The sequence below is a fragment of the Silene latifolia genome, chromosome 3 (assembly GCF_048544455.1).
Source record: "Silene latifolia isolate original U9 population chromosome 3, ASM4854445v1, whole genome shotgun sequence".
NCBI lineage: Eukaryota > Viridiplantae > Streptophyta > Magnoliopsida > Caryophyllales > Caryophyllaceae > Silene > Silene latifolia.
This window is the reverse complement of record NC_133528.1, coordinates 124,207,102-124,279,190: the sequence shown is the minus strand read 5'-3', so window position 1 is coordinate 124,279,190 and position 72,089 is coordinate 124,207,102. Positions and strand designations below refer to the sequence as shown.

At 39.6% G+C, this 72,089-nt stretch overlaps 2 protein-coding genes across 2 annotated transcripts; one reads left to right on the top strand and one right to left on the bottom strand.

The window, feature by feature from the left end:
- The first annotated feature begins 21,744 nt into the window (after positions 1-21,744).
- LOC141647962 (DNA repair protein RAD5A) lies at positions 21,745-31,027 on the top strand. Its single transcript, XM_074456348.1, has 20 exons — positions 21,745-22,524; positions 22,643-22,776; positions 23,039-23,174; positions 23,276-23,329; positions 23,528-23,671; positions 23,758-23,909; positions 24,287-24,371; positions 24,456-24,719; positions 24,810-24,956; positions 25,039-25,191; positions 25,864-25,931; positions 26,449-26,571; positions 26,664-26,763; positions 26,851-26,963; positions 27,991-28,266; positions 28,445-28,645; positions 28,773-28,866; positions 29,547-29,618; positions 30,086-30,184; positions 30,569-31,027. Exons 1-20 carry the CDS (start codon positions 21,970-21,972, stop codon positions 30,689-30,691), a joined length of 3,093 nt encoding a protein of 1,030 aa, XP_074312449.1. The 5' UTR covers positions 21,745-21,969; the 3' UTR covers positions 30,692-31,027.
- On the bottom strand, positions 30,985-37,600 carry LOC141647963 (GABA transporter 1). Its single transcript, XM_074456349.1, has 8 exons — positions 37,419-37,600; positions 34,835-35,065; positions 33,128-33,225; positions 32,645-32,831; positions 32,424-32,554; positions 32,105-32,338; positions 31,383-32,025; positions 30,985-31,123 (listed from the first exon to the last, which is right to left on the bottom strand). Exons 1-7 carry the CDS (start codon positions 37,534-37,536, stop codon positions 31,645-31,647), a joined length of 1,380 nt encoding a protein of 459 aa, XP_074312450.1. The 5' UTR covers positions 37,537-37,600; the 3' UTR covers positions 30,985-31,123; positions 31,383-31,644.
- Between the last annotated feature and the right edge of the window lie 34,489 nt (positions 37,601-72,089).

The window sequence follows — 72,089 nt, the reverse complement described above, 5'->3', positions numbered from 1 at the left end:
TATGATATAATCGGAAAAGCCAAAAATTTGAATGGACGGACGACCACGAAAAAGCATTTCGGAGCCGAAACGTTATCTCAAAGACCCGCCTCTCCCGTCGAAACCGAGCCGGAGAGCCACTGTTCCTATATCTCGATCCACGAAGACGGCGATCGGTGCGGTGCTTAGTGCGAGAGCGGGGAAGGATCACAAAGATCCGGTATACTACATCGATAAGTCTCTGCTTTCGGTAGAGACCAGTACACATCACTAGAAAAACTTGTCCTTGCACTTGTTCGCATCCTATAAATGCGTCCCTACTTCGAGTCTCATACTATTTCGTGATAACTAATTATCCTCTTAAAACTATCATGAGAAAACCAAATTGTCGGGTCGGATGGCTAAGTGGTCCGTACATCCGAGCGGATACGATCCGAAGTTTGAACCCCGTACGGCCATAAAGTCTCGGGCTCGCGGTCTTTGTGTCGACTTCGCCAAAGACTCCGGACCCGGGCCGAACAAGACATCCTAAATCTGGAGGAAGACAAAGGAGAACAGGTATGGGAGTTACATGTGGACGGAGCCTCAAACGCCAAAGGAGCGGGAGTAGGGTGGTCCTCAAATCACCCCAGGGAGACCTCATAGTCCAGGCCGTACGATGTGAATTCAAAGCCACAAACAACGAAGCGAAATATGAAGCATTAATCCTGGGTCTGAAGGCGGCTCGGATCAAAATCGACACCTTCGGGTTTGCGGTGATTCTAAGCTTATAGTTAACCATGTAAATGATCGCTATGAAGCCGGGGACCCCGGATGATGGCATATTTAGATGTAGCCAAGGAACTGAAAGTCAAATTTGTCACATTCAACATCAAGCAAATCCCCGGGAGTGAATGCGAAGCGCACGCACTAGCCACCCAGGGGGCAACCTTCAAGACAGAACTATTTCCACGATACCAATTGTCCACGTCTTTGAGCCAAAGAACACCGAAATCTCGGCGGGAGGCGAGAAAAAGTGTGCGACCAGCGATGAAGAAAGTACTCCAGACGGAGGAAACCCTACCTAGAATGGTTACGAACGACGTCCTACCAAAGGATAAATAAAAGGAGGTAAGAGGCTTTAAAATGAAAGCATCCGATTCCTACTAATCGATAATGTTCTTTTCAGGAAATCCCACGCTGGACCCTACCTCAGATGCCTGGATCGGGAAGAGTCTCAGGCTGTTTTGCATGCTATCCACAGTGGAGAATGTGGAAACCATGCAGGGGGCAGGAGCCTGTCCAACAAGGCACTGAGGCAGGGATACTTCTGGCCCACAATGCGCAAAGATGCCATGGAATTCGCAAAAAGATGCGACGCTTGCCAGAGGCACGCTCATGTTAGTCACCAGCCAGCAGAGCCTCTGCACCAGGTTATCTCACCATGGCCTTTCATGAAATGGGGAATGGACATCGTGGGACCATTACCCAGAGCACCAGGAAACAAAGTCTACATGCTCGCCATGACGGACTACTTCTCCAAATGGATAGAAGCAGAATCATCCTCCCGAGGTTACGAAACCCGGTGATATCTTTCATTAAACGCAATATCATATGCAGGTTTGGCATTCCATCTGAAATTATATGTGATAATGGGTCCCAATTCATTGGAAATAAGACTGAAGCTTTTTGTGCTAGGTGGAATATCTCGTTACAGAAATCTACTCCCAGGAACCCCCAATCCAACGGACAAGCTGAATCCAGCAATAAGATTATCATTGAAAACCTGAAAAAGAAACTAGAGGAGATTGGGGGCAAATGGGCAGAAGAGCTACCTCTGGTTCTCTGGGCCGACAGAACCACACCAAAGGTTGCAACAGGGCAAACCCCCTTCAGCCTGGTGTTCGGAGCGAAAGCGATCATCCCATCCAAGTCGGGTCCCAACCCACGAGATATGGATGCATCACGAGAAGATCGGAACCAGGTGGAAATGGCAAGCGGCCTGGACACGATAGATGAACTCGAACCGGCGCCCGGATCGAATGGCTTCCTACCGAAACGGTGTGGCTAAAAGCTACAACAAGAACGTAAAAGTAAGAACCCTGCAGGTGGGAGATCTGGTCCTAAGGAAAGTCTTCCAGAATACCAAGAACCAGCAAGCAAGGAAATTTGCTTACAATTGGGAGGGGCCATACCAAGTAGAAAGCACAGTTGGAAATGGAGCCTACCGACTCATGACTATGGAAGGGCAAATGGTTCCCAGATCCTGGAATATCACCCACTTGAAAAAATATTTTATTTAAAGCCACCAGCAAGGTCAGCAACCGGGTACTCAGCCTACCAGATACAGCCCAGCCAGGTTCTAGACATTGCCTTACATGTTTTCTGGCTCTGAAAGATATTTTTCTGCTTCTAAAATATTTCTCTGCTCGTAAAATATTTTCCTGCTTCTAAAATATTTTTCTATTTTTTATATTTCCCTGGGTCTAGATATCTCCTGAGTCTGAATGTTTTCTGGCTCTAAAAACGTTATTTTTGAATCCAACATTTCTGGTTCTAAAAACCTTGCTCATATCTTTTTTCTCTAACATTTTTTCTAACATGCTTTAAATTGCAAAACCAACATTTTTTCAAGTAAGCCAAGGAAATAAAATGCAAAACTAATCTGGCAGAGCTTGTATTTACTACAGAAGGCGTGTGTCCGTGGCTAAGCACGTACAACCGGGACAACCAGCCTCCCGCGATGCATTAGCACCCACGCAAGCCTGGCTCCTCTGGACGAGTGGGCATACTAGACCCCTTAGCCAAAGAATCTATCGGCGATGGCCAAACAAACGACGTGCATGCACAAATCAAAGCACCGAAACGGTGACGACGCAAAAAGATAACTAAGTAGGAAATACTTAAGTCATAAAGCAAAGTATGTCCGGCACCGAACCGCACCATAAGTACATAAAATGTTCAAAATAAAGATGTTATGCCCCTTGCAGGCAAAAACTAACTAAGCATAGCATAAGTTTTTCGGTGCGAGAAAATACTAATCTACGACAATGTGCTCCACGGCGTCGAAGCGATTGTCGAGCATCGGGAGCGGGGAGTTCACCTCTTCCTCGGCGCCAGGATCATCGGCGAGAACGTGCCGGCTCCACCAAGCCAGCCAACATATCCGATTCGGACCATCCGGAAAAGTGGCGGCAAGCCTCCCCTCTTCAGCTCCTAAATCCCAGGCCAAATGCTCACCCTTCTGGAACATCTTTATGCAGTCGATCTTCGTTTCCAGAGCAGCATAGGTCAAAGCATCCACTAGAGTCCTTTTCAGCTCCTGTACCTCAGAAGCCTTCTCCTTCTGAATCTGAGCAACGCGAGCCTCTGCATCAGCAGCACGTTTCTCCACCTCAGAGATACACCTCTCAGCCTCCGAGGCACGCTTTTCAGCTTCAGCAGCCTTCTCTCTAGCATCAGCAGCCTCCTTCTCAGCCTCAGCAGCTTTCTTCTCAGCACCAGAACCTTCTCCTCAGCACCGGAAATCCTCCTTTCAGCAGTAGAGAGACTGTTCTGCAAACTCTGCTTCTGAGTGGCCTCCTCCAACAGCAAGCTCTGGGACTTGTTCAAATCAGCCTGAGTTTTCAGCCTATCCTCATTGGCCTCTTTCGCTAGCTTCTGGAGTTTTGCATTCTCTGCCACCAAGGAAGACACCTTCCCCCGCAGGAACAGAGCCATCTGGAAGGACTGATACACCAGAGCCAAGCGTTAAAAAAAAAAAAAAAAAAAAAAAAAAAAAAAAAAAAAAAAAAAAAGGGCAGGCAGCATCCAACGATCATTTACCTCAAAAGAATGCTCGGTTGCACGATCCACCGAGTCAAGCAAAGGTTTGCTATCCAACGCAGACTTAGGAGCTGGAAGAAGCATCTGGTTCATTAAGTCCAAGCTACTCGCGGATCTAGCCCTTCCAAAGTCACTTGGAAGTGTGAAAACAATAACCCCCGGAGCAGATTTGGAACCAGAAGCAGCCCCAGAACCAGAAGCAGCCCCAGAACCAGGGATAGTTCCAGAAGCAGGAATAGCTCCAGAGGCAGGGATGGTCTCAGACGTTGGAACTGCATCAGACGCAGGCATAGCTGGGGCAGAACCAGGAACAGCTTTTGAAACCTGGGCATCTCCAGAAGCAGACAATTCGTGCCCAGGTAACGGAGGTCGCACAGCTAGAGGGGTGACCTCGATAGGAGTCTGCTCCTTGGCCTGATTAGCAGCAGCAGACCTTCTCTTGGGACGAGGTCCAGAGCCAGGGGCAGGAGTGGACTTCCTTTTCTCAGCAGGCTTGGGGGCAGCCGCGCCCTGTTCTTTCACTTTCTGAGCCAAAACATCTCCCAGGGAAATTCTTGACTTTGCAGAACCTGGAAGCAGCAAGGATTAGGTCAGACTCAGATATGTAAAAAAGTTGGAAACAAAACCAAGACAGAAAGGGAACGCACTAGTCGACATTGAATCCTTCTCTTCAGCAGCTGTTTTCTTCGACGCAGCAGCAGAATCCTGGACCAGGTTGGGAAAGGTCCTGTTCTCTGGAGGTGGACTGAACAATTTAGAAAGGGATGCAGCTCTGTCAGAAGACAAGGGCAAGGGGCACAGACCTGCACAAAAAACCAAGTAAGGAAATATAAGCGTCAAAGAAAAATGCACAGGAATAAGGACATGCAAGTACCGTGTGTTGATCGCCAAACACTGACAATGTAGTCAGTCGGAGCAGGAAGAGTATCAACTTTCACAAAGATAAAGCGGGTGAACCATTTGCTATCATCCGGCTTCACGGGGAAGATGATGCAGTTCTTCTCCCCGTCTCGAACCCGAATGGTCACTTGACCCCGAGCAAGGGATCTGACCGAGAACAAGTGTGCAAGGTCCGAGAGGCCAATCTCATAACCAAAACGGTTATTCATAGCCTCAATCGCAAGCAAAGTTCGCCAAGTGTATGGGGCCACTTGACAAATAGCCAACTGATTCAAATTCAGATACTCTTGAACCAAAGGAGGGAAAGGAAATCGCAGACCTAGACGAAAGGCATATTCATACAAGCAAATCCACCCTACCCGCACTGAATCAGCCTTCTGGCCAGGAGTCGGAATGTGGAACACCACATCATCAGAAAAACCAAAGGTTTTCTTGATATGGTCAAAGTCCTCGGAGGTAAAGTCTGAGTCACAAGAATGTTTGGCAGAGAGGACGCCGCCGGAAAGGAAAGCGTCGGACGGCGTTGCCGGATCCGAGGCCGAGGTCGAAGAGGCCGATCTTTGTGACATGGTATGCAAAGAAATAAAAAGAAAGTGAAGGTGAAGACAAAGTACCTGCGAGACAAAGCAACCAGCGGAGAAGATGGAAGATGATTGATGGTGATAGGAAGTAAGAGGTAATAATAAAGGGAGTTGGGGAATATAAAGAGAGGGAGGATACCGAGGGAGTGGCGTGAGAGGGAGAGTTTGAAGGCAAGTGGGGAAGTTAATGGGCGGTTGGGAAGAGTTAAATGAGGGAAGTTGTAGAAACCAAGGTAACTGCTAAAGCTTCATCAGTTCTCCGCATCGCAACAGAAATTCCCGCCTAAAAACATTTGAGACGGAAATTTGGGGGCAATTGTTAGGGATAAAAATTGATTTTTATCATATGCAACGTGGCATCATTCTACTGGAAAAAAGGGGAGACAATCAAGGACGACATGGCTCGCAGTGGTTGGTCGAAAGAAGGAGAGATGGATTGCTGAGGTGGCACACTTAAGACCATAGGATTAAAAGCAACAAACAAACACAAGTTGGGCCATCATAGGAAACACGTATGAAACAAGGAAGATATTGGGCTTGGACTTTGTCAACAACTGTTACCTATCTTTAAGGTAACAGTCCGAGATTCCAGGAGCAGACTGAGGGAGAAGCCCAACACCCTAGTCCAAGTCCTAACAGCTATATAAGACGGAGAGGAACATCAAACAAGGGGCATCCAATATTCACAACAGGCAATACGAGACTCTACAAAATTCAACAGTAATTAGCTATAATCATCAATCAGTGCGAAAGTTGTATTTCCTTACTTGGGCATTTTACATCGATTATAGTGCATAAATTGGCGGGATTCCGACTCCCCCCGCGGTTGTTCCCACACCGGGTTTTCCGCGTCACCAAAGATTCTCCGTGTCCTTTTTCTTTATTTGTCTCTATTCCGTCGTTCCCTTTATCGTATTTAAAACATAATTGGTATTAGATTAATCACTATCACTCACATAAAAAGATCCGTAGTCGGTAAATTTTTACCAAAACATATATGTAGTAGTAAACCTTCTTTATTGTATATTTAATGTACTAAATAATATTATTACTTTGATAATATTACTAGTTAATTTATATATGTGTTTTTAAGATGAACAAGATGAACAAATGAGAAGAAAAATGGTCTCTTGATAAAGTGCTCAAACAAAGACACAATTTTATTCAAATTTTTCCAACTTGTAAAGTGATGTGAATAGTTGGGTATTTATATCCAAATATGGGAGACAAATCTAAGTGGAATTTGCCACTTAAAAGGACACTTGGTGTCCTCTAAAAAATCAGCCATATGGACTTATATGGGTCCATTTAGGTTTTCGACATTTGCCCCACAAATGCTTGTAAGTCTTATATTTAATTATCTTACATAATTAAATATTAATTTAATTATTTAACACTTAAATAATACAAATTAACTACCAATGACTACTTAACCATTAAGTAATCATAAGACCATTTTATCAACATACAATGTATCAATATTAACCCACTTAATTAATTTTACAACCTCTTGTGAAATTTAATAGCTAATTAATTTCACCTCAAAACATATTCACATATCGTATAAAATTAATTAATTAAAAATTAATTAATAAATTCTAATCACTTATTATTTAAACATCACATAATTAAATAATAAATCTCCTTGTCTCGAGTTCGTAACCCGTCATCAAATAATACATTTATGTGACTAACTAAAAGTCAAATAATACAAGGATTTAATTATTTTGTATCTCGTACAAATAATTAGTTTTCCATTTGGGCATCATCCTATAGGTGCGACCTAAAGGGATCAGCTGATCACTACCGTCACACGACAGTAATGTCAAACTCTAGTAAGCCAATCATTACCGATTAACGATGACCAGCTGACAAATAAAAAGATAAATCCCTGATATTCCTTTTACGAGATTTAATATGAAAACACACTTATTGTGGAGGACACTACTCCAACACAAACAACGGGGTCAGTACTAATTACACGATACAAATCACAAACAAATAACTGCCAAATAGCTCAATCGTCACATCAAGCCCCACACTCCATAATCAATCTCCATACAACTCACTACACACTAAAATGTGTAGTCCTGCCAGAGTACCCATCGCAACAGATACTCCACACCGCCAGTTGAGGACCGCAGCCGTTCCCACCTAAGCCCCGCTCATCTCCATCGAGCGATAAACCCATGTTCATTAATGTGTACATCCCTTCTGTGGCGGGTTCCATAGAAGGCGAATCAAGGGCGTGAAGCCACTCCCGCAAGTGACTCCACTCAGCCAGGGACGCACCCCGAAGATCACAGACAGATACAACAACAATCAACGATATTAATCAACAACCGTCACAATCACCAGCAGTTTGATAAATCAACAATAACAATACAACCACCACACACATGTAATTAATACCGAGTAGGAAAACCCTACCTGGAATGCAATCACAGAATCAGACGATCTAGCAGCTGTCTCAAAACCTCTCTTCTACGAACTCTCCTCCTATACACACATTCATACAATTGCTAACATAATAATACAATCATAAAACCCCCAATTCCCAAATTAGGGTTTAACCAACATGAACCAATTGCTATAAAAATGATACGTAGAACTTACCCTTGACGCAAGGATCACAACAGTATAAAGAACAAAGGAAACCGACACCTCTAGCTCCGGGATTTGCCAATAAAGCGGAAGAACAAAGCAACGTAACTTGAAATCTCTCTTAATCAGTGAATTAGGTTTTGTAAAAGTGTTTAAAGAAGATGACGAAAAGTATTATATATTAATCCGCCTTATTAACAAAACCCGCCAAATAACACCCGATAACCGACTTACTCGATCGAGTAAGACACGTACTCGATCGAGTGCCACTTACTCGATCGAGTGCCAAGGCTACTCGATCGAGCACCCTACAGGTAAAGGTGACAAACAATGACCCGACACGAAATTAACGGGTTTGGGTTGAGAGTTAATGACCCATTTATGTAACTGGGTCGACACGAACACGACACGATATTTAATTAGGTTGGGTTAGGGTTGACCTCTCTAAACACGAACCCGACACGAATGACCTGTTTACTAAATTAATCCTAATTTTTCTTGATCCTTCATCACATAAATATACTTAAACTTTCAAAATATGGACGTGACACGAAAACACGACACGAAATTAACGGGTTATGGTTGAGGCCTTATGATGCATTTATGTAAGTGGGTCGACACGAACACGACACGAGATTTAATTGGGTCGGGTTTGGGTTGAAGGGATTGTGACCCGTTTACACGTGACACGAACACGAACCCGACACGACCCGATCTGTTTGCCAGGCTTACCTACAGGCAGACTACTATTTCGTATACCAAACATACTTACTCGACAGAGTAAGCCCCACTCGATATAGTACCCACAGACTCATAAAACCGTAGTATTACAGTCTTCCCTCCTTAAAAATAACTTCGTCCCCGAAGTTCAAACCACAACACAACAAAAACACACTAACACTCTCCCGACACAACAACAAAAACAAAACTCAACATAAAACTTCACAAACGAATTAACATTGTCACATGTAAATCATTAAAATTAAACCAAATGGAAAACATGAATTTAAATATAAATCAAAAGATTTATAAAACCAATAACACAACAAATTAAAATATACTTTATTGGACATAACAACAACAATACTCAATAATAATACTCAATATACTCTCTATAATTAAATAAATAAATTAAACCATAAAATACAATCCACGACTTAGAAACTCATGGGCAAATGAGCAATAGATTTTAAATAAATATTGTGAATAAAAACTATCATAGGTATTGTTGGGCCCTAAATTATCCTGCCTGACCTGATATAGGCCAGGCAACAGCCAAAGACAACTTCCAGGCTCTAGAGATCTAAAACCAGGCATTACTCCAAGATTGACAGGCATTAAGCAGGAGTTGATTAAAGACAAAGTAGAAAATAACCAGCAGACACTGAAAAGGTAAAGCACCAGGCCATTGCGGGCAACAAACAAACAAGCGATCTCATATGTTCCCTACAAAAGAGGAAGACCAATTCCAGAAGGCAAAAATATAGGGAGCAGTCAAAGCAACGGCTAAGAAAGAAGCAACCATCTCCGGGTAAATAGGGGACATTCCCTATTTACCAGGAAAACCTAAACGGCACAAAGGGATTGAAAGCAACCACCTATAAATAGAAAGTGGGGGAAGACAAGAAGGATTATCTGAGATACCATCACTTTTACTCATATACTTTGTATTCTTAAGCAATATATTCACACGTCACGCCCGATACAACAATACTCACGGGCTATCCAAAATCATAGTAACAATCACTCCTGGCTTGGTGCCCGTGGTTTTTTCCCTTATTCCCGGGGTTTTTCCACGTATAAAATCCTTGTGTCATTATTTATTAGTTTGTTTTACATTTAATTGCACCAATCAGGCAAGTTATTCGAGTTAGATCACCCTACATATAAATCCCTGGCAGGACGCTCTAGATCACTGAAAATCCTGCTAAAACAATTGGCGCCCACCGTGGGGCATCTAACTCAAAAATAATCAAAAGCCCACCATCAAAATACCACAAAAAACTAAGAAAAAATGGCAGGAGATAGCATTGAGCAACAATTAGTCTGCTTGCCAAACAACAATTGTTGGAGATGGAACAATCAAACAAAAAATGATCCAGTCAAGTCAAGTGGCAAAATTGAAAGAATCGAAATCCACCTAAAGATACAAAATGGGAGAAAAAGCTTCAGGATCAAAATTGAAAGTCCAACCTGGCACACCATTCTCCTCCATCATAAGGAACATTGACTTCTCCAATATTGGTACTCCAACTCCATCCAAAGCGGGAGAAGAAACGGACTCGGAGAACTCCAAAGTCAAGAACTCCAAGATCGGACTAACACACCATTATGATGGCTATGCTCCAAGAAATCCAAAAACTTCATGAGAGATTTGAAAAGATCCCAGGAGTTCCTACCCCAATTGAAGAAGCAAATCCGAAAAGCTATCTTTGATTCTCCCTTCGTGGATGAAATAGCAAAAACAGACACGCGAAAGAAGTTTGTGATTCCCTCAATGAGAATCTATGATGGAACCACTGATCCACAAAACCATGTTGCCTATTACAAGCAAAGAATGCTTGGCATCAATTCCCGATGAACTACGTCAAGTCTGCATGTGTAAGGGATTTGGAACAACTCGAATGGACTGCCTTGCGGTGGTACATAAACCTGCCAAATGGAAGCATCAAGTCCTTTCACGACCTGGTCAATTCTTTCAATCATCAGTTTGCCAGCAGTAGGGAACTAGAGAAGAGATCCAGTGACCTGTACAGGGTTAAACGAAGCCTGGAGAATCAATCCGGATCATACATGACAAGATTCAACAAAGAAAAAGTATCAATCCCCAGATGTGATGTTGGAACATCCATTGAAGCTTTCAGGCAAGGGCTACCCCTGGACAGTGACTTTTATGATGAAATGACCATGAAGCCCTGTCATACCTTTGAAGATGTCCAAGCACTAGCCATAGGCTATATCAGTGGAAGAAGACAAAGGCTACAAGACAGACAATGCGACAACAACTCGGGATATGACAAAACCAACAGGAAAAGCTTTAACAACAAAGGAAGCAATTCCAGGCCATCTCCCTACGCAAGACCCGACGGATCGTAAGTCAACTATACACATGAACAACGAGGTAACTCCTATACTTATCCTCCTGTCCAGGAATATAACTTCTCTGTTGACATTGCAGGATTGATCAAGAGACTTGACCATATGGGAGACATTGTCAAGTGGCCAAAGAAGTCGACAACCCCAACTCAAGAAAGGATACCACCGGATGGTGTGAATTTCACATGGACATAGGTCACACAACGAAAGAATGCCTGGGATTACGGAGACAAGTGGCTTACCTGCTAAAGAAAGGATACCTGAAAGACTTGATGCAAACAAAGAACAAGGAAGATGACGGAACAAGAAGAAACACGAGAAAGGCAACAACGTGACCTACCCCTGCACCACCCATTTATGAAGTCAAATTCATCAATGGAGGATCGAAATTTGTGGCTGACCGATTAAATTTGCTAAGAAAATTGCCAGGGAGTCAAAAATGAAATCTCCTTTTAAATCTATCAATTTACCTCAAATTACTTTTGACGACAACGATATGCGGGGTATTCCAGGACCTCCACCATGACAGCTTGGTAATCACCATGCAAATAGGGACTTGCGCGTGTCATGAGAATCCTGGTAGATGGAGGCGATTCGATAAACCCGATCATGCTTGATGTCCTTAAAGCAATGAAGATTGATGAGAGCCAAATCATTAAAAAGTCTAATGTCCTAGTAGGATTCAGTGGAGAAACAAGAAACACACTAGGAGAAATACACCTACCCACATATGTGGAAGGAGTATCTTCATATGAAAGATTTGGAGTCCTGGATTGCCTGTCATCCTACAATGCTATATTGGGAAGACCATGGATCCACAACATAAGAGCCATACCCTCTACCTATCACCAGTGCATCAAAATACCAACAGAATGGGAGTAGCAACCATTAAAGGTGAACAAAAATCTGCCCAGAATGTTATACGAGGCATTGAAGCCTTCCAAGACAGGTAAGTCCCTCGCCTAGCAATTACGATGCCACTGTCAGACAACTCATGTGGCAGAAACCAAAATGGAGACTGATCAAGTAATTTTAGACCCTGAGTACCCTGACAGGCATGTCTTGGTAGGATCGATGTCCCGACAATATCGACCGGAATTAGTAAGTTTTCTTAAAAGTAAATCTTCATGTTTTGCCTGGTCACATTTTGATATGACCGGAATAGATGCCAATATTATTACACATAAACTAAATGTTGATGAGTCTTATAAGCCTGTCCAGCAGAAAAGAAGAAAATTTGCCACTGAAAGACATGCCATCATCAATGAAGAAGTAGACAAACTACTGGACATGGGGATGATAAGAGAAGTCATGTACCCCAAACTGGCTAGCCAATGTAGTGGTGGTTCAAAAGAAGAATGGCAAGTGGAGAGTCTGTGTAGATTACACAGACCTCAATAAAGCCTGTCCAAAAGACCCATTTCCACTCCCACACATAGATGCAATGGTGGATGCCACAGCAGGACATGAACTCCCGACATTCATGGATGCCTCAAGTGGATTCAACCAAATCAAGATGCACCCATCGATCAGGAACATCTTTGCATTTATCACGAAAAGAGGCATATCTTTGCTACACAATGCCTTTTGGCCTGAAAAATGCAGGGGCAACATACCAACGCCTGGTCAACACAATGTTCAAAGATCAAATAGGGGACACCATGGAAGTCTATATTGATGACATGGTAGTTAAATCAAAGAAAGTCAAGATCATGTCGGGACTTGGAAATGACCTTTAAAATCCTAGAAGATTTTAATATGAAACTCAATCCATCCAAATGCCATTTCGGGGTATCCTCAGGAAAATTCTTGGGGTACATGGTCACCAAAAGAGGAATAGAAGCTAGCCCAGAACAAATAAGAGCCATACTAGAACTAGAATCCCCAAGTCGATCAAAGATATTCAAAAACGACAGACGAGTTGCGACCCTGAATAGATTCATTTCCGGATCATCGAAAGATGCAAGGCATTCTATGACCTACTCGGGAAGAATAAAGCATTCAAATGGTTGCACGAACATGAGTCACCTTCCAGAACTCAAAACATACCGACTACACCTCCGTTACTTGCCAAACCGGACAAAGGAGAACCCCCGACGTCTACCTATCATCACAAAACAAAGAATAAGTGGAGTCCTGACCAAAGAAGTTGATGGCCAACAACATCCAGTCTACTATGTAAGCAAAAGTCTCCTAGATGCGAAAACTGGTATGGCCTACTTGAAAAATATGTACTTGCTTTAGTAATGTCCTGTACTAAACTTCGACCCTATTTTGAAAGTCACCCAATCATTGTAAGAACCAACTTGCCTATCAAATCTGTCCGAGAAGGCCCGAGTGTCGGGAAGAATGGCAAAATGGTCGATAAAATCAAAGACCTATGATATAACCTTTGAACCCGGGACGACAATTAAGTCTCGGGCACTAGCAGACTTCGTGGGTGAATTCACCCTACCCTAGAACCAGACCTCATAAAAGAGGTCAACCTTCTTGACACACAAAAAACAGACCAGGAATGGATTCTCCATGTAGATGGGGCAACAAATATGAAAGGCACTCGGCCTAGGATTAGTCCTAAAATCACCACAGGGAGACCGATTGCACAGTGTTAGTTGTGAGTTCAAAGCCACGAATAATGAGGCTGAATATGAAGCCCGATTCTGGATTAAAGGTATGTATAGAACTCGGTGTAGCAAACCTCAAGGTAAAAACCGACTCTCTTTTAATTTCCAATCAAGTTAAAGGAGTATATCTTTGCAAAAGATTCAAAAATGATACTCTATTTGGAATATGTCAAAAACCTTTGCAAAAAATTCAAAACCTTTGACATTGACCAAATACCAAGGGACTTAAATACCAGGCGGATGCCCTAGCCACTGGGATCAAATTTCACCTGCTTGTGTTTGACAAAATACCCATCGTCCACTGCTGGAACCAACCATAGAAAAGCACGAACGAATTTGCCCTATCCAGGAAGATACAAATTCCTGGACTAAACCTTACTATGATTGGTTCCTACAGGGATACTCCTACGCAAATAAAAACGAAGCAAGGGCCCTCAAAATCAAAGCATCCACTTATACCATTATAAATAACACCTTGTTTAAAAAGTCTCAGTGGACCTTACTTACGTTGCACGGAACCAAATGAAGCCACCAGGTTATAGAAGACATACATAATGGCTCTGGAAATCATAAAGGTGGAAGAAGCCTGGCAAGCAAAATTCTCGGACAGGCTACTTAAGCCAACCACGAGAGCGATCGCATAGCATACATTTCGAAATGTGAAGCCTGTCAAATCCATTCCCCCTACATCCATCAACCATCAGAACTACTACATTCCATCTCGGCCCCCTGGCCATTCATGAAATGGGGCATGGACATAGTAGGAAAGCTACCTCAAGCGCCTGGACAAAAAGTCTTTATGCTAGCAATGACTGACTACTTTTCCAAATGGATAGAGGCGGACTCTTACAGGCAAGTCAAAGAAAAAGATGTCATATCATTCATCAAAAGAAATATCATATGTAGATATGGAATACCTTCAGAAATAGTCTGTGATAATGGGACACAATTTGTGGGAAAAAGAACAACTAATTTAAGTGCACAATGGAATATCAATTTAGTCACATCTACACCAGGCTACCCTAAAGCCAACGGCCAAGCGTAATCAAGCAACAAAGTAGTAATCGGTTGCAAGAAAAAGCTGAAAAGAAGAAAAGGAAGATGGGCGGAAGAGCTCCCCTAGTTCTATGGGGCCGACAGACCACACCCAAAAAACACCACGGGCCAAACACCATATTCCCTGGTCTATGGTCATGAAGCGATAATACCAATTTGAAATTCATGTGCCAACTACCAGAAGCGACCTAAACACAATAGAAGAAAACAGACCCCTATTACAAGATAACCTACTCTTAACAGAGGAACTGAGAGATGCAGCCAAAGTCAGGATAGCCGCCTACCAACAGACAGTAGCCAGAAGTTACAACAAAAATGTCAATATCAGAGTATTCAAAGAAGGAGACCTGGTATTAAGGAAAGTTTTCCCCAACACCAAAGAAAAGAATGCAGGCAAACTAGCCCCTACATGGGAAGGCCCGTACTTAATTGATTCAATAGTGGGACAAGGAGCTTACAGGCTACAAACTTTGGAAGGAGAAATGATCCCCAGATCTTGGAACATTCTCCACTTAAAACTATTTCATATCCGAGAAGCGGTAAAACTACTCACCCTATATACATGTGCTAAGTTTCATACCTGCTATGTGCTAAATTACTTGCCTATTATTCTTAATTTCACCTAAAACTTTATTTCAAATCCTGAAAACTTGTTTTACGCCTTCTTTTCACTTATTATATGTTATACTTTAGGCTTAAACAAATGTTCGGGATTGAGGGCCACTCCACCCAACCTGAACAAAGATTTCTAAAAATGCTCTAATTTGGCACACCGCTGCCTGACCCGAAAAATAAACTGAGCTCAGTACATAAAAAGACAAGTACAAAGGTGGAATAGACCATAGTACTTGTCAAAAAGCCCTCCTGACAGGCTGAGAGCCATAAGCCCTCCTGACCGGCAACCACCCTCATTCTTAAAAGCCCTCCCGACAGGCGAAAAAAGCCACCATTCCCCATAAACACAGGAATGAGGGCCATAAGCCCTCCCGACAGGCATTATTCTAACAAAAATATCACATGAATATACAGTACAAATTCCAAATCGAAAACAAAAAAGAAAATCAAGAAGGAAAGGACATATATATTCAAACCTACCCAGAATACATCCTTCCTGTGCAAAAAGAACACACCGTTCATTCAGGCCAAGCCAACAAAAACCAAAACAAATCCTAAATCATTTGTTCAGGGAACATCCCCCCCCTGAATAGGCCAAAACAACACAAACAAAAAACAAAAAATATTTCAAACTAGCCCACCTTGGACACGATGAGCGAGCCAATCCCCTCATCGCCCTCTTCTTCTTCATCTCCATCCCCTTCAACATCACTATTTTTCCCTTTAGATGGAGGAGAGTCCACCTCCTCATCGATGCAACTTACAAAGCTCGGGATACGTGGTATTGAGATCGCCAATTCCCGATCGGGATTCCAAAAGGCCTGACTTCAAAGAGGCTCTTTCATAGCATCCACACGACCCTTGCCAAAGAAATACAGGCGAATCTTTATACCTGGCTCGAACCTCGTCCCTCTCCACAGCCAATTCTTCATTTACTTTTAATCGCTCTCTGCGCAGCCTCGCTTTTCACCTTCAATTCCTCCCCGGGCAATATCAAACTTGGCCTCGAAGAGCTTTCAAGGCATCCTGAGCGATTTCACTTAGCAGACTCCACCAAAGAACCGAGCCTTCCCCGCCTCATTATCCTCCTTCAACGAATGATTCTCGACCTTGACACCTCCAAATCGCCTTTAAACTTGTCAAAGATCTTTTTCAAGATTTGTACCTCCCAATCCAAGGCATTTTTAGACCATGGACTGATTCCGGTTGACAGGCACTCCTCAAAGACATCATTAACATTCTAAAAACAAAAGAAAATGCCCATCTAAGCCACAAAAGAAAGAAAACACACACAAAAACCCACAACAAACAAAGACAAAAAAATATATACCTCCTGAAGCATGGTAACCAGGTTGGCAAGATAATCCCCGGAATGATACATAGCGGCCAAAGCACGACACGAGCGAAGCCTCCTCTGCCTGGTACTTAAAATAAGGATCATCAACCACAAAAGCCCGAGCCTCGAATTTGATCCTTAGCAAATCGGACCTCATCCATACGAGCCCGACTCCCCGACCTCATGAACTCCTCCCAAAGACTCATCCACTCTCTTCCTCTTCTCGGACGATCACTTTCATCCACAACCTTTTCAAAGGCGATACCAACCGAGCTCCCCGCACAGATTCCCGAATTTGAACAAAGACCATCACTCCCCGTTGCCTCACTTTGCTCTTTGACTTCTCCCCTGTAATTTGAGAAACCCCGCCTTCACCAAAGACAGACCAAAACTAGCAATCCTGGCGAAAGCCCTGGTAGTCGCACGACGAGTTTCTAAAATCGGAATAAAAGCATGGATCCAATACAGAAAACAAATGACAAAAACAAGCAAGAGAACTTACTCCCTGATGAAGATGCCCCTGGAACCTTAGTGCTCTTCACGGGCTTATAAGTGCTCAACTTAGCCTTCTTAAAACGAGGCATAGCAGACTTCCCCCCAGGGCAGGCGAGCCAAGCCCTCTCCTCTTCGAGCAACGCCATAAACGCCGCTATCCGGTCACCGATCCCTCAAAGATCGGGATTATTCACCCAATCATTTACTAAAAGAAAACATGGGCAAAGTAAGTAAACTCTCCAAGAAATACTATTACCAAACCAAAAATTATGCGGAAAGAAAGATTACCTCCTTCAACAAATGGATAATTGAGATAGTCCAGTCGGGGGCAATTGAATCGACCTTGATAAACATATAAGTTTGAGCCCACCTTTATCATCCCCCCTGAATCAAAATTGGTGATCGGGTGAGCCATCTTTGACCGACCCGAAAGTTGAACCTCCCAGTAGAATGACTCTTCGGATGATAAACATTCTTAAAATCATCCAGAGTAATAACCAACTTATGCTTAGAACATAAATGCTCAATAGAATGGACAATCTTCCAAACCATTGGCATGAGTTGAAACGGAGGAACCCTAATAGCCCTAACCACCTCGGCCATAAAAGGAGAAAGGGAAGTTGACCACCACCCCGAAAGCCCACTCAAAAATACAGAACCAACCCGGCTACTCCAATTAGCCCCGATAGGACCATTCTCGGAATCCAAACCTCGGCCCCATGAGGAATGAGACCCCCGCCCTTGATATAATGCTCAAAAGCGGGTTTCATTGATTAGCCTCATGGAAAGAGATTGCTAAAGCCTTATTAGGAGAATACTCAACCCCCTTATAAGACATGGATAGAATCTCTGGAGGAGGAACAACCTCCACCACGTCATCCTCGGGAATGACTTCGGGGACCCCCTCAACCTCGGCAGGCCATTTCAACTTCAACAGAACTTTTTCAACCTCGGCGAGCTTTTGAAGTCGCCGCCCTTCTCCCCGCCACCACCATATATTATTTTTTCTAAAAGATGAAATTTTGCAAAGGAAGAATTTTTTAGAAAGAGAAAGAAGAAAGTTAGAGATTGGAATGTGAAGACATACACGAAACAAACAAGATATTTATAGCCGCAAAAACCATAACGGCTAGGAAAGCAAGTGGTTAAGATCAATCATGACTCTCCTAGGGTTTTGTGAACCTACCCTATTTATGGCAAGTAACCGTTACAAGAAGTTGAAGCAAACTCAAATTCTGAATCCGATAGAAAGTCCCTACACAAATCACTTGCCTGGCCCAAATTTTTATCTCCTCATTCCTGGCCAGACCCAATAAAGGAATAAGAAGATAAGGGGCAATTGTTGGGCCCTAAATTATCTGCGCCGACTGATATAGGCCAGGCAATGCCAAAGACAACTTCCAGGCTCTAGAGATCTAAAACCAGGCATTACTCCAAGATTGACGAGGCATTAAGCGAGAGTTGATTAAAGACAAAGAGAAATAACCAAAGAACGAAAAGGTAAAGCACCAGGCCATTGCAGGCAACAAACAAGCGATCTCATATGTTCCCTACAAAAGAGGAAGACCAATTCCAGAAGGCAAAAATATAGGGAGCAGTCAAAGCAACGGCTAAGAAAGAAGCAACCATCTCCGGGTAAATAGGGGACATTCCCTATTTACCAGGAAAACCTAAACGGCACAAAGGGATTGAAAGCAACCACCTATAAATAGAAAGTGGGGGAAGACAAGAAGGATTATCTAAGATACCATCACTTTTACTCATATACTTTGTATTCTTAAGCAATATATTCACCTGTCACGCCTGATACAACAATACTCTGTCAGGCTATCCAAAATCATAGTAACAATCACTCCTGGCTTGGTGCCCGTGGTTTTTTCCCTTATTCCCAGGGTTTTTCCACGTATAAAATCCTTGTGTCATTATTTATTAGTTTGTTTTACATTTAATTGCACCAATCAGGCAAGTTATTCGAGTTAGATCACCCTACATATAAATCCCTGGCAGGACGCTCTAGATCACTGAAAATCCTGCTAAAACAGGTATTATAGGTTTTATAGCCATCACACAACCATAGACTCCCATATTTTAATTTTATTTTTAATTTATTTTTTGGTATTATTGAATCAGATAATTGATTGCTGAGCAACTCAAGAGGTGAATTAAATAGGGAAAAATGTTAATGAAAATTATGGGTATTAAGTAGTATAAAGAAATATAATCAATTTATTAATATATTATATTACAAAAATTAATTAGATAGGAAGAAATTTTAATTAATTTGGTGGGTGTTAAGTATTATGAAGAGTTTTAATCAATTTATTATAATGTTTAATTAAAAAAATGAATTAAATAGGAAAAAGTGTTAATAAAAATGGTGGGTGCATGTTAAGTAATATGAAAAGTTAATTTATTATCATGTTTTATTACCAAAATTTCAATTAAAGTGTCAATTTTAATTATAAATTATGACATTTATTAACATGTTTTTATTACCAAAATTCAATTAAAATGTCAATATTGATTATAAATTATGAAATTTTGATGTAAATTTGTAAGAGTTACATTAATTAAATTAATTTATAGAAAAATGAATTAAATCTATAAAATAAGACAATTACATCACAATGAGTTTTGATGCTCACATTTACGTGACATTTACATGACATTTTTGGATCCTACGTGGCTTTGTCTACGTGGCATTTATTAATCATTTTAGAGTAGCCTTTTAATTATATTTTATAGATAAAAGTATTAAAGATAAACAATTTAGTTTAACAAAAATATATCAAAATTGGACGTATCATTAATTATTTAATTCCAAAAATAGAGACAAGTAATTTTACACCGGTTTAAAATTACCATCATTATATTATAAAATAAATAGAGTATAAAGTATTTATGTGTATTATCAATATTTCTTTTCATATTAAACATTATATCGATGTTCCTAAAAACATGCCCGTGCAATTTTGCACGAGTTAAAAGTTTAAAACTAGTATTAACTCAATAACTATGCCCTAATTGATAAACAACTACACATATTAATTTAGTAATTGGTAAATCCTAACAATTTCAACAAAACATATTACTAATTGCTAAATAATTAAATTACTTCACTAATTAGAGAATTATAATCTATTTTACAAGTTTTTAGAACAACTAGTATTGGTGCCCGGCTTCGCCCGGGCTACCTCTACGTACCATTAATTTTTTTTTTCATTAAATAAAATTATTTAAAGTTGCATAATCCATAAATTTATCCATAATATATTTTTCTATGACATATCCTAAAATTACGATGAAATAAATTTTGAGACAAATTTACTACTCCCGCTATTAATATTTTACTTATTAATGAAACAATAGTAATAACATTTCACTACTTTCCCGTAATCATTGTTACTTTCACTACTCCCGCCGTAATTATTATTACTGTCACTATTGCCGCATTAATATTGATAATTTCACTACTCCCGCCGTAATTATTGTTACTTTCACTATTCCCGTATTAATATTGATTTTTTTCACTACTCTCGTTGTTATTTCTACCACTTTCATTAATCTCGCTGATAATATTGTTACTTTTACTATTAAAATAAGTGATTACTATCATATAACTATATCCAATGTTGCTACAATTCTTTTTTTTACTGACGAAATTACTTTTACTACTTAGGCAAACAATTTTAAGAGGATTTTATATTTATATAAATATATTACATATATGCGTTAATTCAAATCGAAAAAATTATACAATATTATATATTATGTAATCTAACTTGAATTATTTATAACCTACTTATATTATATTTTTGTATGTTAAATAATTAACATCTCTATACATCTAATAAACTATGAAGTTTAATAAATTTGCATAGATTTTAAATTTATTATATAATTTTATGATGATAATAATTAATACCATAAGTGTGCATGTTTATACTAATTAATTATTTTATTTTAAGGAAATTGATCATCTTCTAGTCTTCTATAAATAAAGTTTAATAAAATTGCATAGATTTTAAATTTAATATATAATTTTATGATGATAATAATTAATACCATAAGTGTGCATGTTTATACTAACTAATTATTTTATTTTAAGGAAATTGACCATCTTCTAGTCTTCTATAAATATTTAGAAAAAATACCAAGCATCTTCTTTCTTTTAGTCTCCTTAAAATTGACCATCTTAATTAATTATTTTATTTTTAAGGAAATTGACCATGTTTAAGTCTCTTACAAATGTTTAGGAAAATTACCAAGCTTTTATATAATTTAATTTTAACCCAAACTATATAATATTTGCATTGAGATCCCTTAATCGGGTCCATCACACGGTGCTAGTGATTTAAAACTATATAGTACAATTAATTTGTATAACTTTCTCTAATTACATTAAAGTTCCTTGGTTTCTGGATTTAATATATAGTATTGATGAGATTTGATTTTGGAAAACGCACATAAAACTTAATTTGTTTAGGTTAGGAAAAAGGGTACGATATGAAAAGTTAATGAAAAATTGTATATGAAAGAGTAAAGTTTGTATGTGAAAAAATAATTTCGAAAAAAAAAAACATAGTTAAATTTCCCACATTTTTCAAGTCCCCAAGTAAAATACATGGCGGGAATGCTGTTTTAACAAAAATTCAGTCCCTTTCACTTCCCCATAATAGGCGCCAATTTTCCCCTCTTTTTTCAAAACCCTAATTATACCCCCAATTTCTTATTAAATTTCAACATTCACAACTCTAACTATACTCTTAACACCATAAAATTTCCTCAATTTTCATCACATCGCGTAATTATCACACACTTTGATATACACTATTTTACATTTCTAGGGTTTTTAGTGTGAAATCGAAAGATTGATTCGATGAACACCAAAGTGAAAGATGAAATGATCGCCACAATTCGATCAGTAGTCGGTCAAGATTACTCGCAAATGGACATTATTAGAGCTCTTCACATGGCGAACAACGATGCCACTGGTGCAATCAACATCATTTTCGATACCCCCAATTTCATTTCGAAACCCCAATTTCGGCCAAACCCTAGAATCAATACGACACAAAGGGTTAGGGTTCCCAGCTCTAATTTAATCGAAATTGAAGATTCTGATGAGAAATGTGATTCAATTGGGGATTTGGGGTGTGGAACAATGGTGGTTTATGGGGAGGATAGAGAAAAGAAGGATTTGAGTGTAGTTAGTCATGTAAAGGGTGAAGAATGGTGGTTTGTTGGCTATGGTGAGATTTCTGGGATGTCTACTTGTAAAGGAAGAAGAATTAGTGCTGGTGATGAGGTTGAATTCGCTTTCCCGGCGAAAAAGAATTCTAGTCCTTCGTCAACTGGTAAGGGTTTTGGAAGGGGTAAACAGGTGGGAGGTTGTTCGGAGATTGTAAGGTTTTCGACGAAAAGTAGTGGTGAGGTTAGTGTGACCTTTTTATGTGAAAGTTTGTGTTTTGATGTTTAATTAGATCATTAGTTTGTTTATCATTATCTGTATGTTATTGAATTTTGTAGATGATTATTGTATTTGTTTGTAGGTTGGTCGAATCCCGAATGAGTGGGCGCGGTGCTTGCTGCCGTTGGTGAGGGATAAAAAGATTCAGGTTGAGGGATTTTGTAAATATGCTCCTGATAGTTTGAGCATTATGGATACCATTGCCTTAAATGTTAGGTCTGTAATTTCTAACTATGCAAAGTTTGTGTTTTGTGAAGGAAAAATAAATCTAATAGGCAGAATTTTTTACGGTAAATTGTACAATTGTTAAGGACATTCCCAACATTATGTTGGTAGTACATCATGTTAAGTATCAAGGATTTGATAGCAAGAACGGAAGTAAATGAAGTTTGTTGTATTTTGAGTGGCAGATGTGTTGTTTGTTCTAAATAGTCATATGGTGTAGCGTTCTGATTTATGTTCACTTGGTTCCATACAGTGTTTATATTAATAGTTCAATGTTCCGGAAGCACCGCCAAAATTCATTGAAAGCAACTACAAATGGCAATGATGAATCTGTCATTCATCCTCTTCCCACATTGTTTAAGTTACTTGGAATAACCCCCTTTAGGAAGGTATATGGCAATGCTGTTTAAATCTTTATCCTTGTTTGCTCTTCTTTTGCCATCAAATGAGCTCGTTTTGTAATGCTTATGACTTTCTTTCACATTACCAGGCACAGTTCACTCCTGACAATCTGTACACTCGAAAACGGTCCTTAAATTCTGAGGTATAGCTTCTTGATTTTTCTCCAGTTTACATTTGTCTTCATATTGCAATGACTTTCTTTTTGAATATTGACAAATTTGATTAAGAAAAAAATCAAATTTTTTTTTTTGTACAATAGTGCCTTATAAATTTACCCTGAGACCATAGACAATTTTTCTTTGGCCTGTCACTTGTTTACTAATCAATTGTACGTCAACAGGATGCTATGGCTTTGCATGCCTCATTGTTGCACGCCAAGAATTTAACAAATGTTTCCAATGGAGACAAATCTGAAGGTGAGGAGAGTGTATCAGATGCAGATGTTGATAAAATTGTTGGAGTTGGAGATAGCTCCAAACTAGAGGTATAACATTTTCACCCCTTTCTTTGGTTATTTTGTATATGTGCATTTGGGCAAGTAGCTCATTTAAATTTTGAGACATTTTTCAGGAAATGGATCCTCCAAGTACTCTTCAATGTGAACTCCGCTCCTACCAGAAACAGGCTCTTCACTGGATGGTTCACTTAGAGAAGGGAGGTACCATGGATGAGGCTGCTACTACGCTTCATCCCTGTTGGGAAGCATATCGTTTAGCTGACAAGTATGTGGTGTTTTTATTGTGAATTTTGCAAAAACCTACAATACTTAATAAGGCAAAATGAACATGGTGTATCTCTATTGACATCTTTTAGTGAGATTTTGTTTCTTGTATAGAAACTTATACTCCTTTCATTCTAGAATGATCTTACTTTCCTTTTTTATTTGTCCCGTTTTGATATATTTTTACTTTACTTTTTGAGCCTAATTTATCTTCTCTTCTATTTCTTCATGTTATACGGTTATACCTTACTTTCGCTTTTCATTATTGTAGTATAAATTTTGGGTTTGGTGTAAAACACAACTAAGAAAGTCATTCTGAGCTGGAGAGTTCTTGATAATCCAAAATGAACATGTAAATTGGATTCTTGTGTTTTGCAGGAGGGATCTTGTTGTCTATTTGAATTCATTTTCTGGTGAAGCTACTACAGAGTTTCCAAGTACTCTTCAAATGGCTAGAGGAGGGGTATGTTGCTATACCTTGTTTGATGATTTTAGCCTTTTTCTGATAGACCAAATTCCGTAGTTTGACTCTGGTTTGTGTGAAAAGATTCTAGCAGATGCTATGGGTCTTGGGAAGACTGTCATGACCATAGCCCTCCTTCTTGCTAATTCAGAGAGAGTTGGATCACCTTGCAGTCAGTTTAGTAGCGAGTCATCTGCTGAAAGGTCTGAGCCTAATGAAGACATAGATGCCTCTCCAGATACGTGTACAACGGTTGCAAAGTTTCAGGGCTTTACCAAGCAAAATAACACTTTGATAAGTGGTGGAAGTCTTATTGTCTGTCCTATGACCCTTCTTAGCCAGTGGAAGGTAAATTCTACATCAACTAAAATTTCTTGCTTCCAAAAATAGCAGTCTACATTTCTAGTGACTTGCTAACGTGATTGTTGCTGTTTACAGGCAGAGATAGAAACTCATTCTCAACCTGGTTCACTCTCTGTTTATGTTCATTACGGGCAAGGTAGATCAAGGGATGTTAAACTCTTGTCTTCAAATGATGTTGTCCTAACCACATATGGAGTGTTATCTTCAGAATGCTCATCGGAGGTAACAAGGAAGCTTTTGTGTAGTCCATATGTCATCTTATCTACTTTTATCAAGTTTTCCTAAACCTTTGTATCTTTTGCAGGGTTCTGATGGTGGAGCTCTTTATGCTATAAGGTGGTCAAGAGTGGTGCTTGACGAGGCGCACACAATTAAATCTACGAAAAGCCAAATTTCCTTGGCTGCTAATGCCTTAACTGCTGATCGTAGATGGTGTCTCACTGGCACTCCTATTCAAGTGAGCTCTTATATCACCTTGCTTACCATACTTTATATTATAGTTTTTTTTGGCGCCTGGCAACCTGGGCTGGGAGTGTGATACTTTTAGCACTTATGCATTGTCCTTACCTTCTAAAAAACCAGAGTTAACATGACCATCCTGGTGGTGTTTCTATGCGCTCTGTCCCTGTCATTTCTTTATGTGTTCCTTATTTGAGTGCCACAGTCATTTCTGTATGTTTTTGTTTCAAGTATGTAAAATTTGTATTTTAGGTCCCATGTGCATGTTACTACTTTTTTGTATATTTTAATAGCATTTATCTTTTAATTCCTTGGTTTTACTGCCAAAAACAAACCAAAGAGTTAACTGGGATGAAGGAAGTATTTGATTTTTTCTTGCACAAATGGGTCAAGGTGGAATTTCGTTTCTTGGACATAAGTTGGTAGATTAGTTTTGTTTGGTATTGTTGACCTCGTCACTTCCTGGCTTGTTTCATAATACTTCCCCTTTTTTTCAATAAAGATAGGGATCTTGCTAGTTAAACATGCCTTGATAATTAGGTATTCTTTGGGATGGCTTATTTTTTTGTAGGTCTCTGAGTTACTCTGAGCAATAACTGTTTTGCACTAGAGAACTACAATTTCTTTGAGATACAAGCTAAAAGCTAACTACTCTTGTTTTGCATATCAGAACAATCTTGAGGACATATACAGCCTTCTTCGGTTTCTAAAGGTGGAGCCATGGGGAACATGGGCATGGTAATTTATTGCCTTATAATTCTATTTTTCTCTTCTTTATGTATGACAAAAATAGATGCTTTATTTTCTTGTAGATCAGTATGGTTTATATCCATCCTTAGTTGAAAATTTGTCTTTCATTTTACAACCATGGGAGCAACCTGACTTGTATGAGTAACTACCGTGTCATCATTTTATGTGCATAGAGTTTATGATACATTAATCATTGAGCCTTTAGTTGGGTAAGCTTTTGATGTTAGACCGTTATATTGTCTATAGAAGACAATAAATAAATTACTGTAGCATATCTCATTGAAGATCGGATTAGTCTTTTCTCAAGTTCTGTATAAACACTAGGGGTGAGAAGCTTTAGTAAATGTATTGCATATGATATTAGAAAGTTTGTCCATGGCTGACCGTGGACCGGCATTATTATAGTTAAGACTATTATTCAAAAATGTACTCACAGATGCGGAAAATACTATGTTTAATGTATAAATGATTCTTAGACGGCTGGATGAATTATCTTCTCTTGCAGGTGGAATAAGCTCGTTCAAAAACCATTTGAGGAAGGTGATGAAAGAGGATTGAAACTAGTTCAGTCTATTCTGAAGCCAATAATGTTACGTAGAACAAAGTATAGTGTTGACAGGGAAGGAAGGTGAATATGCTAAAATGATATTTGCAGTTTGAAGAACTTTCAACCACTTCTTAAATTGTCGTTTCCCTTGCATAATTCCTATTTGGTTGCAGGCCAATTTTAGTTCTGCCTCCAGCAAATATCCAGGTGGTTTATTGTGAGCTAACTGAAGCTGAGAAGGACTTCTATGAAGCCTTGTTTAAAAGATCAAAGGTATATTTCAGTAATCAATAAGTTTGAATCTGGTTTTGGTGTGATTCCAGAAACAGTTTAATCTAACATTGTCAGAACTAATCGCAGGTTAAATTTGACAAATTCGTGGAGCAAGGAAAAGTTTTGCATAACTACGCTTCTATACTGGAATTACTATTACGACTTCGCCAATGTTGTGACCATCCATTTCTTGTAATGAGGTCTGATTCTTAAAACTTGTTCTCCCCAAATCCAATTCCCAGACTAAAAAAGAGAAAAGGAGTTAGGCCCAATGCTGTTTATTTCATTAATACTTATACTAGTTTAGATCCCGCGCAATAAATGCGCGGTATTTTTAGAATTTTTATTTTTGTATTACTTAATCATGCTAAATTAACACCCCATTATTTTTTCATATTTTACGTCATTATATTTTGACATGAGAAAAAAAATTGAACTGTAATCAGGAAAAATGAGTAAAATTGAACTGTGAAATAATAGTGGTATCTCATTAATTGTTCATTTTTGTTTCGAGCAAAAAAAAAAAAACTAAAAATTAATTCAAGAGAATTGAGTAATGTGCTGACATGTATTTTTTTTAAAGTGTTCTTTTTTTACCACAAAGCTAGTGATTCCAATTTATAAATTCTCTCAATTTTTTTGTTATAAAAGTAATCAAAACGATTTATATTTTTGTTTATATATAGCATGATTAGTATGAGTTAAGTCATTCTCAAATAATAGCATTAATAAAAGATTTTATAGTTTAGAATTTTATACTCCGTATTATTTATGCTTTAAAGAAAATATTATAGTTTAATGTTTAGTGAAAATTATATAATTTGAAGAAAGGATTAACTTTAATGAAAATAATTATATAATAAAATTACATTTTTTAATTATTAATTACATTTATTAGTAAATACAATTAAATTATAAATAGCTTCCTTATTTAAAAAGATGTTTTTTGGAGGGAAAATTTGTGAGTGTGCCTATTTATTTAGTAAATAGGAGATGAGACTGTTACATTTAAGTCCAACTCATTACCTATGGTTTCATGAGGATTACATAAGGATTTGGGCTGGTCTCACAGAGGACTCATTGTATATATTTACATCTGATCTACTCCTGCTTTTTGGTGAAAATTTATGCCAGTTGTAGGATTGCATTTGGGACACTGTTATGCATTATTTATTGTGGTGCTTACCGCTGTTGCCGACTATTGATTTGCGGCTTTGGTTTTTGCAGCCGAGGTGATACACAAGACTTTGCTGACTTGGATAAGCTTGCAAAACGTTTTCTTAGAGGTGATCCTGCTGCTGAAGGCGAAGATAAAATTGTGCCATCAAAAGCTTACATTCAGGAGGTAGTTGAAGAGCTGAGAAAAGGGGAGCAAGGAGAGTGTCCAATATGTCTTGAAGCCTTTGAAGATGCAGTATTAACACCTTGTGCCCATCGCTTGTGTCGGGAATGTCTTCTGGCTAGTTGGCGTAATGCTGCTTCTGGCTTATGTCCTGTCTGCAGGTATAAATATCTTTCTCTGGCGATTATTAGTTTATACTACGATTTAAATGTTCTCGTAATTTTCATGCATTGTTATTTAAATAATAACATTTTCTGTATAATACCTCTAGTTTCAATCCTTTTTTCTTCCGCTGCAAATAGCCTTGTTTTTTAGTCTAAAAATTATGATTCTGTTCAGGAAATCCGTCAGCAGGCAAGAGCTTATCACAGCTCCAACTGATAGTAGATTTCAAGTTGATGTTCAGAAGAACTGGGTTGAATCTACCAAGGTTTCATCGTTGTTAAGTGAATTGGAAAATCTGCGGCCATCTGGATCCAAAAGCATTGTCTTTAGCCAGTGGACTGCCTTTCTAGATCTTTTGGAAATTCCTTTTGCTAGGTACATGACTTGATGTGACATGGTTGTAATTGTGAATTTTGGTTGCTCTTGTTAGTTCATGCTGACAGCTGAGAGGGCACACAATGATTCCACTTTGCAATTAACTTCGTCTGTCATTGTCTTGCAGGAATAACATATCCTTTCTTCGCCTTGATGGAACTCTAAACCAACAGCAGCGTGAGAGAGTAATAAAGAGATTCTCTGAAGAGAATGATATCATGGTTTGTAATTTGAGCGTTGCTTTCGTACTTTGACTAGTTTTACAGATTCCTATATCACTATGTCTGTTAGGACCATGGTGAATGGTTGCTCTATATCACGCTCACTGATGTTAGACTAACTTTATCCGCGTCTGAAGCTTAGTGAGCTAAGATTTCGCTTTAAATTTTGCTTAGACCGCATTAATGTATGCAATATTTGTCGGGAATTTGAAATCTAGTCTCGAATCGACCCAAAGAATGAATACTCTACTCTGATTCAGAAGTACCTGCTGTATTTAATATGCAAAAGTATTTAAGTAGTAGTATTGGAAAGACCAATGCTTGTATTTTTCTTATGTTTTGTACAGCTCAAGAACGAGTAGAGTATTATATTCTTCCTCTTTAACATGCAAAGAAGGAACAAAAACACCAGTATTGGTAATCTTAATCCTACTCTTTAGTCTATAAATACAAAAGTGGAAGGTATTTGTGAGTAGGAGGGAGTAGTAAATATTGGGGGAGTAGATGGATCCCACATACGTCATAGATGAGTTTGAAGGATAGAATGACTGTAGTTAGTCTGGATTGAGCGTCGGAAATTTATTAAAAACATGTTATTGATGTTAAGATATGTTAGTGTCATGATAAGTCCGTGGGGAAAATGATAGTCTCAAGTCCTAACACCTGTTTTTGAATTGCAGGTTTTGCTTATGTCGTTGAAGGCTGGTGGTGTGGGAATAAACCTAACTGCTGCTTCTAATGCTTTTGTTCTTGTAAGAGGATTTGTCATTACACTCCATTTATTTAACCTTATAATCCTCTTTGTTGAGAAATATACTGGAGACTGAGCTCTCTCAGATAGGACTAAAAGTAATAAACTACTTTAGCTGTTAAACAACTGCCTCCAAAATACGATTTTTTTTTTTTTTTTTTTTTTTTTTTTAAAAAAAAAAAAACTTTGTGCATCTTTTAGTTTTGTTTTGATTGTTAAGCTATGGACACAAATTGACATCAACCATATTTCTCGTGTTGACGGACGTCTTGTTAATAGATAAAATCTTTTATTTATAGATTTAAATCTGACAAACTAATGGATAATTTTTCTCATTTTCTGGTGGTGCAATTTTTTTGCACGTCTATGAGTGCTGACATACTAATGGATTGTTTAGCTGCATTCACACATATTTGGCGCACGTGTGCTCTTGATGTTAGCTAATAGTTCTTCTGCTGCATTATGTAGGATCCATGGTGGAATCCTGCTGTAGAGGAACAAGCAGTCATGCGAATTCATCGAATTGGTCAAACCAAGGCCGTGTCAATAAAAAGATTCATTATCAAGGTAAAGAAATTTCTCGTCATTTCTCTCTTCGTCATGAGGTTCATGTGTATCATGGTATTATGCCCAGGCAGCTACTGCTTTGTAAATATTTTGATTGTAATTTATTCTGCAATGACTGATACTGCCATCACTACTGGGACTGATATTTGATTATCAGTCTGTACCTTCTAGGAGGCCTAAGGCCAATAAAGTATAAGGGGTGGGGGATTCGAAACCTTCGGCAGTTCGGCTTCTTTTCCAGGGGATGTTAAACTGCATCATTAGGCTGAGACATCATTGATTCATTGCTAAAATGATTTTTGATTATTAGTACCATGATATATGTATAATGCGACCTGTTAGCGATCATGGTTTCTTTGAGGTTGATGAGTGTTTGACGTGCAGGGTACTGTAGAAGAAAGAATGGAAGCAGTTCAGGCTAGAAAACAAAGGTTGATATCAGGTGCACTGACGGATCAAGAAGTCAGAAGTGCACGTATCGAGGAACTCAAAATGCTTTTCACTTAGAGTTAGGGAAAATGCTGACTGCCATCTCACCCATTTGGTGCTTGTTTGTAATGACAAAAAAAAGGATGTTTTTGAGGCAGAACCTATTAGGATGGGGAGAAGGCGGAGAAATGTGGTGATCATATACCCTGTCTTGAGTCGAAAGTGCTTCATTGCTTGTTTTGAGACAATGGAATTTTGTGAAGCTAATGATCCCTAGATTAGGAATTTGTACCGATTTTGTCGCACTGTAAATATATGATGTATGTACCGATAAGGCTGCATGTCTGTTCATATGTATTATGCAATTGAAATGAAGAAAAAACTTTTGGTAATGCAGATGACATGTTCCTTCAACATTTTTACATCCTTGATATCATTGTTAACAAAATATAGTGATTTTTACTCGACCTTATAGCATCTTTCGATTATCTAATGCTTGATAATTTTATACTCCCTCCAATCCACACCAAACTCCCCATTTGCTTTTGGGTGGTCTTCGAGGCGACACTTTGACCGTAGTTTTCGTCCTTTAAACGTAGAAATTTTTCACAAAAAATATAATTTTGTGAAAGATATTTTCATAACAAAACTAAATATGTAATTTTTATTTTTCAATGATTTATAGTTTTGAGTGAATTACCAGTCAAACTTTTCGAAGTTTGACCTCCAAAAAGTGAATGGGGAGTTTGGTGTGGATTGGAGGGAGTACAAGTTATTCTTAAACTGATACTAAAAAATAAATAATCTATATATCTCAGCTATACATCCAAAATCTTTGCAATATTTGCGAAATCCCGTCATTCTGGCACATCAGTACATCTCACCAACACAGATAGATTGCCCAGTTTATTTATATAGACGGACGAGGCCTTGTTTTAGACTTCCCCGACCAAGATTGCTCGGTGAAGACAGAAGATATTGCACAAAGTGTGAGAGAATGCTCATGGTGCCCAAATAAAGAATCTTCCGTTCTAGACGTTAGCGAACAACTTGTAGGTTTTGGCATCAAGAATGATTTGCCGTACAGCAGCCACAGACCCAATGACACAAAGTATAGCGAAAACGACAGCGATAGTAAGATTTAACCAAAAGACGAAGGTACGCTTTGACGGCTTAAAGGTAACATTGTAAAAGATGACAGGTAGAACAAAGTCGAGTGGAAGGAACCCAAATGCTCCTATAACTGCATTTATATCTCCGAAAAATGGGAGCATTGCTGCTACTGTTGTTGCTATTGCGACAGATACTGACCGTGATATGATCCTTGGGACCACGTTTCTCAGTGAGAATTGCTCGCTCTTTGGATCTCCCAATGTTTTTTCTAGCACTTCGTTAGTCGGTTGCAAGTATACCTATCCAGGGAAAATTTGTACAATGAACATATTGACTAATAAAGAGTATACCATCTACTGTGATGAGTGAAAAACGTACCACACCAACAGCGGCGATTTGGAGGAAGACGAAGGCATTGGTGATTATTAAAAAGGCTTTAGGCAATAAAGGCCTTCCATCCACAACAAAGTTGCTAAGGATTTGGCCTTGAGCATGGTTCCCGAATGCCCAGTAACCTGACACTGCCACACTGAAGAATGTCATCGTTACCACGGTGTAGCAAATGCATAGTCCCTTGAACATCTTCCCCTTCACTGGCGGCGCTAATGTTGCCTGCAGCATTATCCCATGCCAACATATGTCACTTTCATACACTCCTTGCTATGACACTGATTAAAGGGTGGAATGGATAACAAACCTGAGTTTCAGGGATAATTCCATTTCCGAAAGTTGTTGCAATGATTGCTATCCCATTAAAAACCCCAAAGAGACGATCCTCTGTGTTTCCTTGTATAGAATAGTCTTTCTTGGGTCCTTTTGACGTATGTCCTGCATTTTGATACAACATAGTCTCTGGTTAAGTTTTAATTTCAAATGACGCGACTGAAGAATTAAAAGATGTAGGGAGTAAGGAAATACCGATATAGATGGAACCGGCAGTAGCGCAAGCACTATAAGCAAGACAAAGGAAAAGAGAGATCAAGTTGATGTGCCTTAGTGAATGAAATGAAGGAAGTTGAGCTAGTATTAACATTAGTCCTCCAAATATCATCACGAATATGTATAGCTTTAGTGTTCCATTTGGATGCACTAATAAGTAGATAGCCTGTGCAATCATGTAGAACTCCTCTTTAGATACAACATTACAAATTTCATCATTTCTATCTAAGTATATCAAATACATGGATACAAATCGACCATGGTAATGCTGGTAATTTTGCAGATGTCAACTAGTTTAGTTGGTAAAGTTATGAGAGTTTGATATTCATGATTGACAGACTGAGGTTCAATTCCCGTCAACATTAAAATTGTCTATATAGCTCTCTTTCAATAAAAAATATAAAATGGTCACATATTACGAGGGTGATGTGCTAAGACAAGAGAGAGATATCCATTAGTCACCTTCAAAGACTCCCCACCGAGAAGAGTTGAACCAACAACGGCACCATAGCATACAGCGAATTGTACTGGGCCCACCATATACTTGCCCCAATTTGGTCCTGCCACATTTATTTTTTTCCAATTAATCACCTTATCAATTTGTTTTTTGGTATTGTTGCATGAATAATTATTGTACAGATATTCATAAATACATTCCTCATCAGATTGGAAATTTGGAATGATCAATAATAGAACTTCACGATGTCCTAAGTTAAAAATGTGATAGTTCAAAACGCGACAAATCTTTTTTTTTTTTCAAGTAGTTGTCGGAAAGATGATCGATTTGAAAAAAAAAATCGTCACTGTCTAAACTCGTAAACACGAGTTGTCGACTCTTAAAGTTTTTCGTTTCAAAAAATTGGGTAATTCGTGCAAAATATGAAAACTCGGAGGTGCCACGTAATTTTTTTCGTAAAAATTATGATAAACGGATGGAGTATGACTTACACGGTTACACCATACCAGTCTAAAAATGATGGTCCAAATCAGCTGTAATCATGATTAAAAGGCTGTGCGCCTGTGCAAGGTAATATAGTCTTAAATCAATGAGATTAGAAGCTGTAAGAGAGGAGGTAGTCAACTCGTTTCTACTTCCGATAATTTTTTTTTTTTTGGACGGCGTCAATATCTAATACTGTACTAGCACGCAGCCGAAATTGACGGTAAGAGTTCATAAAGTTTGAATCACCAAAATAGCAAAATTCCACGTTTTAAGGAAATTTGTTTTATTCGTATGAATGCAAAAACTGAACTCTCTCAGTTTCACACTTGACTTGTATATATTCAAGGCTGAAATGTTGAAATGTAATCGTTATTGAAATTTCTCAACGTTTCATCCATCGTCATCGAAATGAATATTCTTCATATATTACCGTATATATTGAACGTTAATAACATACGTCGGAGTATCTTGAAAGATACTTCATTCATCTCTCTAGTAACGTACTAAGTATCTTCAAATATACGGAGTATGTCTGTACTCCGTGAATAAATAATTTTGAGTAAATGTAGTAAATACACTTTAGAATTTGTGCTAGAACAAATCCAGTTGTCAAGTAACGTACGTCGCACACCCGAGTGACTAATGTGACATGTTACTTTATTCCGTATGCACTCGAAATACGGTCCGGATGCTCTTTATTTCCTCAAAAGAAATGGACCGTCATTTCTTTTGATAATCCAACGCTTGTAATCATTTCATAAAAATAAAATTTTACTGAATAGAGAAAGAAAATATATTAAAATATTAGAGTATTAGAGAAAAAATGGAGATAATTCAAATTACTCTAAATATATGAAGACGATGATTGAATTCATGGAATTGTCAACCATAAATAAACAATAATTGATGGCAGGACAACGATCACACTCACTTGAATAATATGGAGTTGATCTATTGTTTTTTTCTTTTTCTTTTTCTTTTTGTACCTCATCAACATGGATTAGCCAGTTGTATCAAAGATACGAAATTGTTGATATACTTTATTGATTGATTTGATGATTCAATGATTCAATATGGACAACGATCACCGTACCCTACGTACCTACCATGCAAAGTTGTGTACAAGCCAGGAATATTGAGAACGTTAAACCTACCAAGCTAGCAGGCTACGTATCACATGAAATGTCAGCGACAAACTAAATGTTGCAAGAAATTTATTTACATACCTAAAATATCATGAGCCATGTCGCGGAAGCGAAGGTGGCGGCGACCCAATTGAGCATTATGTTCAAGGACGAGTGATAACAAATTGTAGGAATAAAAGGTTACCGATGCGCCAGCAACTAGCGACATTATTCCTGCCGCCCATCCTAAGAATGTAAATGCGTAGGGTATACTTAGCAACGCTGGTGCCACTATCGACGTCGTTAAATGATATCCACAATGCACCCATGACCCTGCCACCATATATTTTACACTCTAAGTATTATTTACCGACGGATTTAATTCTTTAAGCTACAAATAATCCTAAGTTTACGAGAAATTATAAGTAAGGAAAAAATGCTGTTAAAAAATGTGAAAAAGTGATACCAAAATTCGATACCTACAACCGAATGACACTATCTCATTTTCTATAGGGACAACCAAAGAGCATTTATTAGTTAACTAGTGTAGATCCCGCGCAAATGCGCGGTAAATATAGGCTTTTAATTTTTAGTATATTAGTTATAGATTTTAGATTTATATCTCACGAATTTTTATAAAAAATAACTAATATTAAAATTAATCAAAAGAATTGAATAATTCCATGTATTGTGCTTTTTATGAAAATATTTTAACTATATCAAATTATTTAAAAAAAATTCTTTTTTCGTCACGAAGTTAATAATAGGAGATACAATTTTTATACTCCGTATATAGATTATGTTAAATGGAAAATTAGTTTAATAAATGAAAATCTAATTTGTTTCCATATATAAATTTGAGTACTTTTGAGGGAAAACTTTAGAGAAGTTGTATTCTCTTAGTATATAGGAGGATTTATACTTTTTAAATTTGCACATCATTAATATTTATCAATTCACTCCATTTTATTTTGATATGAAACAAAAAAATTGAAATGGAGAACTAATAAAAAAATTTATTTAAGTTGTGAATTTTTTTTAGTGAATGTTTTTTGTCACGAATCTAATACTAAGCATGTGTCAAGTTATTCTCTACACTAATAATTATTGCATTACTGAAAAATTTAGCAACTTATACTTTATAGTTAAATATCAATTTTATTTTATTTTAATGAAAAAATCATAATTATGAATTCATTTAAGAAATTAGAGTTTATTTATAAGAATATATTCATTGAAAAGATAATAACGTAATGAAAGAAAATTATTTATTATCTTATTTAGATAGATGCTTTTTGGAGGGAAAATTATATAGAAGAATGAAAAAGGAAAAGAAATGAAGAAATCTACTTAAAATATTTATAATACTCCGTAAGAGAAAATAGAAGACACTAAAGGGAAGGAAATGGCGAGGAGTCCTCAATTGCTCTCCCTTTAAGACGGTAATGGTCATTGCATCGTAACTTTTATTTATAAAACGGGTTAAATACTTACTCATATTATTAAATGAGACAAGCTTTATATCATTTCCAAATCTCAATTTATTCTACCTTTTATCCTATCTAACTATCTGACCAACTTTGTCTTAAACGGGAACTAGTATAGATCCCGCGCATTCATGTGCGGTATATATAGAGTATTTCTTTTGTAGGGTGTTATTTATAATGGAAAATTAAAGTTATGAAAGGTGTATTTTTATGAAATCTATATTTTTTTCTACCATAAAATTAAAAATTTCATTTTGTAAATTTTCTCCGATTATTTTAATGAATTTTTTTTGTTACAAAGTTAATAATAAGTATTTGTCAAGTTATTCTCTAAAGTTATAATTATTGCATTTAATGAAAAATTTACCAACTTATAACTTATAATTTAATATCAAGTTTATTTTATTTTGATGAAAAATAATAATTTTGAATTTAATTATAAGATTAAAATTTAATTATAAAATTAATATTTATGCTTTTAGTAGTAAGGGAGATAAACACGTAAATACGAATGTCATACTCCGTAGTATGAACATATGAAGTCACTAACTACAGAAGGGTTAATACGTATGAGATAAGAAAAGGCCGAAATGTCCAAAAAATGAAGAAGAATTCACTAACTACACAAGGTTCAGACGTATGACATACATATAAGTCCAAATTACTTTTCTTACCAGTTAGATATTTGTTAATTACTTAGTCTAATAAGAAAATTCAATCTCACCCCATTAATAGAAAGTTTACCACAAAAAGAACACTTTTTATCCGCACAACCGCAACATGTCCGAATTGTTGTCAAATAACATGTACGGAGACACGGAGTAATTAATTTACAAAGCTTGATATGTTTTAACATATTTTTTCCAGAAAACATAACAAAAAATTTCTTCATTATTTCTACAAAAATATGACTTGGTTGCCGTTGTTGTGCCTTATGGGTCTATTACTCTATTAGAAAATTGCTAAGCTAGTAGTTAAAACTTGAATACATACGTAAATGTGCAAAACTATATATACGGAGTATAAAAAATGAAGAAAAGACGATATAATTTTTTTTTTTTTTTGTCACAACAGAAGTATATAACCACATACGGATTACAATATATGGGCATACATTTTATGAAAGAAAGATAAAAAAAAGAAAGTTAAAGGTGAAAAACACAAATTCTCATTTTAGACGACGGTAAAATGATATATACCTTTAGATTGAAGAACAAAAAGAGCACCAGCATCAAGGTGTTGATCATCAGAAGAATGGTGAGTTTGTAAATGATCATTTAATTGTGTTTGTTGGTCTTGTTCTTGGTAAGTTCCCATTATTTTTAATTTTCTGAAATATCCGCTCGAACTAATTTGGGTTTGTGCTAAAAAATGGACAAATAAAGTGTTAGGACGAAGGTTATATAGGGACTAGGGAGTAGTTAGTTGACCATAATTAGAGGCAGAAGATTTTGTGTGATTAGTTGACCATTGATGATCAAGGAAGAAGACAAAAGACACACCCCATTTTTGGCCCATCTTTGCTTACCAACTACTACTACTTCCGACGTTTCACATTAGCTTTGGCAACATTGATGGGATTCCTAAATTAATCTAACAATTTAAATTGAGTTAGATAGACAACTAAACATAATTCGAAATCTAAAATAAATTGCTCTAATCCAGAGGTGATGGGTTTCTAAAATACGAATTTGACCCAATTTAACAAAGGGGGTGTATTTACTGTCCCATACGAAATAACCTGCTTGAATTTATGTTGTAATACACAGATTTCTGAGTATAGAGAACTCGGTTGAGTAGGTTGTACTCGACCGAGTGGGTCATCGGGTGTTTTAAGACGTCACTACTGTCTTAGGTGTACTCGACAGAGTATGTGAGACACTCGGTCGAGTAGGGCGTACTCGGTCGAGTATCTCGGGTACTCGACCGAGTCCCCGGTCTGACGAGTTATATTTTTCGTGGTTTTGATTAAGATGATTAGAGGATATAAATTACGCCTTTGAGTTACTAAATCATGTTTACAAAACCTAAACTACGTTTACCACTTCTCTAATCATCTTCATCACTTCCAAGTCTAGTTTGATCGATCATGAGTCTTACATCTCTTTTTCCGTGCCGGTTTCGTTGGTAAGTCTCTAGTGTTTTCTTAATTAGTTTGTGGTTGTCATTTGGGGTTTAAGCAAACCCTAAATTGGGTTAGGTCGAGGGTAAAGGTTGATTAGTGATGGATTATGATGTAGTATTGTTTGATTATCTTTTGAGGAGTTAAGAACGATAAATACCTAAGAGGGGGAGGGGGTGAATTAGGTGTACCTTTTAAAATTTTTCTCTTTTACTTGGTTAGAGACTAACACAAGTAAGATCTGTTGAGTACGAGTTTGAGAAACTTAATGGATTGTAAGTTCACAAACGGTACAGCAGGTCTATGTAACAGTATGAGAGACTGTTGCACAGCACTGACAGCGAGATTAATGTATGAAAGTGAAATGATAAGAAACGTAAAAGTAAATAAACAAACAAGACGATGTTTAAAAATTGGTTCAGCTCCTACTCCGGAGCCTACGTCCAACCGTTATTTTATTGCTTGTTTAGAAATGTACTCAAACATAACTAAACCATTGCAATAAAAATAACTCGCCAACCTACTCCGGTTGCAATTGCTTGAAGCTACTCCGCTTCAAGACTTTCTCTTGCTCAAAGCTACTCCACTTCAAGACTTAAAGTTCTATCTCAATGGTTTACAGAGTCAGAATCTCAGTGGTTCACTTAAGAACATGGAGATTACAATTAAGACCTAAACACGAGAATCATTGAACATATTCTTTATGCAACAGTGAAGCGAACTGATACTTGGAGACTTTACAGCTTTGAAAAACAAATGAAGACTTTTGAAAAACAGAAAATGGTTTTGCAAATGATTGAAGAACAAAGCTTAAATGCTGAAAAGATTTGCAAAGTGTTTACAATGAATGCTCTTTCAAAGTCTTGCAATAAATGATAAATGAGATGGCTATTTATAGAGAAGAGAAGTGTGTAAGAGAAGGATCTTAATACTTCTTTAATCTAATATTCCTAGGATTGTAATATGTTTTCTCATTTAAAATTATATAAGAACAATCAGATTTGTGAAGCTCAAGGTGGCTGCATTTTTCCAAAGCAAAGGAGTGTTTCCCATAAAATATGGGAACTCACAATTTTGCCCAAAATAGAAAAAGCAAAAGACCTATTATTTTTTTTTTTTTTGGTGTTGACCAGGAGTATCCCCTACCGACAGCTGGGGCAATCTCCTTCGGGGTACTGAAGGCAATTTAATGGGTTGACCCCTCCCAAGTTTGGCTTTTTCATTCGCAAGAGTCAGGAATCGAACCCCTGGCCACTTATTTAAGAGATGAGAGCCCTTACCACTCACACCAGCCAACTTTGGTAGCAAAAGACCTATTATTAGCATAAAGGTCCACATGATTTAATAGGATTGACATCTTTAATTTAGCTTGGAAGAATATCCTTTTGTTCTCAATTGTTCTTCAGATTTGAAAAATGGTATCTTTTAGAAAACAATAAAACCTTTTGAGAGATTTTAAACATTTATGAATTTTTCCGAAAATTCTCCATACGTTAGTACCAGAAACCCTGGTGCAACAGTCACAAGAACTGTTGCACAATTTTGCAATCACTTATGCATAAAGAGAATATGTTTAACTACCTCGTTTACAACATTCATTCTAGAGAATGGGCATGCTTGACTTGTCTTTAATCTTGATCATCTTTGGGCTTCTTTGAACAATCATTGGATGCTTCAATTTGCTAAATATTTAACTAAGAAGCAAACAATTAAATGACAATGAAACTTGGCGTCATCAACCAAGTGTGTTCTAACAAATTTCCCCTTTGATGATGGCAAGTTTTAAATATGTGTGTAGTTCCCCCTAAGCCCATGGTGAGTCGGTCTTTGAACCAAATAATAAGGGGCATCAAATAAACATGATCAAGGTGAATGGGGGTCAACATGCTTGGCCTAAGTAGAACATCTAATCATCATAGCTAAGACATTTCCACGGTGAACGTTAGCCTAAAAGTTGTTAGTTAACACATAAACACATAATTTAACTACTTCCCCCTCTTGACATCATCAAGAGAAGGACATAAACATGTTCAAGTAGTACATAATTAAACCAAGGGCAAATGTTCGAAAGAAGAGAGAAAAACAGTCCATAATTTACATAAGAGTTAAAAACAAAGAGCCAAAAGGTTAGGAGGGCAAGGGTAGACACGGATGCCTTATTCATCATCGGGAGCATCACCTCCAAGAGCTTGCACACGCTCAATGAGATTTTCATTAATGGTTTTGAGCTCAGCAGCTTCTTCCTTAAGAGTCTCATTGTCGACAACCAACTTAGACACCATGTTCACAAGCTTGTCCAACTTTGCAAGTACATCACCCATTTCAACAGTTGAGCCAACTGTTGCACCAGACTTAACTTTTCGCGAGTACTTGCGAGTCAATTTACCATTGCTAATAACCAAAGCCATTTGAGAAAGCAAACCCATGGTCATGTCATCACTCAACTTCTCAATACCGGGGCTACCTTTCATGACTATCTTCCTTTTCATAAAGATAATGGACAACCACATACCTTAGGGAATCACAATTTTCTTGTCAAATTTCCCTTTTTAAAGGTCGGAGGCTATCTCATTGATACGGTGAAGGATGAGTTGGGGAAGGTTGATGGGACGACATTTGATAATGTGGTGGACAAGAAGCATCTCAAGGAGAGAGCATCTTCCCCTACTGTTGTTGCTCGGTAAAATAGCTTGGTGAACAAGGTTAAAGGTGAATCGGTGGGGGGTCGGAAGTTCATGGGCATATATGTTGGTGGGTCCATTTTCATTGTCGGTTAGACGGGTTCTCACAACCTCACTAGCCATAGCTTCATCAACATCACCCCAAGTAGTCTTAGGAAAGGAGGTCAGACCCACAACTTCAACCTCAAGGTAAGAGGCAAGTTGGTCAATGGTCAAGAAAAAGGGTTTTTGGTTAATAAATGCCGAGAGAGTTCCTGATGCAACATCAACCTTGACTGTTGCATAAAACTGAATGACCTCCGACATGTAAACTGGAGAGTATTTGTCGAGGATATTAAACTAACCTTGACAAAAAATAGCAGCTTTGAAGAATGCAAAAGCCGGAGAAGAATCATACCATGTTTTCTTGTATCGTCTCCCACTATGGAAGCAACATGCAAGCATCCCTTGACATAGCTTGAGGGTGTCATCCGGAAGGTCGAGAGAATTGAGATGAACAAGGACATCATTTTTGAATGCCTCATCATGAATGGTGAACATTAACTCCATGCAAGTGTTGAGAGGAATTTATCCTCAATGACATCATCATCTTCCGGTGGAAAAACCACCTCCTTCCTCCGTGGGCACCTCGGCTTTTTGGCCGTCTTGGGTTTTGATTCCCCCTTTCTCTTGGTACCGGTTTTAGATTTTGTTTTTGTTTTGGTGGGAGTCCCAATGATAATGTCATCATCATCATCATCATCACCAAACAGTTCGGTGATTTTGATTTGGGATTTGGTTTTGGGGGTTTCGGTGGAGAGAGGATCAAATTCATCGACCACCTTGTCTTCATTGTTGATTTCATCAGTGTTGTGGTTGAACTCTTCCTCATGCATGACTTCATTTTCGGGATTTTGAATTTGAGAATCGATTTTTTCAGCATCATCTTTCTCACTCACGGTTTCTTTTTCCTTTTCAAGCTCACTTTCTTTTTCTTTTTTCCTCATCTTTTTCACTCATTTTTTTTCCTCATTCTTATCACCATCATTTTCGATCTCATTTTCTTTTTCAACTTCCTTTTTCTTTTTCTTTTTTTTTTCTTTCTCAACATCACTTTCAACATCATTTTCTTTTTCCTTTTCAGCATCAACATCATCTTCAACCACATCTTCAACAATCACCTTTTCTTTTGTGATTTTGCTTGCCATTTGATTAAGTGTGGGCTCCTCTTCTTCAGAATCAACATCAACATTTGAGTCCAACATCAAGGAGATTGGAGGACTCCTTTTTAATCCACCACGACCTCCTCTACCACGACCTCTTCTCTTTGTAGCCATGGATTTCTTTCGTGCAACACTGGGCTTAACTGTTGGAGGCTTGGTAGGAGACGGGTTGGGTTTGTCGGATTTTTCGATGTTTGCAGCGGATTTGGTGACCATTTTTTGTTGGGCAATGTATTTTCGGTTGAAGGAGTTTCTAAGATTTTGAATTTCTCTATTGATTTATTTTTTGGGAGCCATTTGAGGGTGTTGGGGTTGACGGTTTTAGGGAGATGAAAGAGGTTGGGTTGTTTTGAATTTTGAATGGGGGTTTGTGGGTAAATGGGAAAGTGGGGTTATTAGATGGGGTTTTATGGGTGGACGATTTGGTAATTGAGAGATTGGTTAATAGGTGAGGTAGAGTGTAAATGTGAGAAATGATGGTGTAGGGTACGGCTAGAGTAGGATTAGCTTGATGGGACATAAAGTAGTTGTAAGGCTCAATGCAATAATTCAAGTGCAAAATGTGGAGTTTCAATGCAATTTTTTCGGTCCACTTGACACATGATAAATTTTCACAATCTTTAAACTTGAGAACATGTACATCCGTTTTCTCTAGTCAATCATGTGGGAAAAATAATTTTAACTCATGTTACATGTCGCCTAACAAACCAATTTCCAACCGAAGTTTTACGAATTGTTCCCTTTCTAACGGTTTTGTAAAAATGTCCGCAATTTGATTTTCCGTTCTACAAAAGGTTAGACATATATTTCCTTTTTCGACTTGATCCCGTAAAAAGTGATGCCTTATATCAATGTGTTTCGTCCTAAAATGTTGTATTGGATTTTTTGAGATGTTAATTGCACTTGTATTATCACAAAATATGGGAGTAGTTTCGAAAATAAGACCGTAATCACGCAATTGTTATCGTGCCCAAAGAATTTGAGCACAACAAAGAGCGGCACTTACATACTCACTTTCAGCCGTGGATAGAGCAACGGTATTTTGTTTCTTGGATGCCCATGAAATGAGGCACGGTCCTAAGAAGGTGGCAATACCCGAGGTGCTTTTCCTATCCAACGAGCTCGCTCCCGGCATAATCCGCATCCGAAAATCCTACAAGATCAATGTCATAATGAGTTGGGTACCAAAGGTATAAACCCTGTGTTCCAATCAAATACCTAAAAATCCGTTTAACGGCTTTGAAATGTGATTCCTTAGGACTTGATTGGAAACGAGCACGTACACACACACACTAAATTGTATGTCGGGTCGACTAGCGGTTAAATAAAGCAATGAACCGGTCATACCTCGATAAACCTTTTCACTAACACTCTTACCATTTTAGTATTTGTCAAGATCAAACTTGGCAATCATAGGTGTAGGCATAGGATTCGAGCTAGTTAACCCAAACTTACTTATCATTTCCTTTAGGTACTTTTGTTGATGGATCATGGTTCCTTTCTCACTTTGCTTGATTTGAAGACCAAAGAAGAATCCATGCTCTCCCATCATACTCATTTCAAACTCGGAAGTCATTAGATCCGAAAAGTACTTATAAAGGACATCATTAGTTGCACCAAAGATTATGTCATCAACATAAACTTGCACAAGCAACAGTTCCTCTGACTGTGACTTGATAAACAATGTTTTATCAACCGAACCACGTTGAAAGCCATTTTCTAACAAAAACTTTGAAAGCCTATCATACCAGGCTCTGGGAGCCTGTTTTAAACCATAAAGTGCTTTATCAAGTTTGAAAACGTGATTAGGGAACTCATTGTTTATGAAGCCCGGAGGTTGTTCGACAAAAAACTTCTTCTTCAAGATAGCCATTTAGGAAAGCGGTTTTAACATCCATTTGAAAAAGTTTTATGCCGAGGTGAGACGCAAAAGCTATGAGAATTCATATGGCTTCAAGCCTAGCTACTGGTTCAAAGGTTTCATTATAATCGATCCCTTCTTGTTGATTAAACCCTTGTACCACTAGTCTAGCTTTATTCCTTACGATTTCTCCAACATCATCGAGCTTATTGCGATAGACCCATCTCGTACCAATTACAGTACATTGAGATGGTCTAGGAACCAAATGCCATACCTTATTCCTCTCAAATTGCTCCAATTCTTCTTGCATAGCCGTGACCTAATATTCGTCCGTTAATGCCATTACGATATTAATGGGTTCAATTTGTGATATGAATGCTTCAAAAGCACAGTGGTTTTGGAGTGATGATCTGGTTTTGATTCCAGAGGTAAGGTTACTGGTTAGATTTGATAAAGGATGGGAACCTTGATGCTTCCATTTCTTTGGAACAATAGTGTTAGAGGCCTCGTTTGTTTCGTTTGGTTCTGATGCAACAGTGGCTATGACTGTTGCATGGGGAATATTTTGTGAGGGTGTTTGTGGATTGGTTTCAATTTGGTTAGTGGTTGGTTCACTACAGTCCTCATTCCCCCTGGATGAGCTAGCTCTATTTTGAGATGAGGGAGGGTTAGTTCCCCCTGGATTTTGGCCAGCCTCCTCAAGAAACAATGGCTCTAACTGTTGCTCGGCTTCTTCCACTACTTGATCCATGTCATGACGTATCATTCCAATTTCGAAGTCATCATCTTCCTCATCATCTTCTTCATCATTAACCTGTGTATTTGAAACAAAGAGACTAGATTCGTCAAATATTACATAAACGCTTTCCTCCATTTTCATAGTTCTCTTGTTATACACTTTGTAAGCTTTACTATGATCGGAATAACCAACAAAAACACCTTCATCACTACGAGCATCAAATTTGCCTAGGTTGTCTTTTCCATTATTGTGCACAAAGCATTTACTACCAAAGCATTTTAAGTGTGAGATGTTAGGTTTTCTTCCTCGTAGTAATTCATAAGGAGTTTTCTCAATGATTTTTCTAATCATGACACGATTATAGATATAACAAGATGTCTTAATGGCCTCGGCCCAAAAGTTTCTTGGCACTTTAGAGCTAATGAGCATGGTCCTAGCCATATTTTCAAGAGTTCGATTCATTCGTTCCACAACCCCATTTTGTTGAGGGGTTCTTGCGGCCGAAAATTGTGGCTAATACCATGTTCATTGCAATAAGACTCAAATGACAAATTCTCAAATTCGGTTCCATGGTCGGATCTCAAGGAGACAAGTTTATAACCAAATTTGTTTTGGACCTTTTTAACCCAAATTAAGAATTCGTCAAAAGTTTGATCTTTAGAACTTAAGAAGAGAAGCCAAACATATCTTGTAAAATCATCTACAATGACACAAATGTAGCGACTTCCACCTTTACTAACAATACGCATGGGTCCACATAAGTCTATGTGAATGAGTTCAAGAGGCAAGGAAGTGCTAACAACCTTTTTGGATTTAAAGGAGCATTTTATTTGTTTACCTTTAACACAATCGTCACAAAGTGATTTAAATTCAAATTTGATGTTAGGAATGCCATCAACTAGATCAAGCCTCTTTAGGGTATTAAGTGTTTTAGAATTTACATGACTAAGTCGTTTATGCCAAAGCCAAGGGTCATTCTTTTGAACACTCATGCATGATAATGTTTGACTCGACAATGAATATAAGTTAATCATGTAAACATCTTTGACACGTTTACCTTCACGAATAAGTTCTCTAGTCTTTCCATCAATTATTCTACACTCACTAGCAAGATATTCAACGATGTTACCTCGATCACACAATTGTGATATGCTTAGAAGATTGTGTTTCAAACCTTTGACAAGCAATACTTTGTTGACACATAGTGACTTTGACTTACCAACTTTTCCAATACCAATGATTTCACCTCGTTTGTTGTCACCAAAAGTCACCATGCCACCATCGTAGGCTTCTAGCAAAAGGAATTGGCTTTGATCTCCCGTCATGTGACGAGAGCATCCACTGTCTAAGTACCAATTGCTGCTGCCTTTCACTAATGCTTATAAGAAATCAAACGTTTAATTTAGGAACCCAAACAAGTTTGGGTTACTTCTTGACAACGACTTTCTTGACTTCCTTCTTTTTAATCCAAACTTGTTTAGCCGCTTTAGTGCTTCTTTCTAAGTCAAGGACTCTCTTTTCACAACCATTGAATTCATGACCTATTTTACCACAATAGTTGCAAATAATGTATTCAGGAAGGCCAACATACTTTCTTCTTCGAAAATCAGTCTTGCTTGGGTCCTGGTTTCGAGTGCAACAGTGCGTGGTACTGTTGCATTTGAAACCAAGTCCAGCATTTTTTGCACGGTTTTCGTATTCTTGAGTCTGTTTTAGAAGAAACTCTAAGACATTCTGACTTCCTTCCCATTTCAAATAGAATATCTTAGCCTCATCTAGATCTTTGGTTAGTGTTTCAATTTTAGCAAGATGATTAAGATTTAGTTGACCAATTTTGTCGAAAGCATGTTTAGCATGTCTTACTTCATCACTAAGCAATAAACCCATTTGCTCAAGTTGCTTGTTATCTCTTTTACACAAGGTGAGGTCAGCTAGCAGAGAGTCTCGTTCCTTAGTTAGTGAAGACCCACGTTTTGTGAGAGTCTCAATTTCCTTCATAGATTCAGATGCAACAGCTGCATCATCTGTTGCATGAGTTTGTTCAGCCTTTTTTAGACTTTTAATTTGAACAAGAAGGTCATCGTTTGATTGTTGCATTCGATCTAAAGCACTTTTAAGATGACTTGACTCGTCATTTAACATTTCAGCAATTTTGACAAGATCCCCCTTTTTCACTTTCACATGTTGCTAGATCAATCAAAAGTTGGTCACGTTCTTTGGTTAGTGAGGACATAGTTTTGTCGAAGGACTCGTCTCCTTTGTTAGACACAGATGCAACATTGCAGTGATCTGTTGCATGTATTTCATCAACCTTTTTAGCAAGAAATAGATTCTGTTTTTAGAGCTTTTTAATCTCCTTCTCAAGACTCGATGATGAACTAGGTTGATCGACCTCATTTAAACATTCTTTTAAGCCAACATTTTCTTCGACTATGTCTTCAATTTCAGTTTGCATAGCCTATAATTTATCGTTTTGGACACAACACTTATCAATGAATTGGTCTAGGAGAAGACAAATTTTGTCTTTAGAGAAAGATCAAGCCTTTTTTTGAGCTTATTTACCTCAATGTCTGAATCTGAATCTGAGTCCACGGAGTGAGCCATAAGACATTTGACATTTTCTTTCTTTGTTGACTTTGGAACATCATTGCTTAATTGAGAGGAGATGCTAAGTTTGGCGTCCAATTCTTCCTCAAGGACGTCGTCCTCCTCGGAATCAGACATTCCCCAAATGGCATTCATTACTTTGCTTTTGTATTATCTTTTAGCAAATTCACGCTTTTCTTTAGATTTAATGTCGTTCCACTTTGGGCATTCTTTGATTTAGTGACCTTTGTCACCGCATTTGAAGCAACCAACAGTGGAACTAGACTTGCTTTTGGGAAAGCGTCATTTGCTAGTATAGTTATTGGACCTTTGTGAGTTTTGACCATTAATCATGTCAACAATGTTTTTAGTGAACATTGAAAACTCATTATCTTCATCCTCCTCATCACTTGAGAGAGCATAGAGAGCGAGTCCTTTCCCTTTAGAGCTTTCACCAGATCACTTCATAAGAGTTAAATCATGAGCCATGAGTGAGCCCATAAGTTCATCAAGGGACAGCAAGGTAAGGTCTTTAGCTTCCTTAATAGCCGTAACCTTCGGTTGCAATTTTTCAGATAGGCTACGAAGGATTTTACGGACTAAATCCTCGGATTCGAAGTTTTTACCTAGATTCTTGAGGTCATTAACGATACTAGAGAAACGTGAAGGCAAGCTATTAATTGACTCATCTCTTCCCATGTTGAAAATCTCATATTGTTGCATGAGAAGATCAACACGGTACTTTTTTACTTGTGACGTTCCCTCATAAGCAAGATTTAGGGTGTCCCAAATTTCCTTTGCCTAGTCACATCCGGATATCCGGTTAATCTCTTGTTCACCGATGCCATATTGAAGGATGGACATGGCTTTAGAGTTTTTCTCGACTTTCCTATAATCGGCTTCAACATATTCGTCCTCACTTTTGAGAGACTTAGTGCCATCGGCATTAGTCACCTCAATTTTGAGGGGACCATTTTGAATGATCAACCAACATTCGTAGTCTGCACTTTTGACATAGTGCTCCATGCGGTAATTCCACCAGGCATAGTTTTCTCCCTTAAAGAAAGTAACACATTAACTATAAGACATCTTTGTGACGATCTAATCTACTCCCACTCTATCTCTTAGAAATACCTCTATCTTCTTAAGAGATAGCTTTGTGAGTTACAAACATATATGGTGAAATAATTGGAAGTTTGTCTAGACTAACGTATTAGCACATAAAAGACCAGCTCTATCATGGCAGCTTGATTCATGTCATATGCGAGCCTGATCCATGTTATTTGTTAAATAGACTCTTTATTTCAGGTATCTCCTGGTGGACCATCCGTTTAGAATTACTTGTCCGTTTTGGATTGCAAATTCCCAAAATTGAGTTCAACAACTCAAACCGACTCATATTAGTTTGATCTTATGGGCAGTGACACTAGGTCATAATCCATATTTAATAAATCAAATTCATTACTTAGATGTTTGCCACTACGATCGAATCGTAATGCTTTAGTACTTTGTTCAATTGGTTCTCTACGTCATTTAGAAATTCCTTTAAATTCCTCAAATGCTTCACTTTATATTTGATTAAGTAAATATGCCCATATCTACTTAAATCATCGGTAAAAGTGATGAAGTAGTCATAAATTCCCTTGCGGTGATGCTTATTAGAACACATACATCGGCATGTATTAGTCCCAACAAATCACTTGCTTGTGTCCCTTTACCACTAAAAGAAGTACAAATCATTTTGCGAAGGAGACAAGATTCGCATATTCCATATGATTGAAAATCAAATGGTTCATTAAATATAGTCGACACTAGCTTTCAATGCGTTTCTTATTTATGTAACCTAATCGAAAAAGCCAAATGTACAAATCATTTGGATCACTAGTTATGAGTCTTTTGGTTTGTATGTTATAGATATCTTTAGTTGAGTTGGAAGTGTCTAAAACATGAATACCATTAAGAGAATTAACTTGGCTCCCGGCCATGTCAATTTTCAAACAAAATACAACGATTGTTTTTGATGGCAAAATATGAATCCTTCCATGTCTAACATGAAATAATGTTTTAGATAAAATGGGTACATAATCACCATTATGTAGATTACAACTCAAAGCTATTAGCTAAAACAAGTACATAAGTCCCTTTCGAAGTGGCGGCTACCCTAGCTCCATTTCCTTGTCGGAGATTTATATCACTCTTGTTTAGCTTTTCCACATTTCCAAGCCCCTGTATACAATTACAAAGGTGAAAACCACAACCGGTATCCTATACCCACGTTGAGGTGGATATATAATTTATATCAATAACAACGATTTCGGAAGAAATAGTACCAAGTGGAGTGACAAGTCCAACTTTGATATCTCCCAAATACTTGGGGCAATTTCGCTTCCAATGGCCCATGTCATTACAATAATGACATTCTTCGTAAGATTGGGCACCCTTATTGGTATTGGTTGTGGTGGTCTCACTATCCATTTCCAATTCATTATCAGGTTTGGGTTTCTTACCCATCTTTGCCGTTCCTATAATAATACCAATACTCCTTTCAATTGCAAGGACACTCTTTCTAGAACTCCAACTGAATTTGATATTTCTCCTTGCTTCATCAAACAAGGATGCCTTGGTTTTAGTGAGATTTTCTGCACAAGGTTTTCTTACCAAAGAGGTAGGCATAAATATTGGAGTGGGAGGTGTGGAAGTGGTAAAGTAGCAAAGATTTTCATCCTGACTAATGCCAAAGTGTAATTCTCTAATCGTATCATTGTCATACTCAGAGCATTTTTCATCAAATGATTGGAGCCATGAATTAATGGTGATTGGTGTAAGAGTATTAGATGAATCCATTGCGTATAAATAACTACAAAAATGGAAATGAAGGAAATAATTAACATCTATCGTTTTAATAATACTTGTAAATAAGTATTGCATTTATATAGTGACCTCTACTCAACTATTATAAATGATTATGAGATCCAAATTCATATTAACTCGGGCACAGTGAGCCGATTCATCCCTTATCAATATAACTCGGTGGATTAACCTCTTAATCGGTTCTACTTCTAGAACTCTCGGTCGATAAAAATTACTTTAATATTTATCTTTAGCCCGGAACACATGCGACTACGGTCACGAATACTTTCGTTGAGCTCAATCCAAATTTCGATGTAATAACATTTTATTACCCACTTACCCAACGTAACAAGTTTAGTACCCCGGTGAGCTGAGCCTACTTCCTCATGAAATTGGGACTCATGGTTTCTACTATTTGGTAAGGCTAATTCTCAATTATTATTTGTGAGAGGCCATATCAATTTATTATCTATCACGTTTTAAATGAACTAAAGCGGTGAACTACGATAATTATAATTGACATGGTCGATGACTCGATATGAAATGCATGTGTTGTTATGGCGATTTGGTAATGCATGCAACATATTAAAAGAAATTCTAAACAATAATAAATTACTAGTATGTCCTTCCTAAAATAGAAAATCAAATAATCTATTACATATTCGGAAACCAACTCCTTTGGTCCCTTGAATCTTCAAGTGTCACGCTTTCCAAGAACACCGTCTTCGTCGGAACGCCTTTCCGAATGGCACCGTCTTAAAGGATTTCCATAATTACAAATAATAATAAAAATACAAAGCTATTCCGATTATACATTTGTAATATGAAAAATAAGTAAAAATAAAAGTGATACGAGATCACATTAAATTACAACCGAATCAATATTCCCTTTCATTACGGGTAATATCGATTAAAACTAAGGCCATACTAAGATAAAATTACATAATTCAAAATTATATAAATAAAAGGCATTCAACAATTGAAATATGCAGCATTATAATATGTGTCTATCATGCCAAATTATGTGTCAAATCGCCCTATTTAACTTATATCGTATATATAACCCGGTTTTATGGAAATGCGTGATAATAACTTCTTAAAATCACAAATTAACACTTAAATCACATTTAAGCTCAAGTTAATTATCCTAACACTCTTAGGACTCAAAAATTAGTCATCACTCAATTTTTGACAATAATTCAACTTGATTTAATTTTTATGCTCATTTTTGACCTTAAAATCATAACATTTATGAAATAAATCCAAATTAAATTACAATAATTTAAAATTTGAATTTTAAATTTTTGAACATTCTGGAATATTTCCATGAGACTCATAATGTCAAAAATCATGGTTAAAATTTTCAAATTTATTTCGAGAATATAGTTGCAATTTATCGGTTTTATCTCATAAAACATCTAAAATATCTAAAAACTAATCTAATCAATTTTATAACTTTAGATCTGATAAGTGGGATATTTATGCAACCTAAAAGAATTTTCTCATTCCATGCAATTCATTTTAGCTATTTATGCTAAAATAGTCACTATTTATGCTATTTTTACACTAAAAATTCATAAATCATGCTAAATGAGATCATTTCATCTCAAAATAAATTATTTATGTGACAACATATTAAAGTTTCATGACCTGGTTCGAAGTTTAACTATTTTTAACCATTTTACCTCTTTTAATCCATTTTTATCTCATAAAAATCATAAAACATGCAATATTAATCAAATTTATACGATATTTTACACACAACTTGTAAAATATGCATGTGAGGTGATATAAAATTTTCAAGGTAATAGAGTAAGTTTAACCATTTTTAGTCATTTAACCTCCATTTATGCCATTTTTATCACATAAAAATCATAAATCATGAAATATTAATCACATTAATATAAAATTTTACATACAATACATAAAATGTTCATGTGAGGTCATACTAAAAAATCACGTCCAGTAGTGAAGGTTAACTTATTTTAGTGAATAAAAGTTCATTTTACTCATAAAAATGTAATTATTTCACTAAAAATCATTAAAATGAGCAATAAATTACCATAAATCATAAAAATGACCTAAAACTATTTTAGGACCAGAATATATAACATGCATTATGATTTCGTGACTTACTCTTATAAATCACAAAGTTTTAGTTTTATATGTTAACATTTTAACTCGGAAAAACAATAACCGGTTATGCATGCAACATCCTATGCTATGATACCACTGTGGACATGGCCCACCTGCAAGCCCACTTCGATCTGTGGACATACAGCGGTCTCTTTTTGAAAGCCACGCTCGGCGGCGTAAAAATGCTTTCGACCGGATCGTTTTAGATCGGTCGGCTTCGTCTCGGTAAGGGTCTCGAAACGATTAGAGATGTTCGGAGTCGCCACCAAGCATTTGTGGGATGTCTGGAACCCGTTCGAATTACACTTTATACCTCGGTCAAATCGAAGCACAAAGCAGCGTTTGACATAGGTACTAAAGATAAGGAAATCGTCCCTCTTTAGCATCCTATCTCTAGAATGACTCTCGTACGCCCTGGATAAGGTCGTCCACTATCCAAAGTTTCTGAGTAAGAGGTGAAGGTAAGTATTGGGAAGCCCTTTAATCAGACACCCAATCCCGCCCGCGTTTAGCGGCCTCTACTGATCGATCTTGGTTGGTTGAATGCAAAAGTTGATAAAACGGTTTAAATGCATGAATGCGCATCCAATGATTTAAACCTAACATGTGAGAGCTTTCTAAGTCGATCGATTTAATCCAAGTATCAAGTATAAGATGTCGAGTTGGATTAAAGGTTGATTTGCATGCGAGACGGAAATTAAACATCCATTTACCATGTTAGGTTTAAGGTGCATAACATGATCCATTTGTCTTAGTAAGGCATTTTACAAGTGTGGTTTTGAATAGTCATCTGATCCGTCCTATATCCGAGTTAACCGGAGTCGGGATCGTCCTAGACTAATGCTGGAAGGGAACAGGCCCTATACCAGACGGCTATATGAGGCGCGAGCCAGCCGGCGGTATAAGGGGCCTCCTTCTGATTTTGAAAATGAGAAATAGAGAGCATGTTTAGGCGCGGGTTAGCCCACGGTTTATGTGCCGTGTTCTGACCTTTTGGAAAACGTTATAAAACGTGTTGAAAATGGGTATTTGAACCCGGTTTGATTTGAAGGGGTCGTTTAGACCGCATTTGTTGATTTGAAGAACTAGACTCGAATAATCATCATTATTTGATAATATTCGGTATCGGGTTCGGTTTGACAAACTTGACATGAATAGTTTTGAAAATGATTATGGACTAATTGTTTTAAGTCCATTTGAATGTAATTAGTCGGTACTCATCATCGTACCCGGGTTAAAATCCGGCATGGTATGTAGAACCAAGGATGACTTTGTGTTGGTGACTAATATGTTTGTTTGAAAATGTAAAGAAATGAAATAAAAGGCTTTAAAATACCTTCTAAATGTCATTAACCAAATATTATCACCGAAACACGGATTTAACCGTCTTGGTATGAAGAACCAAGGGTGAAAAATGCTTTATGGTTAAAACATGTGAAATAAAACAACAAAGGTTCGAAAATTTTTGAAATGGTGAAGACCGATTACAATATGAAAAATGGATTGAGGGAAATGACGAGAACAAACACGGTTGATTTCTGGTCTGAATACCCCATTTAGGCGCGAGCTAGTTGGCGACCTAAGGGGTTTCTGCCTCAGACCAAAAATCAGTTTTGGCTCGTTTATTCCATGTTTTGGTTCATGTTATGCATGTTTTAGCATGTTAGAGTCATGAAACAAATGAAAACATAATAAAAGAGGATTTTTACACCCTCATACTTACATGTTGGTTATGGCGAGTGACCGACGTAAGTGTAACAACTCGTTTGATCGGAAAAAACTCGGCTTAAAACCGTTTTGGTAAGTAAAAGAGTGTTTTAAAAGTTTAGTGATGGTAGTGGTCGAAATGGTCGGTCAAGTGGTTTAATGCATGATGACGGTACCAAACAATGTGTAAGGCTCGTGTTTACGATCGGTAGGTCGTAAATACGCGTCGGATTGTGACTTTAGAAGTCGAGTCGAGAATTTGAAGGGAGAAAAGAGGGGGCGGATACTCGCGTAACTCTCAAATGGGTGGAATTTGAGGGGTATTTATAGGAGAATGAGTGGTTGTGTGAGTTTTGAGCGACGTGGCCACCTGGGCTGCTCAAAGAGGCGCGAGCCACGTCGCGGGTCTTCGAGCTGTGTTGTCACTTTCACAACAAACGCAATCATGATTTGTTCTATCCTAGGTTTTGTAGTCACATGTTTGGTACTTGACCAAAATGAATCCGGAAAAACTTAAGGTAGAAGGTTTGAAATGTTTGGTTTTTTGTGGTTGACTCGGTTTGACTCGTTGTTGGAGTCGGGATTTGAATTTTTGAGTCGGTTTTTGGTTCGGTGTCGGTTTTGACTCTAGTTAGTGTCATTGCGACCCCGTCGTCGTGCATTAAACACTCCAGGTATTTTTGAAATGTTTTGAGATGTTTTATTTTCGAAATCATTTTAAGTTTTCCGACGTAAAGTTGTACACAAACTGTCGATCAAACCCCGCGATTCCAAAACATGTTGTAGTCCGATAATCATCGGGTGTTTGTTGGAGTCTCAGCAGATACTGGGTATCTACAGAGCTCCCACTTTGACTAAGGCTTGGACAGGGCGAAACTCAAAGTAGAGCCCCCAGGTCAATCGAAGATTACAACCTGGAGACCCAAGCGACGTCGAGGCGGCTCGAAAGAATTCGGGCCAAGGACCTGCCGTCGGGAAGGGCGATGCCAAGGTGACTCGAGGGTACGAGTCAAGGACCTGTCGTCGGGAACATTTTAGAGTCTGTCGACTGTTCGTGCGGGTCGTTTAAAGTCCATTAAACTACGTACAAAGGCTCGCCAGCTATAAGAAGGAGTCATACCTGAGGCATCTTCGGATATGTCCTTGCACGCTTGCGGACAAAGGCTCGCCAGCCATGATAAGGAAATGTTGTCGAGGCATCTTCGGGATGTGTCCTTGAAAGGTTTGCGGACAAAGGCTCGCCAGCCAATGGTAAGGAAATGTACCCGAGGCATCTTCGGGATGAGTCCTTGAAAGGTTGCGGACAAAGGATCGCCAGCCGTGATAAGGAAATGTACCCGAGGCATCTTCGGGATGTATCCTTGAAAGGTTGCGGACAAAGGCTCGCTAGCCATGGTAAGGAAATGTACCCGATGCATCTTCGGGATGTGTCCTTGAATGCTTGCGGACAAAGGCTCGCCAGCCAATGGTAAGGAAATGTACCCGAGGCATCTTCGGGATCTGTCCTTGAAAGGTTGCGGACAAAGGCTCGCCAGCCATGGTATGGAAATGTACCCGAGGCATCTTCAGGATGTATCCTTGAAAGGTTTGCGGACGATGGCTCGCCAGCCAATGGTAAGGAAATGTACCCGATGCATCTTCGGGATCTGTCCTTGAAAGGTTGCGGACAAAGGCTCGCCAGCCGTGGTAAGGAAATGTACCCGAGGCATCTTCGGGATGTGTCCTTGAAAGGTTGCGGACAAAGGCTCGTCAGCCATGATAAGGAAATGTACCCGAGGCATCTTCGGGATCTGTCCTTGAAAGGTTGCAGACAAAGGCTCGCCAGCCATGGTATGGTCGGTTAATGGACCATGGGAGTAACCGCGTCGAATGGGCTCGTTTTGAAAGTAGCAAACTCGTGATGTCGCTGGGAAAATAATGAGTATGGATTCTCACTATCACTGTTTTTGGAATGAGTGGGTTCCGCGAGGAAGCCCCCTGCTGGTACTTGAAAGAATGGTGAATTTGGAATCTTCATCATTCGTCGTTTTTCTTTGAACTTGAAGTGGCGGTTTTGATCGCCGTTCGTTTGAATTTTGAAGGAAAATAGCAAATTTTAAATCTGCCATTACGTTTGAAATGACGGTTTATGTGCCGCCGTTGACATTTGATGGAAATAGTGAAGTTGGAATCTTCACCATTAATTGAAGTGATGGTTTATGTACCGCCGTTGACATTTGATGGAAATAGTGAATTTGGAATCTTCACTATTGATTGAAGTGACGGTTTATGTGCCGCCATTGACATTTGATGGAAATAGTGAATTTGGAATCTTCACTATTGATTGAAGTGATGGTTTATGTGCCGCCGTTGACATGTGTGGTGAAAATAGTGGAATTCAATTTCCAACTATTATCTTGAAGATGGCGGTTTTAATTGCCGTTGCTTAAAATTTGGAGAAATAGCGGTTTTTGAATTTTCGCCATTATTATTTTTGAAATTTTGAAGGGCAATGGTGAATTTTGATTTCACCATTATTTTTGAAATTGGCGGTTTTGATCGCCGTTTGCTTGAAAATTTTCGAAAATTGTGAATTTAAATTTACACTATTCGTTTGGAGGGACGGTTTACGTGCCGTCGTTTGAAGCTTTCGAAAATAGTGATTTTGAATTTTCACTATTTGTTTTTGAGAAAAATGACGACCTTTAATATCGTCAAATGAAAGTTTGAGGTTTGTTACGGGAAATTGGGCTAAAGCCCAAAATCCGCTGAAAGAGCAGAGGGGAGGCCTGGTTTAGGCGCGAGCCACCTGGCGAACCAAAGGGGCTTCCCTATTTTCTGTAAAAGACGCGAGGTCAGGCCGCATATCAACCATAATCCCGTCTTCCTTCTCTTCGACAAAACAAAGCCAAATCCGCCATTGTTGGACCTTCTAGCTTGTTCAAATTCTTGCCTTCATCAATAATGTCATCTCAAGGTAAGTATTTCCTCTTGAATCCATTTAAATTTGTTGATTTTTAGCTTGATTGAATTAGGGCGAATTTTTCCCTAAAAATCAAATTGGGCGTTTTTGATTGAGCCCATTTCGAGTGAAATTGATGCTTGCATTAGGTTAGAAACCTGTTTAGGAGTATAGGGGTGCTTTTAGTTTGCATTTGGTCCCCGTTCCCGCTCCCTATGCTCGAAAAACGTGAGTGAGGCGAGAAACCGTCTCATTTCACAATGCCAAGTTTATTTGCTTGGGTAGTGGGTCCCACTAGGTTGCATTGTAGTTGGGAAAACCCGTATTTGCCATTTAAGGACCTTCGTTGGATGCTTGTGGGCAAAATTGGATTTTTGCCTTTTGCGACGGTCTTACGCCTGACAAAATAAGCGCCTGTTTGGGCTTGAATTGAGTCAGTTTGCCTTAAATTGGACCTTATTGGTAATTTAGGTCACCTTGAGACGGTATAAAATCACGTTTGCCTTTTTGCGGTCGTTTTGAAATTTTGACCGGTTTGGGCTCAAATTAGCGTATGAATTGCCTTTTTGAACCGTAGAAAAATCCCTTTGTGTCGGGAATGTATTTTGGGTTGTTGGCGGACCTTGTAGGGGTCTTGAAATGCCGTTTTTGTGATTTTGACTCGTCTTTTGCTTGAAAAGAGGGGCGAGTCGTTTTTGTGTTTTTTTTTGTGAATGGTTTTGTTGGATTTCGGGCGGGATGGCCCTTGTTTTTGCATTGCAGGTTGTTCTTTGTTTTTGGATTTATTCATTTCATGCCGCCGCAATGCCGAAATTCCGGCTGACGTTTTTTGTTTGTAGGAGAGCGTTCGGGGCACGCCGAGTCCATGGCTGCGACTCTTGAGAAGTTGTTCGGGTCGGGCCCGGTTAGCACTCCGGTTAGCACGTTTCCGTGGTTGTGGAGGACGTCACTGAGGAGGAGAGACCTCCTGAGCAGACTGTTGGAGCCTCAGGGGCCGTCGAGGAGCGTGAGGAGCCCGTTGTTGGGGCTGTTAGCACTGGGAGAGCTCAGACTGGGGCTGAGGCGAGTACCTCCGGGAGGAGGGTTTCTTCGAGGGAGCGACGTCCTCGGGCAACTAGGCGGTCGTTGCGGGACGTCAACAGGGTCGTTGAGTTGGGCCCTACCCACCACGTCGAGTCTCGTGGCCATAAGAGACGGAGAGTGAAGACATCCGAGGACGATGCTGACGTCGCGAGCTGGAGAGGTAGGCGAGTTACGGCCCCGCGGGGGTTGCTTTTACGGGCGGCGCCTGAGTGGGCCGAGGGTTTTAAAGGTAGCCAGTTGTTACTTCGACTGGACCGACACCTTTCCTACCGTGCTCACGAGGGCATGGTGAGTCGTATTCTTTAGTTGAATTTTGTCATTTTTTGAAGTGTCGGGCCTAAATGGCATTCTGACGTTGTCTGTTTTTGATTTCAGGAGATTGGCACCATGAGGACTTTCTCGGCTTTTCTACCTGCTTGGGTCTCTACGACGTTCTCCGAGCCGGGTCGAGGACGTTGATAGAAAGGTCGGCTTTTGGGCCGTTGGTGGCCGCTTGGCGGGACATTCACAGGTCCTCGATTAGGGCGAACCTGTGTTTGATCCGCGCTATGTTGGATCGGTATTGGGATACGACGTCGTCGTTCCACATGGAGTTTGGGGAGGTTGGCGTGACTTTAGAGGACTTCGCCATGGTATCCGGCCTTCCCTGCGGCGAGCTGCCCATTGAGTTTACCGCGACACCGGAGAGAGTGTCCTCTCCTACGGTTACTGCTTTGATCAGTACTGCTTTGCCGGAGCCTTCCGACATCACTCCGTACCTGATTGCGAGTTCGTACGTGAAGGACCACTTCACTGAGAGGGTGGCAGGTGTTGCTCTGGCGCCGTTGGCAAGCCCGGAGGCAGAGGTTGAGGCCGACGCGAAGGAGGCGCGGCTGTGGTTTTGGTACTTCTTGGGTGCCACGTACTTTGGTGACAAGGGTGAGCGCTTGTCGACCAAGGTGCTTCCTCTCCTCACCGACCTTGACACTTTGGGTCGGTTTGACTGGGTTACGCAGGCTTTGGCGAGTTTCACCCGGTATTTGCACGCGACGGTGCGTCCGGAGACAGTGGGAGCGGGCAGTGCTCCTGCTTTGGTTGGTCTCGGCCTCATATTTGAGGTACGAGTTTTTTTTGTGGTAGTTTTTTTTGAGTTTGATTTTGATTTTGACTTTGGCAATTTTTGAGAAATTGGCTAATTTGTATTTGCTGTGTTTGATTACAAGCTTGGTTGTATGCTTACTTCACCCCTCTGCGTCCGGGGACTACAGGCGGTGTTCCCTCGGCTTACCCTGCTGTGAGGGGTTGGACGGTGGCTCAGAAGAAGTCGACTAAGTCGACTTACGAGGACTGCAGGCATCGCGTGAACAAGCTTCGGGTTGCTGATGTAAGTTTCCGCTTTCTTTCCCTTCTCCTTTATAGAGATAGATAGAGATAGGATGATTAGGTAGCTCATGAAGCCCCCAGTTAGCTGAATAACTTTGCTTTGGATGCAGTTTGTTGGGCGGCCTTTGGAGCACTACACGGGTGTACCGGCTGCCATCAGGGAGCGTTTGCGGCCTCGCAGCTCCTTGCGTCTGTACTTGGAGACGGCAATTGAGCTGATTCGGTACCTAGGTGAGCGTTTAGTTAGCCAGTGCTTTACCGAGACTTTCGTCGTGCCGGTTGACCCGCCTAAGGTGTTGTTCCAGGAGTCGACCCCTGACGAGGTTGAGGAGCACCTTCACGGCCGGGGAGGTGAGGAGCTGTTGCTGCGGGACGTCGACTACGACAACTTCCGGTTGTCGAGGCTTGCTTGGTACCCGATCGAGGTATGTTTTCCTCTTTTCTTTTATTTTCATTGCCTCCCTTGATAGGAGGGTTTGTCATCTTTGATCTGGATCCAAATGGCAGGGAGTCGACCCGCTGATGAGGACTCAGCCCCCAGCTTTCCCGACGGAGACCACTTTTCAGGGGCCGGGTGGCGAGGAGCTTCAGTTGCACTTACCGGAGCCCGCGGTGGCCGAGGTGACCGATGCCGGCATGGAGTGGAGGTTGATTGTTCTGAGGGTGAGTTCCTGACTTGAACACTTTCTCCGATTATATTTTACCTTGCATTGTATTGAAGGACATTTTTGTTTTGTAGGTGACGACTGTTAGTCACCAGAACTTGTGGCGGATGGCTAACCGCTAGAGGGCGCTTGCTGGTGACCTGGCTACGAGGGAGGCTCGACTTTCTTAGGTACGTTTTGTGTGCTTTTTTTGTGTATTTGGTGTTGTATTTCATGTTTTTAGATCTTGAGGATCTGTTATTGTGTTTTGCAGGGCACTGCGGATCCGGTGGAGGTTGTTCGGGTCCGTGCTGAGTTGGAGGCAGCTAGGTCGATGATCGCGGCCCAGGGGTTGGGAATCACTCGTCGGGACCAGGAGTTGAGGCGTCGTGATGACGAGCTGCGGAGTCGAGATGCGGAGATTGCCTCCTTCAGGGCTCAGTTGGCTGCGGCGGAGGAGGTTCGCGTCGTGATGGAGAAGGAGACGCTGGAGAGTTCTCCGGAGAGGGAGCCTGAGCAGGTGGTGGTGTCTGCGTTGGCGGCGACCTCTAGTGAGACCATGACTGGTCCAATGGGAGATGCTGAGTAGTTTTTGTAGCTTGTCCGTGTCTTGGACCCTTGTCTGTACATATTTACATTTTGCGTGAGGCGGTTTGTATATATGTGTTTTTGGATTGTGGTTCATTTTGTGATTTTTGGCTTTTTGTATTGCGTTTTGGAGGAGCGCTATCAGCTGTTGATTCTCCTTTTGCTTTGCACCAGTTCCTGCGTCGTTAGTGTAGAAAACAGGCAACAAATAGCACATACGCATAAACGTAAACACGTAAAAGCATTTGATTGGAAAACAAAAATTAACCAAGATGACTTGAAGTTAAAATTTGAAATTTTGAAATGACTTTTGAAAATTCCGTGACAAGTCGCCATGTTCGGATTTCAAAAAGAAATGATTTGAAAATTTGAGCAAATAACTCGTGTCGTGAATTAAATTGCGTCGAAATCATTGAAATTGACTCGAAAAATTCAAACTCAAACCGTCAAGAAAGAATTTTAGAAAAGGATTTTTGCGAGTATATATGATTTTTGATTTTTGAGGTCAAGACTCGAATTTGTGAGTGCTTGAATTTTGAGGAAAATTGACGTCGTGTTATCAATTCTCGATTTTGATTTTTGCCGGCAAATTGCGAAAAAGCGAAAAATTTTCGGAATTTCGACTGACATGGAAACGATCCATCACGGATCGGGGCGACTAGACCTTCCCCCCTTAAAAAAAGAAAGAAAAATCTGTATGTTTAAAGCTGCGTCATGGAAACCGTGTCGGATTTCGTAAAACGCGAAAACATGGAAATGTGAGTGTGAGGAAACACAAAATGTCCCGGATTATCCCGAAGAGGCGCGAGCTTCCTGGAGGGAGGTTTGAGGTGTAAGGAGAAAGCACAAGTTGAAAGAGACAAGTCATCAGCGGGAATCCTGGAGAAGGTCCAAAGAGGCGCGAGCAGCCTGGCAATGGAAGCCGACTCTTCTCTTTTTCTGAGAAATGCGCTGATCATTTTGTATAAATAGGGACGTTTGCGCTTCATTGTTTCATCATCCGAAACACAAAATCATCTCTACAAAACCTCTTCTTCTTCCACAAAAATATTTCATGGATGCTTTCGAGAACGTATTGCGACAATGGTGCCAGGATTTGTCGCCTCCCAAAAAGCATCAACTCGTTTGCATGGGAGTTGGCCAATTGTTGGTGCTTCGTCAAGTCAAGGTGCAACCTTCGTTTCTTGAAGCGTGTTCTCGGTTTTGGGATTCGAAACATCATGTTTTCGTTTTCCCGAAAGGTGAGCTTTGTCCTCTTGCCGAAGAAGTTGGAGCCATTGGTGGGTAGCCGGGTTGTGCTCCGGTGCTTCCTCCGACTCAGTTGTGCTACAAGGAGAAATTCCGTTCCATGTTGGGCTTATCAACAAGCCAAATCAACTTTCTTCTTGCTCCACATGGCGTGGATATGTTGGCTCTTATCAACATCTTTTCAAACCGATTAGATGTTAATGTCTCGGAGGTGGCTAGGAGAAGGGCCCTTGTATTTTGCCTTGTCCATGTGTACCTCTTTGTTGATGTCTTGAAGAAGGAGGGGCCAAGATGCCATGATAGCATGGCCCTTATCCATGTGATTGAGCAAATGGAGTAATGGTAGAGATCCATCATGGTTGGTGCTTGGGGAGATTATCCAAGCTTTGGACAAGGAAGGCTCTTGTGGAGAAGCTCCCTCTTTCGGATCCCCAAGGATCCTCCAAGTGTGGTTATTGGAGAGGCTAAGGTATGTAGAGCCTCCGGTTAATCATTCTTCTTACTCCTTCCGTCACCTTACTATGAGGAAGAAGTTGTACCCGGATAGTTTTGCTTCCACCGAGGCCTATTGGGCCGCAAGATTGGCGGAGGAGGGTGGTCCTCATATCCGTTGGGTGGTGCCGTGGTGGCACTTGAGGTCCTTCACGGGGTTGCCCGCTTCGGGTGCTAGTCCTCATTCTTTGATGGTGGTGGGTTTGAAGGTTGTTTCCTTCATATATCCCGAAACGCTCATGAGACAAATGGGGCGTCAACAAAAGGTGCCCGCCCAAGATACTCTTGTCCAAGAGAATGTTTTCCGGAATTCCGAGCTTGTGGAATTCTTTGAAAGGTGGTGGGCCACTCGGCCTCTTTGGGATGTGCCAAACCCCGTTGCCACGACATGGGTGACTCCCGCTTATGTCAAGTGGTCACGAGCTCCGTCCTTGGAGGAGAGATCCAAATTTCGTAAGGACGAGGTTGTCAATTTGAAGTATCGAGAGGTTGGCAAGGCCAACCGTGCCTTCTTTGAGGAGTATGTTGATGGAGCTACCCCCAATGTGATGAGACCACCGAAGAGGAGGATTTCCGGCCCCAAGAACATGGGGTCTTGTGCTAGACCGGAGGCCGTCGCCGTCTTAGATCCGTTTAGGATCCGTTCCGAGGAAGAAGTCCATGCTAGGCGGGCCAACAAGAAGAACAAGGGGAAGATGTACCCCGAGGGAAAAGGCAAGGGTAGAACAGAAGAGTGAAGACCTCCATTACCCACTTTATTATTATGTTGTATTATTGTTGTGAGTTTTTATTATGTTGTACTAGCTAGTTGTTGTGTGTTTTGTGTTAGTTTTATTATGTGAGGTGCGTTAGTTGACACCTTAGCTTTGACAAGTTGTAGACTTGTCGAGCTTTATTTGTTGTTGAAATTGTAATCCCTCCCACTATTAATTAAATAAGAGGATTGCCCGTGTCGAAAATTGTGAACGCTTGTTTCTTCCATCCATTTGGTAGAGGCAATTCGATTTGAATCGTCCTAAATATTTGTACTTGGGAAAGTGGTATTTTGTGGAAAGGGAGAAAGGCTCATTTTTGTATTTTTGTGGGAAAGGGAATGGTTTTCCCTTTCTCTTTTGGGATGGGGATGTTTGTATGTGTGGGGATGGTTGTTTTTGATTGTGGGAATGGTTGTATCCTTCTTGTGTAAGAAAGGACTGCCTACGTATCCACCTGCAGAGGTGAAATCAAACCATGATCGTAGTTCGAAATGTTTTGTGAATTTGATTGGGTTTTGTGGTTGTATGCCTCAGGCATAAGAGGGACTGCCTACGTATTCACCTGAAGAGGTGAAATCAAACCATGCTCGTAGTTCAGGGGTTGTTTTTGTTTTAGTGCAAATGGACGTTGACTTTGACGGACCAAAGGACATTCGAAACAGGCAAGGTGCCTCAGCTTAGACTCGATAAAACATGCAATTTCAAATCATAACACGTTGAGGAACTTGACCTGAAAAGGGTTGAGGTCGTTGCTAGTTGTAAAACTAGGCTAGGTCGTTGGTTGCTAAGGTTCAAGGGTAGTACTTCTTGAGTTGGTCTAGGTTGGTCGGGTTTGTAAAGTCCTCCCCATCTAGGTCACTCAGTTTCACTGCGCCCCCCGAAAGTATTTTCTTGACCAGGTATGGCCCGGCCCAGTTGGGTTTGAATTTCCCCCTCGGATCAACGGGTAATGGTGCTCGAACTGACTTGAGGACCAAGTCGCCCTCCTGGGTGTTTCTGGGTTTAACCTTTTTGTTGAATGCCCGTTGTATACGTCGTTGGTATAACTGGACGTTGTGTATGGCGTTGAGTCGCCGTACATCTAGAAGAGTGAGTTGTTCGTACCTTCGACTGGTCCATTCCGCCTCAGGGACTTGACTCTCCAGTAGGATGCGTAGAGATTGGACCTCTAATTCTACCGGTTGAACCGCCTCCATACCGTATGCTAGGTAGAAGGGGGTGGCACCTGTCGGTGTTCGAATGGAGATTCGGTATCCCCAGAGTGCGAATGGGAGTTTGCTCGGCCAATCGTGGTAGTTGTCTTGCATTTTTTTTGATAATGGTGACAAAAGTTTTGTTCGCTGCCTCCACCGCTCCGTTAGTTTGGGGACGGTAGGGGGATGATCGATGTCGTTTGATCTTGTATTTTTCCAGCAAAGCTTGAGTTTTCACCCGGAAGTGAGAGCCTTGATCGCTGATGATTTCATGGGGTACCCCATATCGGCAGATGATGTTGTTTTGAATGAACTTGGCCACTTGTTTGGCAGTCAAGACTGCATATGACTGTGCTTCCACCCATTTGGTGAAATAGTCGATGGCGACGAGGACAAAGCAATGCCCCTTGGTGCCTATCGGGTTGACTTTCCCGATGATGTCGATGCCCCAGGTTGAGAAAGGCCAGGGTGACGTCATGGTGTACAAAAGGGATGGTGGTATGTGTTGTATGTTGGCGAAGATTTGGCAATTGTGGCAATGTTTGACGTAGTTACGGCAATCGGCTTCCATGGTGGTCCAGTAGTAACCTAGCCTCGTGATTTTGCGTCTAAGCATCATTGCACTCATGTGAGGGCCACATTCTCCATTGTGAACCTCTCCCATGACTTTCTTGGCTTTGTGATGGTCAATGCAAAGGAGGAGAATTCCTTGGGGTGTTCTTTTGTAGAGTTGATTTTGGTTTATCATGAACTGTGATGCAAGTAAACGGATGGCTCTTTGTCCTCTTTGATCAGAGTTGGGAGGGAATTCGTTTTTGGTTTTGTAATTGAGGATGGCTTGGTACCAACGTTCATCATGGCTTTCCTCGTCGTCGATAATAGCACAAATGTGAGCTGGCTCGCTCCGTCTTTCGACATATAGGGGCATTGATGTCATGTCGTCAGGTATGTTGACGAGCACGACAAGTTTTGCCAGGGCATCAGCAAATTGATTTTCCTCTCATTGCAGGTGGAAGTAGTCGACTTGGTCGAAGAATTCGGCCTCTTGACTGATCTTTGCTCGGTAGGGAGCTAAGCTGTCCGATCGGATTTTCCATGATCCAGATACCTGATTGATGATGAGTGAGGAATCGCCGTGGACCCTCAGTCTCTTGATGCCAAGTGTGATGGCTGCTTGTAGGCCGATGAGACATGCTTCATATTCAACGGCATTGTTGGTGACGGCGAAGTCTAGCTTGACCGAGATCGGAACATGTTCTCCCTCTGGTGATATTAGAAGGATTCCTACCCCGAAGCCTCTCAGATTAGATGCACCATCAAAGTATAGGTCCTATGCGTCGGAGTCGGCACAAAGAATGTCTTCGTCAGGAAGTGACCATGTCTCGGTCATTAGGTCCTCGTTGACGGGATTTTCTGCTAGGAAATCGGCAACTGCTCTTCACTTGATAACCTTGAGGGGTACAAACTTGAGGTCAAACTCGGACAGCATCAGTGTCCACCTAGACAGCCTTCCATTTAGTACGGGTTTCTCAAAGATGTATTTAACCGGGTCCATGTTAGAGTAGATGTGGACCGTGTAGCTGAGCATGTAATGCCGCAGCTTCTTTGTTGACCATACTAGGGCAAAGCATGTCTTTTCCAGTTGGGTATACCTCGTCTCGTACTCAATGAACTTTTTGCTGATGTAGTAGATGGCTCGTTCTTCGTTGCCAACTGTTTGTGCTAGCATTGCTCCCATGGCCGTGTTGGTAACAGTCAGGTATAGGGATAGAGGAATCCCCGGTTGAGGCGGCATGAGGACAGGAGGTTTGGATAGGATTTCCTTTATCCTGTCGAACGCTTTCTGACAGTCGTCGTCCCAATCGGTGTGATCGGAGGCCCGAAGCTTCTTGAATATCGGTTCACAGATCATAGTAAGCTTGGCAATGAACCGGCTGATGTATTGGACCTGACCGAGAAATCCCCGAATCTCCTTCTCGTTCCTAAGCCGAGGCATTTGTTGAAGGGCCTTGATTTTGGTCGGATCAATCTCAATGCCTCTTTTGCTGACGACATGTCCCAAGAGTTTTCCAGAGGTAACCCCGAATGCACACTTCTGAGGATTTAGTCTCATGTTATATTTCCGCAGACGAGCGAAGAATTTCCGGAGGGCATTGATGTGGCCGTCCCGCTCTTTCGATTTGACAATCATGTCATCGACATATACCTCTACCTCCTTGTGCATCATATCATGTAGGAGAGTGGTAGCAGTTCTCTGATAGGTTGCCCCGGCGTTGATGAGGCCGAAAGGCATGACCGTGTAGCAATATGTACCCCACTGTGTAGTGAACGCAGTTTTGTGCATGTCTTCCTCAGTCATTTTAATCTGGTTGTACCCAGCATACCCGTCCATGAATGATAGGAGAGCATGTTCGGCAGTGTTGTCCACCAGAATGTCAACATGTGGCATAGGGAAGTCGTCCTTAGGACTTGCCTTGTTCGAGATCCCCTGTCGACGCAAACCCGAATTCTTCCGTCTTTCTTTGGTACCGGCACAATGTTGGCCACCCAAATCGAGTATTCGAGACACTTTGATGAACCCAACCTTGAACTGTTTGTCCACTTCTTCCTTGATTTTTAGGGCCCACTCCGGACGCATCCGGCGTAGCTTCGTTTCACGGTTTAGCCCCGGTTTAATGGGTATCCGGTGCTCGCAATTTCTCTCAATCCTGCATGTCTCTGTAAGACCAGGCGAACACGTCCTTGTATTCGTGAAGGAGGTCAATGAACTGTTGTCTTTCCGAGGGGTCCAGAGTTGTCCCTATCCTAAGTTCTTGAGGTGTGTTATCGGTTCCTACGTTAATAGGCTCGGTTTCCTCAATGATGGGGGTTCTGGTTTCCCGTTTGTCAAGTTCTTTGGCTAGGTGAGATGGGTAGTCACTCAAGTCAAATTCCTCATAGTCATTCAGAATTGCATTGCAGTTAAAATGAGACGAGTCATAAGCAAACTTAGCGTTCATTAAGTTGACACGAGCGAAAAGCTCGGAGAAGACAGACATTTCGTGGGCAGTCAGAGGCGACACAACAGAGGAAGTGGCCCCTGGAACAGGCTCCAGGTTGTCACCTTTCATGGGAGTGGGGGTGACCCTAGTAGACTCAGGCTCTGAATCAGCCACGACTTTGTGATAAAACAGTGGGAAGGGGACCTTGACCGGGACATTAGGAGCGTTAAGAGCTATGACAGACTCTGACTCCGACTCAGACTCGGACTCAGATCCTTCTTCACTTCCCTCTTTGAACATAAGGCCTTCTCCAGTTGTTATCTTTAGAATGCGGCCTTGGCGATCGGTCCATTTGACGGTCTTCCTCCAGCCTTGGGTAGCCTTCTCCGGGTCAGTATCGGAGATCAAGGCGGTTGGATTAAATTGATTGTCTTTCAGGGCGATGTTGATGATGTCCTCATAGTCGAGGTGTTTGAAGTTATCTTCCCCAAAGAGGAGTGTGACAGCTTGTCTGTCAAGGCATGGTGACGGCTTGGACTCAGTCGATGCAGCTTCGATGTTGTCGGGGATAAAGTAGCAGTCCTGGAAGACTTCCACTCCCGGGTACCTAGCCTTGGCCACAGAGTCATAGATCAGTTCCGGAAAGCCATGGTAGAGCTCGGACTCTCCCTCGGGGACAAAGTATCCGTTGAGAGTCAGGTGGTAGGGACGGAGGATAACCCCGTGCTTCTTGCGTTTTCGGATTAGGAGGTTCATCTCCCGGATATCTTGGTCAGTAGGTTCGTACCCCAGCCCGAAGGGAATGTTGGGGACCTTAACCTGTTTCAAGGGAGGCAATGGGTCCTTTAGTGGATTGAGCGGCAAACCCGGGAAGTAACCCTGGCGCATCATAATACGGTTGACCGTGAGGTTGGTGAACGGGTCACACTCAGAGGTCGCCGATTCATCAGTTATGGCGTTTACGACCTGGGAACCCCACATTTCATTGTCGTCCTCCTCAATGGCTTGGGAGGCTAACCCCCTTCTCATAACTGCTTTGATCGGGGAAGCGGGATGATGTGACCATAATTAGCGCATTTTTAGCCCCCGAATTAGCCTTGTTCCCATGCTTTTTAGTGCATATTTAGGTCATTTATTATCTTTAGTTCTTTGTTTTGCATATTCTTTGAGATTTTGATCCCTTGGTAGGAAAGGAGTAAGAATCTTGCATTTTCATGGCAAAACGAGACTAAATTGATCGAATTCAATGACCAAGCATCAAGGAGAGACAAGATTAGAAGGCCTTTGTACATATGATAGTAGATGAGCAATGTTGAGAAAGGATCCTTGAGTCCCCAAGGAAATCCCCAAGGAATTTATGAAGAAAAGGGAAGAAAAGAAGAAGAAGTCTTGCTGAGGCACAATCTGTGCGGATTGTCTACAATCCGGCCGTCCTCCACCTGCACAATCCGTGCGGTTTTCCACCAAGACGCTCGGATTCCATCACCACAATCCGCTCGAGTTCCATCGCCAGAATCCACCCGTCCCGACCCTAATCCGCTCGGATTCCTCTACAGCGCGATTTCCTCTTCTCCAAGCTACAAAGAAAGAAGCCCTTCCTTCGAAAAATACCGGCTCCTCCCTGTTCAATATAAAAAGTGTAATTACTAGTTTAGCCCTTAGTTAACCCTAATGCATCCCCCTAATTTCCACTATAAATACCCCATTAGTCTAATTAGAAGAGGATGTTCTTCTTATCAATAATTAGAGTAGTTAATATCAATCAAATCTCTCTTTACTTTTGTAATCAACAATTAATCAAGTTCTAATACAAGTTTTATTTCTTTAATCTCTCTTTTGTTCATCCTTTATTTTGGGTAATTGAAGATTATTTGGGTTATTATTGGGAGATTGACAACCTCTCAATCAAGCATCAAGTACTTCTTTTATTCTTGCTTTATTATTGGAATCATTAGTAGGTATAATTCTCTTAATCCCTTTTTAATTATTGTTAATTACTTTCATTTATTCATCATGTTTCATTTTGTTGGTATGATTGACAACCTTGCTAGCATGATCAACATGATAATGAGTGAGTAGTCTCTTAGCTAGGGTTAATGGGTGATTAGGGGAAACCAACATGGGGAATGATTCATGCTTAAATTAATATGCTTTCATGTTTTATTTGCTTGCTTGTTTTGATCTCAACTCATGCACATGTTATATTTGATGAAATGCTAAGCCTATGAATCCTTGCATTTACCACCATCTCCTATCTTTTCAATGAGACTTGTAAGACATAACCTAACTCGAGTCTCATTAGACCATCACTACTACAAATCCAGGCAACTACAACGCCCCTTTAACAACGATTATTCACGAAAATCACAATAGACGTTGTAGAATGTATGGCGCGAATTTTACTAAAATAAATTACAACGGGTATTGTTATAAAAACCGTTGTTATTAGTTTTAACAACGGGTCACACATGCACAACCGTTGTTAATAATTTGGCGCAAAATTGGCGCAAAGTTAGTGAAAAGTAATCACAACGGTTATTTTTGAAACCCGTTGTTAAAACTTATTTAACAACGGGTGTTTTTTACAACCGTTGTTAAAACTTATTTCACAACGGTTGTTGTTTAATAACCGTTGTCAATACCTTCCATACTATAAACCACACAAACAGAAGTCTGCTGCAGCCACAAAACACAACCCTTAATACACAAACACAAACACAGCAGACAAACAAACACAAAACACATACACACTCTCTTTCTCTCTTTCTCATCGTCGCTTTATCTTCTCGCCGTCACTGTGATTTCATCGTCTATTACGTTCTGTATTTATCAGGTAAATCTCGCCGTCACTGTTAGTTTCATCGTCATTATTTTCTTTTTCTATTTATTTCTTTTGCATGTATGTGTTTTTATCGACCATTATGTTATTTGTTTAAGTATTGTTCGCATAATTAGTTAGTAAAACAATGAAGAAGCAAGATGAAGAAGTAAGATAAACATAATTAATATATATATATATATATATATATATATATATATATATATATTTATAAATACATAAATTAAAAATAAAAAATTACATATGTAAAAATGCAATTCTTATATTTTCATAGAGGATCTTATTCTGCTCTATCGTATCCGTCCTCTCCTCCTTGGCTATTTGGAGGTTCCGTTCGCGATTGCTATATCGTCATATAGCCGCAATCGCTGCTTTCTCCGTCAAGCCATCTTCTTTGGCGTGCTTCAGTGCAGATCGAGCATCCGCAAGGTAGCTCCTGAAACTTTCCTCAATATGGAGGAACCGGCGGATGAAGTTGTTGTTGTTCTCGATCATGGTAAGAGTCTTAAGGATGAAATCATTCATTTTGTTGGAGTTTTTTGAGTTTGATTTGAAAGATTAAGTAGAGTTTGTTTTAGCAGTTAGGGTTTGGAGATGAATATATTGAGATAATGGAAATGTTAGTTGAGATATGCAATGTATTTATACTAAGCAATGTGTGGGTTGAGTTAATTGCTTTTTAATTAATATATATGTTAGGAAGTTGTGCCATAATCATCATCATATCTCTCAATAATGCTGCTTCAAATCTTATTACTAACCCTTCTCATTCCATATTATCCGTTCATATGTACAGTGATGTCAGTAATAATGCATGCATCGGAATTCTAACAGGCCGTAATTATGCATGCATCTAGTAATATTTAATTTAATTTTTTTTATTTTTTAAGAACAAACAACAACGGTTATTTTAAAACAACCCGTTGTCTTTAGTTATAACAACGGTTTTGTATATTAAAACCCGTTGTTATAACTTTCCCCCCAAAATTGAGTCACACTTTCCACAACGGGTTTTTATACATAAAACCGTTGTTAATAGTTTTAACAACGGTTTCCTTAAGAAAACGAACCGTTGTTAAAACCTTCTACAACAGACGCTTTAACAACGTCCGCTTTTTTATATAACAACGGTTTTTGACCGTTGTTATAGCCTGGATCTGTAGTAGTGCATGCATGTTGTTGAGTAGGGAATATTAAGTCGACTTGTAGGTGTTGTACAATCTAATCGATTCGGCTCCGGGACCCAAACTTTCCTAGGATTGTAAGATATAACCCAACTCAATCCATCACAACAATAATTGTTTGCTTATAATTTGAGAACATGTTTGTATGATCAATTCCCATGATTCCCCTATGATCCCATGACACCCTAGTGCTTTTTAATCAATTGTTTTCACCCCTTTCAATTCATCTTGCTTGTTTATTTTCATTGCTATTTTAGTTAGTGACCTTCTACATCAACCCAAATTGTGACAACCCTAGACACCACTAGTTTCAATAGAAATCTCATTTCAATACCCGTCCCTTGGGATCCGACCTTTACTTGCCTCTTTACTAATTGTAGAGTTGTTTGTGAAGCTATAAATTGTGTTTTGATTCGGACGTGACCCAACGACCACACCTTTAATTGTGAACACGAAACGGACCGATCAAAAATGGCGCCGTTGCCGGGGACGGTGTTTACTTGATTTAGATTTCCTTTTATTGTTATTAGTTGTGTCTTTCTTCGCCTTGGGGAAGTAAACCTCCTCAAGGTTTGTTCTAATTGTTTTCGAGTTGTTTGATATTTTGCATGTCTAGAAGGTCACAAGGTGATTTGTTACCTTTTGACCGTGAAATTGAAAGAACCTTGACGAACAA

What these genes read in the sequence shown, in the direction of transcription:
- LOC141647962 (XM_074456348.1), top strand. Translation starts at nt 21,970, where the DNA reads ATGAACACCAAAGTGAAAGATGAAATGATCGCCACAATTCGATCAGTA. An exon ending in TCACTGGCACTCCTATTCAA is followed by an intron (nt 25,192 to 25,863) that starts GTGAGCTCTTAT and finishes TTTGCATATCAG; the next exon opens with AACAATCTTGAGGACATATA. An exon ending in CCTTGTTTAAAAGATCAAAG is followed by an intron (nt 26,764 to 26,850) that starts GTATATTTCAGT and finishes AACTAATCGCAG; the next exon opens with GTTAAATTTGACAAATTCGT.
- LOC141647963 (XM_074456349.1), bottom strand. Translation starts at nt 37,536, where the DNA reads ATGGGAACTTACCAAGAACAAGACCAACAAACACAATTAAATGATCAT. An exon ending in TTTTGTTCTTCAATCTAAAG is followed by an intron (nt 35,066 to 37,418) that starts GTATATATCATT and finishes ATATGGTGGCAG; the next exon opens with GGTCATGGGTGCATTGTGGA. An exon ending in CATGGCTCATGATATTTTAG is followed by an intron (nt 33,226 to 34,834) that starts GTATGTAAATAA and finishes TAAATGTGGCAG; the next exon opens with GACCAAATTGGGGCAAGTAT.